General features: G+C 46.3%; 2 pseudogenes; one reads left to right on the top strand and one right to left on the bottom strand.

The window, feature by feature from the left end:
* Positions 1-15,028: 15,028 nt before the first annotated feature.
* On the bottom strand, positions 15,029-25,350 carry LOC129034519 (S-phase kinase-associated protein 1-like; annotated as a pseudogene).
* Positions 25,351-40,175: 14,825 nt separating this feature from the next.
* LOC129035950 (U7 small nuclear RNA) lies at positions 40,176-40,241 on the top strand (annotated as a pseudogene).
* The last annotated feature ends 12,710 nt before the right edge of the window (positions 40,242-52,951 follow it).

Here is a 52,951-nt window from a genome sequence, read left to right as displayed (position 1 = left end):
TCTTCTGCAAACTGAATGACTTTCCCCAAAATACTATTTGATGCCTGGACAACATAGCAAGACCCTGGCTCTACTAAAACATTTCTAAAAATTAGCCAGGTGTGGTGGCACACGCCTGTAGTCTCCGCTATTTGGGATGATCACTTGAGCCCAGGAAGTTGAGGCTTCAGTGAGCTATGATTGCAATGGAGTGAGCCTGGGCAAAGGTGTGAAACCTCATCTCTAAAAAAAAAAAAAGATGTGTTGTGGCAAAGCATTGTGTGGCTCCCTGCTCCTTCCATGGCAGATGTCGTCACATTGATGTCTTCATATAGACTCCACAAACCACACCAAGGGGCAGACCTGTGTGCGCATTGCTCATTCCTGCCTTTATCCATTTACATATGGGGAATGCCCTTGAAGTGCCCTTCGCTTTGCCTCTGGAAATCCATCTTCTTTCAGGGACTCACATCCTCCACAAAGATTTAGGGATCTTTTTCTCCTTACAGGCACACACCACCACACCCGGTTAATTTTTGTATTTTTAGTAGAGGCGGGGTTTCGTCATGTTGGCTAGGCTGGTCTCCAACTCCTGATCTCAAGTAATTCACCTGCTTCAGCCTCCCAAAGTGCTGGGATTACAGGCATGAACCACCGTGCCCAGCACAAAGTTGTTTTAGCAGTGACAAATACATCAGGAGATTAAAACAGAGTTATGAGATAAAGAGGCCAATGATCAGAAACTGATCAACTTTAGCCTTCACTAAGTCAGGAAACGGAAGGCTAATTCAGATCTGGGTGGTCCTTTCTGAGATAGTGACCTGTGTGCTGAGACCTGAATGACGAGAAGCAAGCCCCTTCTGGAGACTCAGGGACAGCATGTCAGCGAGGAGGGACAAGGGCAGACATGGAAGAAGGGCCTGGGCACATTGAAGCATGTGGCTCTAGAATGCAAATGAGGAAGCGCTATGGCAGAGAGGCCCAAGCAAAGCCAGAACTGATCGTACAGGGCTGTAAGGGGGCTCTCATGGGTTCACGTGCATTGAAGGGTCTCAAGCAGACAGAGGAACCCTATCCTCTGATTCATTCAATTACCAGCTGACTCTGCTACTGTGTGGTGAATGTTTGCAGGTCCAGGAGGAAGCAGAGATGCTGGCTAGGAAGGGATAGAATAGTGCCAATTGGACCCACATGACTGTGAAAGATGAGGGTGACCAACGACCCCAGTTTGCTGGGTCTGAGGGGTTTCCTGAGACACAGGAACTTCAGTACTAAAATGAGAAAGTCCTTGGCAAACCTGCATGGGTGGTCATCCTAGGCCACCATGGGTAGAGATCAAGTCCACCTTACTTGCTGATGGATAGAAGGAAGGAAAAGAAAAAGTCGACAGTGACTGATACGAACTTAGCTTGAGCAACTGAGTGGATGGTGCTGCCATTTACTGGGATGCAGAAAATGAGACTGGAATAGATTCGGAGAGAAAATCAAGAGTTCAACTTTCTGAGATACCCAAGGCGAGCTCCATAAATCTCTGCCAAATGGCAGTCACTGTTATAACCCTTGAGAGAGACCTTCTGCTCTCCCAGATCTATGGAGATCCAAAGTGAATACAAAAATAGGCAATCTAATCAACAGCAAAATTGCTCTGGGATCTCATAATTGCTGGCTAACAGTCACAAAGGAGCCATCCTTCCCAGAAAGAGAGGGATGCATCCGTTTCCAACAGATATGATGTTAGCAAAATCCAGAAGCAAGCTGGGGGCCATGTTGACCCTGGCCTCTGCTGTCTCCTTACAGACCCCACCCCCAGCAATTTGTGATGGATGCAAATTTAATTCAAGATGGGGAGGGGAGGGCAGCAGGAGGGGTCACATCAAGTTAATGTAGGAGCATCATTCTCTGTCTCTAGCTCCACCGAGATACTCCACCCCGGGTCCAATTATTTCTCTTTCCTCTGTTGTAGAACACCTTTCTCCTTCCTCTGACCTCAGCTGCCAATGATGCCTTTACAGCAAATGGGCTTCTAGAAGGCTTTCCCAACAGAGTTAATCCTCTGTCCTACTAAAAGGACCACTTTCCTATCCCAAGTGTTGGCCTTTCCCCCATGACCTGCTCTTGGCAGCCATACACTTCCCTTGGAGGGAATACTACCTCTTGCATTTCTTCCCACAAGCTCCTCCTTCTCCATTGCAGCAGCTATTCCTGCTGTCTGCAGAGACCCCTGCCCCCCAGTCTAAAGTGAAGAAAAACCAGTAGGTTCCCTAGGGTGAACTGGGAGGGAAGGGAGGAGAAGCTGGAGCTTCCTGTCTCTGCTAACCTGCCCGAGGCTGTTAGCATTCCTGCTTTTTCTTCCTTATGTCTGGCCCCACATCTCCCACCCAAAAATATGTGTTCTCAGAGCAGGAGGAGGAAAGTAGTGATGCCCTTCGCACCAGTTCTTTATTTATTTAAATTTTATGGCCAGGCGCAGTGGCTCATGCCCATAATCCCAACACTTTGGGAGGCTGAGGCAGATGGATCACTTGAGGTCAGGAGTTTGAGACCAGCCTGGCCAACATGGGGAAAACCCGCCTCTACTAAAAATACAAAAATTAGCCAGGTGTGGTGGTGCACACCTGTAGTCCCAGCTACTTGGGAGGCTGAGGCAGGAGAATCGCTTAAACCTGGGAGGCAGAGGTTGCAGTGAGCTGAGATCACACCACTGCACTCCAGCATGGGCAAAAGAGCAATACTACGTCTTATTGTTATTTTGTTCATTATGAATTGTTTGCATTAACTTAGATTACTTTTTAAATATTGCATTAAGATATTATTTTTCTTGGGTGCTGAGTGTTTTGGTATCCTTTAGATTTTGTGCTCCAGGTGAGTGACTCACTCACTTCACTGTAACCTGAGTCCTTCTGGTTTGCCGGAAGTGACACATGCATAAGGAGACTAAAACCTGCAAGGTGAGACTCTTTTTCGTTTGTTTTGGAGAGACAAGGTTTTGCTGTGTTACCCAGGCTGGTCTCAAACTCCTGGCCTCAAGCCATCCTACCACCTCGACTTCCCAAAGTGCTGAGATTACAGGCATGAGCCACTGTGCCTGGCCTGGACTTCCAGTTTTATTTATTTATTTATTTATTATTTATTTATTTATTTTATTATTATTTTTTTTGAGACGGAGTTTCGCTCTCGTTGCCCAGGCTGGAGTGCAATGGTGTGACCTCAGCTCACTGCAACCTCCGCCTCCCAGGTTCAAGCGATTCTCCTGCCTCAGCCCCCCGAGTAGCTGGGATTACAGGCATGCGCCACCATGCCCAGCTAATTTTGTTTTTGTTTTTGGGTTTTTTTGTTTTTTGTTTTTTTTTTTTTTGAGACAGAGTTTTGCTCTTGTTGCCCAGGCTGGAGTGCAATGGTGCGATATCAGCTCACCGCAACCTCCACCTCCCAGGTTCAAGCGATTCTCCTGCCTCAGCCTTCCGAGTAGCTGGGATTACAGGCGTGCGCTACCATGCAGGGCTACTTTTGTATTTTTAGTAGAGACGGGGTTTCTGCATGTTGGCCAGGCTGGTCTCAAACTCCTGGCTTCATGTGATCCACCCGACTCAGCCTCCCAAAGTGCTGGGATTACAGGCATGAGCCACTGCGCCCGGCCTATTTATTTATTTTTAGACAGAGTCTCGTTCTGTTGCCCAGGCTGGAGTACAGTGGCATGATCTCGACTGGGGTTCATATCCTATGAGAGGTCCCCAACTCTGTCCTGCAAAGTGCTCCCCTCTCTCAATCCACGCTGGTAGAGTGTTCAGCTTATCTCCATCCCCCCGGCCTCAACTGACTGGCCCACAAGTAGACATCTGACCTGAGTGGAACCAGTGGGTTCCTGGCCTCAAACTTTGAAATGATGCTAAGAGATTTCAGTCCCATGGTGACTGGACCAGTCAAGAAATCCTAAGGCCTTGGCCAGGTGCGATGGCTCACGCCTATAATCCCAGGCCTCTGGGAGGCCGAAGTGGGCAGATCATCTGAGGCCAGGAGTTCAAGACCAGCCTGGACAACGTGGTGAAACCCCATCTCTACAAAAATACAAAAATTAGCCAGGCATGGTGGTGGGTGCCTGTAATCCTAGCTACTCAGGAATCTGAGGCAGGAGAATCGTTTGAACCAGTGGGCAGAGGTTGCAGTGAGCCGAGATTGCACCATTGCACTCTATCCTGCATGACAGAGCCAGACTCTATCTCAAAAAAAAAAAAAAAAGAAAAGAAAAGAAAAATAAATTCTAAGGCCTTTTCTACGCTGGGAATGATAATAGGTTGCAGAGACAGTTTTCAGGAAAAGAAAGAGAGAAGAGTGAAGCAGAAATATAATAAGGGCTGAAATGGGATTTGGAGACAGTCCTGTGAGCATTCCTGTCCCTGGCAAGTCCCCAGTCAGGGCCTCATGAGGTGCAGGTTTGTGTGTTTTTGGCTGCCCAGTACCCATTAGCTTCCAAAACAGGCCCCCATTTCCACCGTGAGCACTATGTCTGAATGTTTATGTTTCCCCCAAATTCATATGTTGAAATCCTTTTAAGGTGATATCAGGAGGTGAGGGCTTTGGGATTAGTGGCCTTATAAAAGAGGCTCACAGGAGCTCATTCACCCCTGCCACCATGTGAGGACACAGGGAGAAGGTACTTTCTACAAACCAGGAACTTGGTCCTAACCAGACACCAAACGTGCTGGCCCCTTGATCTTGGACTTCCCAGCCTCCAGAACCGTGAGAAATACATTCTGCTGTTTGTGAGCCACCCAGTCTATGGCATTTTGTAACAGCTGCCCAAATAAACTAAAACAGTGGGTCGCCTTTCGAAGAAGGGTCATACCGGGCCACCTTCACCTTACTGAGGGGAGCCAAATTCTTCTGCCCACAGCCAGGGACTGCCACACACAGGTACGTGTCTTCAGCTGGCCTCTCCCAGGTCACAAATCCCATGCAAGTGACTGCAGTGGTGGCTGCCTGCCCAGGCGATCCTGGTAAGTCTCCTGCCCACCCCTCCAGGCTGCCTTGGCTCTGCCTCAGCTGTCCTCAGCCTTCAGCCTCGTGTGCCCCCTTCTTTCTGTCTTTAAGTTCCCTTTTGTTTTAGCAAAACCAGAGTTGGTTTCTCTGATTTGCCATGAGAGGTACTGACTGATATCAGGTGCCTGAGTTCCATGAGACAGCCCTGTATACATTCCCTGAAGTAAGCTCCAGGTGTATTTCCATCTCTTGAGGTCAAGAGTCCTGCCGGGCGTTATGGCTCATACCTGTAATCCCAGCACTTTGGGAGGCCAAGGTGGGTGGATCATTTGACGTCAGGAATTCAAGACCAGCCTAGCCAACATGGCAAAACCCCGTTTCTACTAAAAATACAAAATTAGCCAGGCAGTAGTGGCGTGTGCCTGTAATCCCAGGTACTCAGGAGGCTGAGGCGGAAGAATCGCTTGAACCCGGAGGCAAGGCCAGGCGCAGTGGCTCACGCCTGTAATCCCAGCACTTTGGGAGGCAGAGGCGGGCAGATCACGAGGTCAGGAGATCGAGACCACGGTGAAACCCCGTCTCTACTAAAAATACAAAAAATTAGCTAGGTGCAGGGGCGGGCGCCTGTAGTCCCAGCTACTCGGGAGGCTGAGGCAGGAGAATGGCATGAACCCGGGAAGCGGAGCTTGCAGTGAGCCGAGATCCCGCCACTGCACTCCAGCCTGGGCGACAGAGCGAGACTCCCTGTCAAAAAAAAAAAAAAGAAAGAAAGAAAGAAAGAAAGAAAGAACCCGGAGGCAGAGGTTGCAGTAAGCCAAGGTCAAGGTCATGCCACCGCACTCCAGTCTGGGCAACAGAGTGAAATCCTGTCTCAAAAAAACAAAAACAACCACCCAAAAAAAAAAAAAAAAAAAGAGAAAACAAAAAAAGACACAAAACTCCTTAGAGGTTAGCGGTGGACTCTGGACAAGTTATTTTACCTCTCTGCGCCTCTCTTTTCTTATCTGGAAAATGATGCTACTAATTCCTGCTGTGCAGAGTAATTGGACAAAACAGCAACAGCAATAATAAAGGTGATCAACAGCAAATGCCAGATTGTGCTTACTATGTTCTAGGAGCTATTCCAGGAGTCTACATCTAGTAAGAAACTCATTCCACCCTCACAACAACAGCCCTTTGAAGTAACTAATTTTTGCCTCATTTTGAAAGTTAGAAAATTAAGGAACAAAGAGGCTAGCTAAGTAATCTCCCCAAAGCCACACAGCTAACACGTGCCAGGGTGTCTCATACATATTTTGTTGTTCAGTAAATGGTGGTTATTGTTTGTGCTCGTCAAAAGATTTGACAAACTCAAAAAGTCAGTTTATGATGTAGGTTGCACCCCTCGTGTAAAGAAAGGGTTGAGCTGGGTGCGGTGACTCACGCCTCTAATCCCAGCCCTTTGGGAGGTCGAGGCTGGTGGATCATTTGAGGTCAGAAGTTTGAGATCAGCCTGGCCAACATGGAGAAACCCCGTCTCTACTAAACATACAAAAATTAGCTGGGTGTGATGGCGGTTGCCTATAGTCCCAGCTACTCGGGAGGCTGAGGCAGGAGGATCCTTTGAGCTCAGGATTTCAAGGCTGCAGTGAGTTATGATCACACCACTGCACTCCAGCCTGGGTGACAGAGCAAGGCCCTGTCTCTAAAATAAAATAAAATAAAAACAACAAAAAGTTAAATAAATAAAAAAATTAAAAAGACAAACAGTGCATGTTTGCCCCACACCTGTCTGGTCTCCAGTGCTTTCTGCCCTAGTGGATGGTGTCACCATTCCCCAAGCTTCCTGAACCAGCTGTCCAAGGGTTGCCTCTGCTTCTTCCCTCACCCCAAATCCGATCAATCAATCAGCAAACCCAGTCTGTTCTACCTGGATAATCCTCATCTCTCTAGTCCCTAGAGCAGGCCACTGTCACCCAACTGCTGATCTCATTTCTCATATCCCCCTCCAATCCAATCCCACATCACAGCCAAAATGACGCTTCTAAAGCACAAATCTGGCCACTCTTCCTAATCTTCAGTGGCTACCGCTTGACTCCAATACAAAGCCAAACTTCTTTTGATGGTTTATGAAACTCCCTGATCTAGCCCCTGCCTACCCCTCCAGCCATCAACCTTGACATTTTCCCTCTGCCATTTAACAAAAATCTGTTGAGCTCCTAACATGAGCCAAGCACTGGAAGAATAAGAAGGCAACATGATTTCTGCTCTTATGAGGGCTACACTGGGCTGGGTGGCTCCTTTTTATCTTCGAGATATCAACTTAAATATCAGTTCCTCAAGGCCATGCTCCTTCTTTCTTTGAGTCCCTTGGTGTGTGTCTCCAGAATGCTTTGCCCTTCTCTACCATAACTTATCCCACACTTGATTGCTGCTCAACCTCTCTCTTTGCTGCCAGAGCCATAGGGATGGGCACTGACTCTCTTGCTCATCTCTGTGTCCCCAGCACCCAGTGTGGTGCATAGTAGACATTCAAAAAGTAGTTGAGGCCAGGTGCAGTGGCTCACGCCTGTAATCTCAGCAATTTGGGAGGCCGAGGCAGGCGGATCACACAAGCTCATGAGTTCGAGACCAGCCTGGGCAACAGGGTGAAACCCCAGCTCTAATATATATAATATATATACGTATATATATATATATATGTATATATATACATATATATATATATATATACATGCATGCTGGGTCTGGTGAGGCATACCTGTAGTCCTAGCTACTCAAGAGGCTAAGGTGGGAGGATGGCTTGAGCCCAGGAAGTGGAGGCTGCAGGGAGCTGAGATTGTGCCACAGTACTCCAGCCTAGAGGATAGAGCCAGATTTTGTCTCAAAAAAAAAAAAAAAAAGTAATTGATGATGCCAGGTGCAGTGGCTCACTCCTGTAATCCCAGCACTTTGGGAGACCAAGGTGAGAGGAACACTTGAGGCCAGGAGTTCAATACCAGCCTTGGCAACATAGCAAGATTCCATCTCTATTAATAAAAAATTTTAAAAATTAACCAGATGTGGTGACATACACCTGTAGTCCCAGCTGCTCAGGAGGCTGGGGTGGGAGGATCACTTGAGCCTGAGGTCAAGGCTGCAATGAGCCCTGATTGCACCACTGCACTCAAGCCTGGGTAAAAGTACAAGACCCTGTCTCTAAAAATGAATAAATAAATATTTTAAAATGCAAACAAAAAGTAGTCAATGAAAGCCAGGCATGGTGGCACATGCCTGTAGTCCAGCTATTCAGGAGGTTGAGGCAGGAGTTCAAATCCTGCCTAGGCAACATAGCAAGACCCCATCTTTAATTTATATGGATATAAATATGTATATATGGCCAGGCACGGTGCCTCACGCCTGTAATCCCAGCACTTTGGGAGGCCGAGGTGGGAGGATCACCTGAGGTTGGGAGCTCAAGACCAGCCTGAGCAACATGAAGAAACCCTGTCTCTACTACAAAGACAAAATTAGCTGGGCATGGTGGTGCATGCCTGCAATCCCAGCTACTCAGGAGACTGAGGCAGGAGAATCTCTTGAACCTGGGAGGCGGAGGTTGCAGTGAGCTGAGATTGTGCCATCGCACTCCAGCCTGGGCAACAAGAGCAAAACTCCATCTCAAAAAAAAAAAAAGTACATATCATATACATAATAAATAAATAATAGTTGATAAATGAATGTATAAATATATGAATGAATAGCACTATACTTATTAAATAATCATACTTCTGGTTTTCCTCCAAGACTGTATGCTTTATTTTTTAAACAGGAAAGGTCATGTCGTATTTATATTTTTCTCCCAGTAGCTGCCACATTGATACTCAATGAGTCTTGGTTGAATGGATGGACAAGTGTGTCCCTGTGCGGAAAAATGAGCGTTAGGAAGGATGGTCAAAGCAGAAAGGCAGTGCCTTTGGAGACCAAGGTAAGTGTGGGCACCCCTGGAACTTACAATCTCATGATCTGCCTATTCTCCAGAGAGGTGTGGAGTTCCTTGGTTCTCAGTATTTGCTGAACATGGAGTCATGTGAGGCAGTTGACAAAATACCAGTTCTAAGGCCTCTCACCCAGAGATTCCAGTTCAATGGGCAATGATGAGAGTTGGACACTGGATTTTTTACTTTTTTAGAGATGGGGTCTTATTCCGTTGCCCAAGCTAGTCTCAAACTCCTGGACTCAAGTGACCATCCCACCTCAGTCTCCAGAGTCACTGAGATTACAGTTACAAGCCACTGCACCTGGCTAGAAAATAGGAGTTTTGTTTTTTTTTTTTTTTTAGACAGGGTCTCACTCTGTTGCCCAGGCTGCAGTATAGTGACACAGCCTCAGCTCACTGCAACCTCAACCCCCTGGGCTCAGGTGATCCTCCCACCTCAGTCTCCTGAATAGCTAGGACTACAGTCGTTCACCACTACGCCTGGCTAATCTTGTATTTTTAGTAGAGACAGCGTTTCGCCATGTTGCCCAAGCTGGTCTTGAACTCCTGGGCTCAAGCAATGCACCCTCGGCCTTCCAAAGTGCTACGATTACAGGCGTGAGCCACCGCACCTGGCCCAAAAATGGAATTAAAAAAAAATGCTTCCTGGTTAGCCTAGTCAACATAACAAGACCCCACCTCTACTAAAAGTTAAAAAAAAAAAATAGCCAGATGTGGTGGTGCAGCCCTGTAGTGCCAGTGACTTGGGACGTGGGAGGATTGCTTGAACCCAGGAATTTGAGGCTGCAGTGAGCTATAATTGTGCCACTGATCTCCAGCCTGGGTGACAGAAGGAGATTCCATCTAAAAAACAAGCAAAAAAAAAAAAAAAAAATCTTCCTAATGATTTTAATGTGCAGCCAGATCTGGGCAGTTTTGGGGCCTCCTGGAATTTATAAGGCTTTGGTCAGATCTAGGTGTGCAGATATGCAGACAATCTGCCAGGAACTGCTGGGTATCTGCTGCGGATTGAGACTATGACATAATCAGAGGTGAAACCAAGGAAACAAACTCAGAGAAAGAAGCCAAGACCAATTCACCATCCCTCCTAGATATACACATATTGAATGAATGAATTAATGCGTAGTCTATAATGGTACTCCAACTTTCTTCTGATTAGAAAAAAAGAGAAAGAAGGCTGAGCGTGGTGGCTCGGGCCTGTAATCCCAGCACTTTGGGAGGCTGAGGTGGGCGGATCACTTAAGGTCAGGAGTTTGAGGTCAGCCTGGCCAACATGATGAAACCCCGTCTCTACTAAAAATATAAAAATTAGCCAGGTGGGGTGGCAGGCGCCTGTAATCCCAGCTACTTGGGAAGCTGAGGCAAGAGAATCGCTTGAACCCGGGAGCACAGAGTTTGCAGTGAGCCGAGATCACGTCACTGCACTCCAACCTGGGTGACAGAGTGAGACTCAATCTCAAATAAATAAATAAATGAAAATTAGCTGGGTATAGTGGCACACAGTTGTAATCTCAGCTACTCAGGATGCTGAGGCAGGAGAATCACTTGAACCCAGGAGGCAGAGGTTGCAGTGAGCCGAGATCGCACCATTATACTCCAGCCTGGGTGACAGAGTGAGATTCTGTCTCAAAAAGTAGAAATTTGGACACAAACACAGAGAACCCTGTGAAGTCAGAGGGAGAAGATAGCCACTTGGAAGCCAAGGAGAAAGGCTTCAGAAGAAACCATCCCTGCCAACACCTTGATTTCAGACTTCTAGCCTAGAACTGAAAGAAAATACATTTCTGTGATTTAAGCCACATAGTATGTGGTACTATGTTTCGCAGCCCTAGCAAACTAATACACAGCTATAAATAAGACCAAGTTCCTGTCCTCCAACACCTCTGTTCATCAAGCATTCATTTTGTGAGGGTGAGTGAATAATTTTTACATATCTATTGCTTCTTTCAAAGCTGTGTAATCACTGTGAATTTCATTCAAAAAGCCTTCATCGAAGGAGTCTCTTGGAGGAGGTCGAGGGAGGGAGAGCATCAGGATAAAAAGCTAATGTGTGTGGGGTTTAATACCTAGGTGAGGGGTTGATAGGTGCAGCAAACCATCTTGGTACACATTCACCAATGTAACAAACCTGTACATCCTGAACATGTATATGTATCCTGGAACTTCAAATAAAATAAAATAAAATAAGAAAGAGTCTCTTAATTCTTTTTTGTTTTGTTTTGTTTTTGAGACAGGGTCTCACTCTGTCACCCAGGCTGGAGTGCAGTGGCATGATCACAGTTCACTGCAGCCTCAACCTCCTGGGCTCAAGCGATCCTCCTGCCTTAGCCTCCCTAATAGCTGGGACTACAGGCTCACACATTATGCCAGTCTAATTTTTTTTTAATTATTTCTTTCCTTTTTTTTTTTTTGAACAGTCTCACTCTGTCACCCAGGCTGGAGTGCAGTGGCGCAGTCTCGGCTCACTGCAACCTCTGCCTCCCAGGTTCAAGTGATTTCCCTGCCTCAGCCTCTTGAGTAACTGGGACTACAGGCGCGTGCTTGGCTAATTTTGTATTTTTTTAGTAGAGATGGGGTTTCACCATGTTGGTCAGGCTGGTCTTGAACTCCTGACCTCAAGTGATCCACCCGCCTCAGCCTCCCAAAGCACGGGCATTGCAGGCGTGAGACACCGTGCCCGGACTGAAATATTTCTTGTAGAGATGGGGGTCTCCAGCTGGATGCAGTGGCGGACGCCTGTAATCCCAGCTACTTGAGAGGCTGAGGCAGGACAATCGCTTGAATCCGGGAGGCGGAGGTAGCAGTGAGTCGAGGTCGCACCGTTGCACTCTGCTTGGGCAACAAGGGCGAAACTCTGTCTCAAAAACAAAAACACAAAAAAAAGAGAGATGGGAGTCTCACTATGTTACCCAGGCTGGTCTTGAACTCCTGGACTCAAGCAATCCTTCCCGCTTGGTGACCCAAAATGCTGGGATTATAGGCATGAGCCGCCACACCCAGCCAAGTCTCTTAATTGTAAGTGGCATTTTATCATTGTGTATATTTGTACTAAACAAAGTATCAGTTGGATACTAGCTTGCCTTTAACACTTTTCTGATACTTGCTAAGTTCCCTTTTTAAGCAGTAGAAAGGAAGCCATAGGCTCAGAACCTTCCTTAAGAAGCAATACCTGCATAGAATTGAATAACATTGCTGTTTCATTTTTTCCATTATATGCACTTTCAGGGTTACTTCTATCTAAATACAAAGTGATAATAATATTCCATTTGTCACAGTAATAGCATGTTTTCATTTCAAATAATTTTTTAGGCAAAAAGCAAGTGATTAGGCTTTAAGAATGAATATTCAATAAATAATAGTAATGTGATTTGTGTATACGGCAAAATCATGATGATGGTATGAAAATGACAGAAAATTGGAAAATACTGAATGAGGTGATTTCTGTGCTCTCCTACTAAACAATCAGAGAAATTGCTAGCTTTATCATTTTTATTCATGTATTCACTTATTCATTCCACTGACACTGATTAAGCCCACCCTAGCTTCCAGACATTACATTAAGCATTTTCCCACAAAATATCTATTTCAGTGCAAAAATAGATGAGAAATATACACAGAACCACCTTTGTCTTATCCATTGCTGTATCGCCAGCACCTAGCACACTGTGAAGGCACTCAAAACTTTGCCTTTGCATTATAGGGGCATTTTTGAGTCAAGATTCAATCTTTTTTTTTTTTTTTTTGAGATAGGGTCTTGCTTTGTTGCCTTGGCTGGAGTGCAGTGGCACAATCATAGCTCACCGCAGCCTCCACCTCCTGGCCTCATGAAATTCTCCCTCCTTAGCTCCCCCCACCAACCCCCACCCTCCACCAAATAGATGGGATTACAGGGGCATACAACCATGCCTGGCTAATTTTCTTTTTCTTTTCTTTTCTTTTTTTTTTTTTTTGAGACAGGGTCTCACTCTGTCATCCAGCCTGGATTGCAGTTGCGTGATCACTGCTCACTGCAGCAGCCTTGAACTCCTGACCTCAAGCAATCTTCCCACCTTGGCCTCCTAAAGTGTTGGGATTACAGACGTGAGACACCACACCCTGGCCAGGCCAGGGGTTTTACCATGTCGGCCAGGCTGGTCTCAAACTCCTGACCTCAAGTGATCCTCCGCTTTGGCCTCCCAAAGTGCTGGTATTACAGGCATGAGACACTGTGCTTGGCCCACTTAAGCAAATTATAAACCCCCTTAGGCTCCCAATCCCATCTCGCCTCTACTTTAAAGTCTAATGTGACCTACTCAGTGGAGAGAGACCCATTCTTCCTCAGAACTCCTGCTCATTTAGAGTTTGTATACATAACATAGAGACTCAACAGAAAGAATGATACAATTGCCTCTTCTGTTATTGCCTCCAAATGGTTTTAGCTAATTTCCTTGTGTAAACTATGAGCTCCTTGGTAACATAGAATCGCTTCCATTTTATGCGCTCTTTCACAGGGCTCCAAAAAAGTCCCCCCTTTTCTGGAGATAACCAAAATCAGTTTCTGTTGCTTGCAACCAAACTACTCCCCGACTTATCCAGCATGAACAATGGGTGGGAAAAAAAATTTTGAATTAAGTTAAATAAATGCTACTAAGGACAATTTAACAGTCACATAGGTTGCTTAAGAGATTCCCTTACATCTCAGGCAGGGCCTATTTACTTATATTTTAAATTCATTCCTCACAAGCTCAATTATGCAGTTTTTATCAAAGTTAAAAATGAATATTAGGAAAACAGCTGTGGCAGGTGCTTCTATGAGAGAAAGAGCTGATAGCCCAGCCAAAATGAAGAGAGAAAAGCCACACATGGCAGAGACAGCCAAAAATTCAACAATCACAGTGATTTGGGTAGAGGTTAAAAAAAAAATTCATGAGCTCAATAGAACTGGATGATAGCCCAGTATAATAGGCAGTGTTCATGATGGTGCCCTGAGTCATTTGGAGTAGGTTTAATTTTCTGGTATCTTCTATCTGCAGATAGCATGGAACTGAATAATTCATTTTAGAAAATTTCTAACCCAAATGTCTACTTAAGAAAAAAAAGTGTGGGGCTCTGTAGAAGGTTCACACTTGAAGAAATTCATACAATCACGAATTTCTTCATTCAACAAATATTTACTGAGCACCTACCCTGGACCAGGCACTGTCCTAGGTCAAGGATAGATGGATGATCAAGACAGATGAAGTAGATGCAGTGAGACACACCTATAGTCCCAGCTACTTGGGAGACTGAGGCAGGAGGATTGTTTGAGCTTGAGAGTTTGAGACTAGCCTGGGCAATGTAGTAAGACCCTGTCTCTAAAAAAAAGACAAATGAGATTCCTGGAGTTTATTTTATTTTATTATTTATTTATTTATTTGAGACAGAGTCTTGCTCTATCACCCAGGCTGGAGTATAATGGCGCGATCTCAGCTCACTGCAACCTCCGCCTCCTGGGTTCAAGCAATTCTCCTGCCTCAGCCTCCTGAGTAGCTGGGATTACAGGCATCCGCCATCATGCTCAGCTGATTTTTGTATTTTTGTAGAGACAGGGTTTCACCATGTTAGCCAGGCTGGTCTTGAACTCCTGACCTCAGGTGATCCACTCGCCTCAGTCCCAAAGTGCTGGGATTACAGGTGTGAGCCACCTTGCCCGACCTGGAGTTTATTTTACATGGGGAAAAGACCATAATCAAAGAAACACTTAAATAAACAGGATTATTTAATTTATTTTTTGAAAGTTGTTTTATTTACAATACCACCTTTTAAAAGGTCACTAAAGTTAACTGGACAATAAACTAGGCAGACATTGCTTTACAAAAAAAAAGAAGGAAAGCTCAAAATGTCACTTATAGAGAACCCACAGTTCAGTTTTATTCACAGCAAAGAGAAAAGAAACTTTCGATCATACTAGAGGAAACTCAGCCACAGCTTTGGAATCTGTACTCAAACTGCACATGCGGTGAGGACGATATTCTGCTAATACAATTGATACGCTGCTGCGCTTGTCTACTGTTTGTCTGATATTGACAATTATAAACAGGGCAGTGCAACCAGTATTTGAAACAATCCTTACAGTGTGACAGTGTCAGGCACAATATTTCACGTCTTTTCACACCACTGGTTCTCTTTGGGTATCTTGGCTTCCTCCTGTTCAGTAAAGTCAGTTTTGGTATCGACGGAAGACTGTGCGAATCTCCTCAGGAGCTTTCCCCTTGACCAAATAGGCAATAGTCTTGCATGGAACATCAAGCAAACCTTTGATGCCTAAGTAGTTTGCAGCCAAAATGACTTCAAAAAGTGTTCCTGGGTCAACTTTCAGGAATTCTTGGTCCCAAGCAGGGATAGTATCTGTTCACTTTTCTTCGTTCTCATCAGCTGCTGGAGGAGGAGGAGGGTTATCCTTTTGGTTGGTGCACCACTGAATTATCTTTTTTAAAAAAAAAATTATTATTATTATTTATTTATTTTTGAGATAGAGTCCTGCTCTGTGGCCCAGGCTGGAATGCAGTGGCGCAATCTCAGCTCACTGCAACCTCCGGCTCCTGGGTTCAAGCGATCCTCCTGCCTCAGCCTCCCGAGTAGCTGGAACTACAGGCATGCTGCCACCATGCCTGGCTAATTTTTGTATTTTTAGTAGAGACGGGGTTTCACCATCTTGGCCACACTGGTCTCGAACTCCTGATCTCAAGTGATCCATCGGCCTCAGCCTCCCAAAGTGCTGGGATTACAGGCACGAGCCACCGTGCCTAGACTGAATGACCTTTTTAATATTGCTGCATTAACATTTGGCAGAGGAACTGGGTCATTATCTCCTTCATCATCCATTCCCAAATCTTCCAACATGATTTTGAGAGTCACAGATTGTTTGGCAATTTCCACATCAACTTCAAATAGCTCTCCATCAGAACTCAGCAACTTAATTGAAGGTATTATGGGTGTTGGGTCTTAAGGAGACAGCCAGCCAGAGGCTAAGGAGAGCTTGACGGCCCCAGTGGAGAAAGAGGAAAGGCAGAGGATGGGGCCTCTGTGGCGACGCAGCATCTGCTCAAATAGGATCATTTAAAATAGCAATGTGTTACACTATATATGGAAATATATCAGAGTGATATAGTAGACAGTGCCTAGGTGGGGGGTAGATAAATTATATTGGGTGATCTGAGGAAGAACATTTAAAGTCATTCCTTTCTCCATTTTTTTCTTTTTTGAAAAAAATTTTAGGACTGGGCGCTGTGGGAGGATGACCTGGAAGGAATGACCTTCCCAGCACTTTGGAATGCCTTCCAGCACTTTGGGAGGCCAAGATGGGCAGATTGCTTGAGCTCAGGCGTTTGAGACCAGGCTGGGCAAAATAGTGAGACACCATCTCTACAAAAATACAAGAAATTAGCCGGGCGTGGTGGCGCATGCCTGTAATTCCAGCTACTCGGGAGGTTGAGGTGGGAGAATCAATAGAACCAGGGAGGCAGAGGTTGCAGTGAGCCGAGACTGTGCCATTGCACTCCAGCCTGGGTGACACAGCAAGACTCTGTCTCAAAAAACAAACAAACAAACAAAAAACCTATTTTTAATTATTATGCATACATTAAGTTGTACATAGTTATGGGAACTTCCTGCATTTTTAACTTCCTGAATCCCAGAGGTACCTGTTTTCAGCTGGAAGACTCTGCCTCAGAGAGCTATTGACAGCTTCCCTGAGCTGGAGAGAAGGAAACAAAATAACCACATCCTTTGGTCAAAGAGATATTTGAGTAAAGTTAAGAGTCCTGGCTTCTAGAAGGAAGTTTTTTTGCAGTACTAGATCAACACATCCTGTAGCCCATCTGAAAGGCTGTCCAAGCAGGACCCAGAACTTAAGTCAGCAATGGGTTAAGGGCTCTCAGCGGAGAAGGCGGTTTTATTCCCCTGGTTTAGCGATCAGGGGCTTGGCCCCCACACGCAAGAGTTAATAACCAAACAATGACTGTCACTAATTCACGGGAGGTTTGAAGCTGTTTTAGCCCCAATGTGCTCTGTGCTCAGTCATCCAGAAGTTACCTAGGGTGGAGGCATTTCATGGTCTGACACTTTGACACAAAGCCATGTGACAAGCAATCTCTCAATGATTCCTCCAAGGCCAGCAACTGTCCCACCCTGGCTGCCAAGTACAATCTATGACCCCCATGCATGCCCTCCAGCTGCCGACTCTCTCAACAAAGTTACTTCTTTGTCCATCAGAATATCTGGCATTTTCCCCTAAAGGCTGGTTATAAAACTTCCACCTGCTTCCAGCAAAAATACTCAAGCAGATTCCAATTTTGCTTCACATGCCGCAGGAATGTGAATAATCCCATTTAGGAAGATGCTTGATTAAGTTTTGAGAACCCGAATCCACTTGGTCATTCTTCAACCCCTAGAGCAGGGCTGTCAAGAGAAGAAACACTTCTACATCAACTATTGCCCAGAGAGGAGTCTTGTTAGGCTGGTTCCAAACAAAAGGAGTTCCTGTAAGAGACAGTAATGCGATTTCCACATATGAAGTCCCTTAGACCAGTGCAGACTCTTTGGCCCCAGTGAACGTGTGCTCCAGGAGACAGCTGGCCTCTGACAAAAACCAATGTCCCCAACGCAGAGAGAAGAGAGAGCCTGTATCATCAGGACTATTATGTCATTCATCCTCCCAGCTACCCAGCCTTATAGGTGGAAAGACTCAAAAACCAAATTTACTGAGCCATTACCTATATGAAAAGTGTGTTATTGGCTGAGTGCAGTAGCTCACGCCTGTAATCCCAACACTTTGGGAGGCCGAGGCAGGAGGATCATTTGAGGCCAGGACTTCAAGACCAGTCTGGGCAACATAAGGAGGCCCTGTTTCCGTTTTTTAAAATTCTAAAGAAAAAGAAAAATATGTGATCACATCATTTGACAGGTTGGTAGCAAAGTCTCTCTGTCATCTCCCCCTATGCCAACTGCTGTGGTAGCTCCCTCCTGCAGGAAGCTATGAAAGAAGAAGGCTGGGCCAGACACGGTGGCTCAAGCCTGTAATCCCAGCACTTTGAGAGGCCGAGGTGGGTGGATTGCCTGAGGTCAGGAGTTTGAGACCAGTCTGGCCAACATGGTGAAACCTTGTCTCTACTAAAAATACAAAAATTAACCACGAGTGGTGATGCACACCTAGAATCCCAGCTACTCGGGAGGTTGAGGCAGGAGAATCGCCTGAACCTGGGAGGCAGAGGTTGCGGTGAGCTGATATCGCGCCATTGCACTACAGCCTGGGAGACAGAGAGACTCCATCTCAAAAAAAAAAAAAAAAAAAAAAGAAAGAAAGAAAGGAGAAGCCTGGCAGCTCTGAGAACAGGTACCTCAGTCCTTGTAGTTCCCCGTGCCTGTCTCCCAAACCTGAGCTAAGACAAGCACATGGCTTCAAGGTGGCAGAGTCCTCATCACAGCCAGGAAGAGAAGAAAAGCCCTTGCTTTAAGACCTGTGCTGGGTACCTTGAAAACTGGTATGTTTCAACAGACAAGAATTCCCTTGCTAAATTCTCTTTTGTTGTTGTTTTTGAGACAGAGTCCCGCTCTGTCGCCCAGGCTGGTGTGCAGTGGCGCAATCTCAGCTCACTGCAACCTCCGCCTCCCGGGTTCCAGTGATTCTCCTGCCTCAGCCTCCTGAGTAGCTGGGATTGCAGGCGTGAGCCACTGCACTCGCCCCTCCACCCCCTCCAGCCCCGGCTTGCTAAATTCTATCAAAGGAATATTTCCCCCACAAGGGTACCTGGTATGATCTCGCATATATGAATACCTAAATAGTTTCCCTCCATTACTGCAGAGGTGGAACTAAGGGGCCTGTAAAGTGTGAAATGAGAAATGGTTGCTGTGTCGTTTAATGCTAATTAGCACTCAGGTGATGTGGCTAAGGCTTCCACATTCTTACAGCTCCTGAAATCAGAATCTGGTTAGCGGCTATTTTAAGACTGCGTTATAAAACCTGCCCCCAAATGCTTTCTAAATAAGGAGACTGTTACGGGCTGCCACCCATCTTTCCCTTCTGTTAATCATTTCAAGGATTTATGTTGTATACACAGGGTGACTACTAACCAATTAAATCATTAAGGACATTTTTTAATTTGAATGATTTAGTTGAACTTTAGAAGAATCCTCCTTCCCTACCATCCCCCTACATCTTTTAATTTAAGTAACTGAATTCTATCACAATCTATTAAAGGTATAAATAAATAAGTTACGAGTCTACTGATAAAAGCTAGGGAAATTGTTTTATTTTTAAATAACATATTTGTGTTAGAATGATTGGCTTAATTACAGAACTAAAAACAATTATGAACCCTAAATTTTCTCTTCCCGAGTTGTGCTGTTTTGATTGCTTCAGCGGTAGGATAACCAATCCATTCATTTTGTTCTATTTTCCAGGTTTCCAACTCTGCCATATTTACACTAAAAATCATTGGTGATTCTGCAAGACAAAAAAAAATTTAGTGACATGTAGTTCTCCCAATACCTTTATTGAGTTACAAAATTACTAATAACATTCATAGTCTTTCCCTCCAAGCTACCTTTCTTCTTGTGTCCATATATCTGCCCAAAGTCAGAAGCCAATTATTCTTCTTAGAATATTGTTTCGACTTTGCAAAAACAAAAATTATTGTTTCAACTCTAATACCCACTCAACCTCCACCCAATCCAATCAATCAACAGCCCAAGTTGATCCCATCTGTGAATTAACTCCTTTTTTGTTTGTTTGTTTGTTTAATGGAGATGAGGTCTCACTATGTTGCCCAGGCTGTTCACAAACTCCTAAGCCCAAGCAATCCTCCTGCCTCAGCCTCCCTAAGTGCTGGGATTATAGCACTTAGTGAGCCACTGTACCCAACCTGAATTAACTCTTTAACTCTTTTTTTTTTTTTTTTTTTGAGACGGAGTCTCACTCTGTTGCCCAAGCTGAAGTGCAGTGGCATATTCTCCACTCACTGCAACCTCAGCCTCCAGGGTTCAAGCGATTCTCCTTCCTCAGCCTCCTGAGTAGTTGGGACCACAGGCCCGTGCCACCAACACCTGGCTATTTTTTGTATCTTTAATAGAGATAGGGTTTCATCGTGTTGGCCAGGCTGGTCTCGAACTCCTGACCTCAAGTGATCTGCCCTCCTTGGCCTCCCAACGTGCCGCTGGGACTACAGGCGTGAGCCACCGCACCCAGTCCTGAATTAACTATTGAATCCACTCCCCTCCCCAGGCCTGGTACCACTGTTGTAGCTCAGGACCTGGCTGTGTCTCACTGGAATAGTGAGTGTAATAGTCCAGTGGATTCACCTTGACAACTGCTTAGACAGAGCCAATTTATCAAGACAGGAAGAATTGCAATAGAGAAAACAGTAAAGAGTAATACACGCAGAGTTAGTTGTGCAGGAGACTGGAGTCTTGTTACTCAAATCAGTCTCCCTGAGCATACGGCAATCAGAGTTGTTTTTTTTTTTTTTTTTTTTTTTGAGATGGAGTCTGGCTCTGTCATCCAGGCTGGAGTGCAGTGGCACGATCTCAGCTCACTGTAAGCTCCACCTCCCGGGTTCACGCCATTCTGCCTCAGCCTCCCGAGTAGCTGGGACTACAGGCGCCTGCCACCGCACCCGGCTAATTTTTTGTATTTTTAGTAGAGATGGGGTTTCACCATGGTCTCGATCTCCTGACCTCGTGATCCGCCTGCCTTGGGAATCAGAGTTTTTAAGGATAATTTGGTGAGTGGAGGGACAGCCAGTGAGTCAGGAGTATTGATTGGTTGGATCAGACATGAACTCACCTGGGTGAGTTCCACAAGAACACAGATGGATCAGGGCCACAAGATTAGATGAGCCAATTTATGATCTGGGTGGTACTAGCTGATCCATCAAGTCCAGGGTCTGCAAAATATCTCAAGCACTGACCTCAGGCTTTACAAAGTGATGCTCTCTCCAGGAGCAATTTGGGGAGGGTCAGAATCTTGTAGCCTCCAGCTGCATGACTCCTAAACCATAATTTCTAATCTTTTGACTAATTCGTTAGTCTACAAAGACACTCTAGTCCCCAGGCAAGAAAGGGGTTTGTTTTGGGAAAGGACTGTTACCATCTTTGTTCTAAACTATAAACTGTAAGCTAAGGGCCTCCCAAAATTATACCTAGGAATGAAGAAGGACAGCTTGGAGGTTTAGAAGCAAGATGGAAATGGTTAGGTCAGATCTCTTTCACTATCCCAGTCATAATTTTGCAATGGCGGTTTCATGAGCAGTCCCATAATTGCACTCCCTAGTACCAGCCCGGCTGCCTCCACCCTGCTAGTGTGATGTTCTGGTCTTTTTTTTTTTTTTTTCTGTTTTGAGACAGGTTCTCGCTCTGTTGCCCAGGCTGGAGTGCAGTGGCTCAATCTCAGCTCACTGCAACCTCCGCCTCCCAGGTTCAAGTGATTCTCCTCAGCCTCCCAAGTAGCTGGGATTACAGGCACGCACCACCACGCCCAGCTAATTTTTGTATTTTTAGTAGAGATGGGGTTTCACCATGTTGGTCAGGCTGGCCTTGAACTCCTGATCTCAGGTGATCCGCCTGCCTCGGCCTCCCAAAGTACTGACATTACAGGCATAAGCCACCGTCCCCGGCCTGTTTTTTTGGGCTTTGAGACAGGGTCTCACTCTGTCGCTTAGGCTGGAGTACAGTTGCACGATCACAGCTCACTGCAGCCTCGACCCCTTGGGCTCAAGCAATCATCCCACCCCTCAGCATCCTAAGTAGCTGAGCCTTCAGGCTCACACAACCACACCCATCTAATTTTTGTATATTTTGTAGAGGCAGGGTTTCCCCATGTTGCCCAGGCTGGTCTTGAGCTCCTGGCTCAAGTGGTCCACCCACCCTGGCCTCTCAAAATTCTAGGATTACAGGCATGAGCCACCACCACACCCAGCCACGTGATGTTCTGAACACAAATCAGAACCCTGGCTCCGCATCCACCATATACGAAGTCCATGATCTTTAGAATGGCCCATCGAGGCCATTTCTTGCCTCCCCCAGGCCAACTTGGGGCCCCTCTCTCAGACCTTCACATATGTCCCGTGCACTGGGGATTGCACAGCATTTTAATTCTTTGCTTGCAAAATTATCTCCCTCAAGGCCGGGCGCAGTGGCTCACAGCTGTAATCCCAGCATTTTGGGAGGCTGAGGCAGGCAGATCACTTGAGGCCAGGAGTTCAAGACAAGCCTGGGCAACATGGTGAAACCCTGTGTCTACTAAAAAAAGTACAAAAATTAGCTGGGCCCGGTGGCACATGTTCGTAATGCCAGCTACTTGGGAGGTTGAGGTGGGAGGATCACTTGAACCCAGGAGTTTGCAGTGAGCTGAGATCACACCACTGCACTCCAGCCTGGGTGACAGAGGTAGACCTCATCTCAAAAAACAAACAAAAAAACAATCTGCCTCACTAGACTATGAGCATCCTAAAGGGGGGAACTATGTTTTTCCCAGCGCCCCACACTGAGAAAATGATTTAAAAACAAACAAACAAACAAACAAAAAATTGCTTGTAGATAAAAAGAAAAGGCCAGGCTTGGTGGCTCACTCCTGTAATCCCAGCACTTTAGGAGGCTGAGGCAGGCGGATCACCTGAGGTCAGGAGTTCGTGACCAGCCTGGCCAACATAAGGAGGCCCTGTCTCTAAAAAAGAAAGAAAGAAAGAATAGAAGATGGGCAATAGAAAGCCCACTGAGCTTCACATACTGTGATAGTCCACAAAAATGACTTGTCAGCCTGCTCACCTAACTTCTCGGCATGAAAAAGGGGATTCCAGTAGAGTGGCCATTGCTGCATCCAATCTATTTGGGGACAGTCCCCTAGCAGCAGGCCAGCTTCGAGTATGTGTGACCTGTACCATCACACAGCATCCCACACTTAAAAAGCCCTTACATTTAATTTAACCCTCTTCTGTTACCATCTTAAACTTTTTTTTTTTTTTTTGAGATGGAGTCTCACTCTGTCGCCCAGGCTGGAGTGTGGTGTGATCTCGGCTCACTGCAACCTCCGCCTCCTGGGTTCAAGTGATTCTTCTGCCTCAGCCTCCTGAGTAGCTGGGACTACAGGTGCGTGCCCCCACACCTGGCTAATTTTTTATTTTTAGTAGAGACGGTTTCACCATGTTGTCTAGGCTGGTCTCAAACTCCTGACCTGGGGTGATCTGCCTGCCTCGGCGTCCCAAAGTGCTGGGATTACAGGCGTGAGCCACCGCGCCCGGCCTGAGCCACTATGCCCAGCTGAAATTCTTTGTTTTTGGTTTTTTTTTTTTTTTTTTGAGATGGAGTTTTGCTCTTGTTGCCCAGGCTGGAATGTAATGGTGCGATCTTGGCTCACCACAACCTCCGCCTCCCGGGTTCAAGCGATTCTCCTGCCTCAGCCTCCCAAGTAGCTGGGATTACAGGCATGCACCACCACGCCCCGTTAATTTTTTTTTTTTTTTTTTTTTCAGTAGAGACGGGGTTTCTTCATGTTGGTCAGGCTGGTCTCAAACTCCTGACCTCAGGTGATCCACCCGCCTTGGCCTCCCAAAGTGCTGGGATTACAGGCGTGAGCCATTGTGCCTGGCCCAAAATTCTTAATAAGTTATCAACAATGAGCTCACATTTTCTATCAGCACTGAGCTCTGCAAACTCTATAACCGGTCTTGCTTAGTGGATATGGAAATCATAAGCGCTGGAGGCTCAGATCCTCCTGCTTCCTACTCCCCCTCTCAACCTCTCATGCATATATTCACCAAGCAGTCATTCTCTGCAGGCTGAGTGAATACTTCTAGTGTTTCTATCTACTGCTAGTTTTCAGGGTTTATGTCATCACCTTTTTTTTTTTTTTTTGGAGACAGAGTCTTGCTCTGTCGCCCAGGCTGGAGTGCAGTGGTGTGATCTCGGCTCACTGCAGCCTCCACCTCCTGAGTTCAAGCAATTCTCCTGCCTCAGCCTCTGGAGTAGCTGGGACTACAGACGCATGCCACCACGCCCAGGTAATGTTTGTATTTTTAGTAGAAACGGGGTTTCACCATGTTGGCCAGAATGGTCTCGATCTCTTGACCTTGTAATCTGCCCACTTCAGCCTCCCAAAGTGCTGGGATTACAGGCGTGAGCCATGGCGCCCAGCCCTATGTTATCACTATTGGATTTAATAAAATACACATTTGTTTGAAAGAGTTTCTTAATTTTATGTGACATTTTATTGCTGAGTATATTTTCTACCCAAGAAAGTCCTGGTTAGGTACCAGCCTGTCTCTAACACTTTTCTAACACTTGCTAAGTTCCCTTTGTAACTTAGAGCAGGCTACAGGCTGAGAACCTCCCCCAAGCAGAAATATCTGATTAGAATTGAACAGCTCCTGGTGGTACTTTTCACCTCCTGGGAGCCAGGAGCCCAGGCACACCTAAGCACAGTCACTTAGATGCTACTACCCAGGAGATGAAGAGGTGATGAGAAGCTCTCCCGGGGAGATCATGGTCTCCGTATCCCTGCTGGCCGTCACCTGCAGGACTCCTCTCCAAGGCTTCTTCTCAGCTCCTACCCATCTTCCCAACCTGCACCTTTGGGCACCCACTGATTGCCAGAGCCCCCATAGACTTCCAATAGATTCCGTTTCCATTTGAGGAAGCATGAGTGGGTTGTTGCTGCTTGTCACATGGGTAAGCTTTCTAAAAAGTGAAAAAAATCAAAACTGCTTTTGCTGCAGGTTCTTCTTCCTTTCACTTGTCGCCACTTGTCTAGTGAGAGGTGAAGCCAGCTGGGCTTCTGGGTTGGGTGGGGACTTGGAGAACTTTTGTGTCTAGCTAAAGGATTGTAAATGCACCAATCAGCACTCTGTAAAATCGCACCAATCAGCACTGTGTGTCTAACTAAAGGATTGTAAACGCACCAATCAGCGCTCTGTAAAATGGACCAATCAGCAGGATGTGGGCAGGGCCAAATAAGGGAATAAAAGCTGGCCACCCGAGCCAGCAGTGGCAACCCACTCGGGTCACTTCCACACTGTGGAAGCTTTGTTCTTTTGCTCTTCACAATAAATCTTGCTGCTGCTCAGTCTTTGGGTCTACACTACCTTTATGAGCTGTAACACTCACTGCGAGGGTCTGCAGCTTCATTCCTGAAGTCAGCGAGACCACGAACCCACTAGGAGGAGCAAACAATTCTGGACACACCACCTTTAAGAGCTGTAACACTCACTGCGAAGGTCTGCGGCTTCACTCCTGAAGTCAGCGAGACCACGAACCCACCGGAAGGAAGAAACTCCGGACACATCTGAACATCTGAAGGAACAAACTCCGGACACACCATCTTTAGGAGCTGTAACACTCACCGTGAAGGTCCGCTGCTTCATTCTTGAAGTCATCAAGACCAAGAACTCACCGGAAGGAATAAATTCCGGACACAGTAGGTAGGAGTGCATGGTGCTAGATAATACAGCTGCCTGCCTCCAGAGGGCTCAGCCAAGCTCTGCCCTAGCCCCTGGCCACATGGAGCACATGTTTGGCATTTGACTCAACAGGTAGTTGTTGTTAGTTCCCCACCCTCTCTCTCTACCTGATCCACCTGGGAGTAACACCTAAAGGTTACTTTGGCCTCACCAGGTGCAGAGTCTGTCCCGAACGCTTTGTGTGTGTGTGTGTGTGTATTTTTTTTTTTTTTTTTTTTTGAGACAGAGTCTAGCTCTGTTGCCCAGGCTGGAGTGCAGTGGCGCTATCTTGGCTCACTACAACCTCCACCTCCCGGGTTCAAGCAATTCTCCTGCCTAAGCCTCCCAAGTAGCTGGGATTACAGGCACCCGCCACCATGCCCGCCTAATTTTTTGTGTTTTTAGAAGAGACAGGGTTTCACCATGCTGCCCAGGCTGGTCTCGAACTCCTGACCTTGTGATCCACCCACCTCAGCCTCCTAAAGTGCTGGGATTACAGGCGTGAGCCACTGTGCCTGGCTCAGAGCCAAGCTTTTTTACCACTAAACACTACTGCCTTCCCCTGGACCATCTAAGCTAGCTGTGGTCCACTGTGACCTCAGATATCTTTCTAGATCTAATGCATTCATATCAATTCTGTGCCTGCATCCTACAATCATAAACATGCCATCTTATAATAGTGCCTACTGAATGGCATTGTTTTTCACTAAGAGTCGCTCCAACTGCCCACCCCTATCTATTACGAAGGCTGGTGGTAACAGTTCAGAGTGGGGGCAAAGGTGGAAGTTCAGGGCTGGAAGACTGGGTGCATAGAAGCTAAAAGAGATGAACAATATGGCTGCCGTGAGAAGTACATACAGTGGATGGATCAACATATCCTGCCTTCTCCTAGGGTGGGTCTTCCTCCACAGCAGAGGCTGGAAAGTTAAGAACCACAATTCCCAGGCTCCAGGATTCCACATGCTGATGAGATTCCATCAACCAGCAGGAAGCAACGAGGATAAGACCACCCTTCTGTTGCTTCCACTGTTTCTGGTGGCAAGGGCCATTCCTGTGGAGTCTGGCTTTCCCACGGTGGCCTCCCAAGCCAGCCAGTAACATAAGAGTCAGTAATTTCCTTGCTGCCCGACCTCCCACTTTTTTTTTTTCTTTCTTCTTTTCTTTCTTTTTTTTTTTTTTTTTTTGTGGTGGGGGCGGGATGGAGTCTCGCTCAGCCACCCAGGTTGGAGTGCAGTGGCGCAATCTCGGCTCACTGCAACCTCTGCTTTCCCTCCCGCCTCAACCCTAGTTTAAGTGATTCTCCTGCCTCAGCCTCCCGAGTAGCTGGGATTACAGGCTCACACTACCACACCCAGATAATTTTTGTATTTTTAGTAGAGACAGGATTTCACCATGTTGGCCTGGATGGTCTCCATCTCTTGACCTCGTGATCCACCCACCTCAGCTTGGGTGGGATTACAGGCGTGAGCCACTGTGCCTGGTCTTCTTTTTTTTCTTTTCTTTTTTTTTTTTTTTTTTTTTTTGAGACGGAGTCTCGCTCTGTCCCCCAGGCTGGAGTGCAGTGGCACGATCTTGGCTCACTGCAACCTCCACTGCCCGGGTTCAAGCAATTCTCGTGCCCCAGCCTCCCAAGTACCTGGGACTATAGGTGTGTGCCACCATGCCCGGCTAAGTTTTTTGTATTTTTAGTAAAGACAGGGTTTCGCCATGTTGGCCAGGCTGGTCTCGAATGCCTGACCTCAGGTGATCTGCCCGCCTCTGCCTCCCAAAGTGATGGAATTACAGCCGTGAGCCACCGTGTCCGACATATCCTCCCCCTTCCAAACCTCAGAGTGGTACTTTCAGCTTCCTGATCGATTCTGTAATCAATATTAATTCTCCTTCAGCCTAAACTAGCTAGCCAGCCAGAGTCGATTATGTCTGTCATTGACTCCTGACCAGTACAGCACTGAGATGAAAACTTGACCATGACTGGGGCGGGGAAGGAGATTTCATTGCCAAATACTTTATTTAAACAAAAAGCATAGAGAATAGCATGACAAACATCTTTGTATCCACCACCAAGTTTCAAAAATAAAATTGAGGCTGGGCGAGGTGGCTCCCAGCAATTTGGGAGGCCAAAGTGGACGGATCACTTGAGGTCAGGAGTTCGAGACAGCCTGGCCAACATGGCAAAGCCCCCAACTCTACTAAAAATACAAAAATTAGTCTGGCTTGGTGGCACTGCCTGTAATCCCAGCTACTTGAAAGGCTGAGGCACGAGACTTATTTGAACCTGGGAGGCGGAGCTTGCAGTGAGCCGAGACTGGGCCACTGCACTCCAGCCTGCACTACAGAGTGAGACTCTGTCTCAAAAATAAATAAATAAATAAATAAATAAATAAATAACAAAAAATGACCAGGCACAATGGCTCATGCCTGTAACCCCAGCACTTTGGGAGGCCAAGGTGGGCGAATCACCTAAAGTCAGGAGTTCAAGACCATCCTGGCCAACGTGGTGAAATACTGTCTGTACTAAAAATACAAAAATTAGTCGGACATGGTGGTGGGTGCCTGTAATCCCAGCTACTGGGTAGGCTGAGGCAGGAGAATCACTTGCACCCGGGAGGTAGAGGTTGCAGTGAGCCGAGATCTCACCACTGCACTCCAGTCTGGGTGACAGAGCCAGACTCCATCTCAAAAAAAAAAGGAAATAAAATCGATGGCTCTGTTTCCTCTTTACCACTTAAAACCCCTACCTCTTATTTCAAAGACCTATCATCTTGAAGTGCCTGTGTATGTGTTTACATTTTTACCTCTTATGTAGCCCATATATCCTTGACTTTGTGTGCCTCCTTCTACAACTTGCTTTTTTTCCTCAACATTATGTTTTAGAGATTTACCAATACTGATATACGGTCATCCCAGTTTATTCTTTTTTTTTTTTTTTTTTTTTAAGAGACAGAATCTTGCTCTGTCACACAGCTGGCATGCAGTGCAGTGGTATGATCATAGCTCACTGCAGCCTCAACCTCCTTGGGCTCAAGCGATTCTCCTGCATCAGTCTCCTGAGTAGCTGGGAGCACAGGCATGTAACACCATGCCTGGCTTATTTTCTTATTTATTATAAAACCAGGGTCCTAGCCAGGCACAGTGGCTCACGCCTATAATCCCAGCACTTTGGGAGGCTGAGGCAAGGGGATCGCCTGAGGTCAGGAGTTCGAGACCAGCCTGGCCAACATAGTGAAACCCTGTATCTACTAAAAATACAAAAAATTAGCTAGGCGTGGTGGTGAGCACCTGTAATCCCAGCTACTAGGGAGGCTGAAGCAGGAGAATCACTTGAACCCGGGAGGCGGAGGTTGCAGTGAGCCAAGATCACACCGTTGCACTCCAGCCTGGGCAACAAGAGTGAAACTCTGTATCAAAAAAAAAAAAAACCCAAAAAACAGGGTCTCACTATGATGCCCAGGCTGGTCTTGAACTCCTAGGGTCAAGAGAAGCCTCAGCTTCCCAGAGTGCTAGGATTATAAGCGTGAGCTACCAAACCCAGCCCTCAGTTTATCACCCAGGCTGGAAAGCAGTGACTCAATTACAACTGAATTGCAGTACCTTCCTGGGCTCAAGCCCACCTCCCGAATAGCTGGAACTACAGCCATGGCTGGCTAATTTTTTTTTTTTTGTAGAGGTGGAGTTCTGCCATTTTGCCCAGGTTAGTCTCAAACTACTGGGCTCAAAGGATCTTCCTGCCTTGTCCTCCCAAAGTGCTGAGATTATAGGTGTGAGCCACCGTGCTCAGCCTGTTTATTATTTTAATCAGTTGGATGGTATTCCATGCATGAACATATTATCTGCATGGTTATATCACAGTTTATTTTGCTATTGATGAAGGACGTAGTTTAACTTTCTGAACTCTAACTGGGGATGGCATTTCAAGTGTCTTCAGGACAGACAGATAAGAGAAATACATGAAATGCTTTGCAGAGTAGCAATAATGACCGGTGCCCATGGTGACCGAGGCATTCACATTTCCGTCTTAAAACTGCACTGGCTGGGCACGCCTCATCCCTGGAGCATCAGTGTCCACTGTGGTGTCCCCAGTCTCTACGCTTACGGTCGAGGCTTCTTAAGACAAAGACCCACGACAAACGGTACCAGATCACTCTCAGGAAATGAAAATAAAGTGGGTGACTGGCTTCCCATCCCAACAGCTTGTGCCTGAGTTCTGGGAAGATGGTGATGATCTCACTGACCAATCATGGAGCTGTTCTAACACCTTTGCCAGGAATTCTGGATGAAACCACAGCTCAGTGCAAACAATTCAGGAGTTTCTCAATAACCAGGGCTGGAGATTAGTTACTTTGTCATTCAAAGCTACTGAATCATGAAAAGTGGAGATGCATTTGCTATGGTTCAGTTCCAGTCGGCAGAACTTCCCTGGACACTGTGGGAAGAAGGATAAAAGAATGGCTTTGCAGACACACATGCATAAATCCCAGTTCTGCCTCTTTCTTTGTTTTGTTTTTTGGATTTTTTTGTTTTGAGACGGAGTGTCATTGTGTTGCCCGCGCTGGAGTGCAGTGGTGCGATCTCAGCTCACTGCAACCTCTACCTCCTGGGTTCAAGCAATTCTCCTGCCTCACCTTCCCAAACAGCTGGGATTACAGGCATGCACCACCACAGCCGGCTAATTTTTGTATTTTTAGGACAGACGGGGTTTTGCAGTGTTGGCCAAGCTGGTCTGGAACTCCTGAACTCAGGTGATCCACCCACCTCGGCCTCCCAGTGTGTTGGGATTACAGGCGTGAGCCACCGCACCCGGCCCAGTTCTGCCTCTTTCTAAGTGAATGACCTTGGACAAACAGTTTCTTCTTTCTGAGCTTTGGTTCCCTTATGTCTAAATGGGAAATTAAAATAATAACTGGGCCGGGTACGCTGGCTCATGCCTGTAATTTCTGCACTTTGGGAGGCCAAGGTGGGTGGATCACCTGAGTTCAGGAGTTCCAGACCAGCCTGGCCAACATGGTAAAACTCTGTCTCTACTAAAAATAAAAATTTAAAAAAATTAGCCAGGCGTGGTGGTGGGCGTTTATAATCACAGTTACTTGGGAGGCTGAGGCAGGAGAATCACTTGAACCTGGGAGACAGAGGTTGCAGTGAACCGAGATCATGCCATTGCACTCCATCCTGGGCAACAAGAACAAAACTCCATCTCAAAAAATAAATAAATAAAATAATAAAATAAAATAATAACTGGACATAGCTGGTTTGGTTTCCTTTTCTTTGGGTAACAGCACCCGGATTTGCTTTTGGGTAAACACCCCTCTGCCACTCATAGTCCATACATTTTGGATGGTGGCACCACTGCCCTTAACTTCAGAGGTGATAAAGGACGCTGACCGCCAGCAAGACTTACCACGTCCCTGGCCAAATCACTGGTTCACAGGCAGGCATTTCATGCAGTTAGAGCCAGTGCAATACAATGAAACTTATTGGAATATCAAGTGCTTTTCCTTGATGTACTTGAACTTGGGGAGGATGTGAGCCTGCAGTTGCAGGAGTCACTAAAAGTGATTTTCTTTTTGTTGCTTTCTTGGAAACAGGGTCTGGCTCTGTCACCCAGGCTGGAGTGTGGTGCTGTGGTGTGTTCACAGCTCACCACAGGCTCCACTGCTCAACCTCCCTGGCTCAAGTCATCCTCCCACCTCCGCCTCCCAAGTAGCTGGGCAACAGGCAAGCCACCATGCCCAGCTTTTTTTTTTTTTTTTTTTTTTTTGAGACAGTCTCACTCTGTCACCCAGGCTGGAGAGCAGCGGCACAATCTCTCTGCTCACTGCAATCTCCGCCTCCCGGGTTCAAGCGATCCTCCCACCTCAGTCTCCCAAGTAGCTGGGATTACAGGCATGCACCACCATGCCCAGATAATTCTTTGTATTTTTAGTAGAGATGGGGTTTCACCATATTGGCCTGGCTGGCCTCAAACTCCTCACCTCAAGTGATCCTCCAGCCTTGGCCTCCCAAAGTGCTGGGATTATAGGCATGAGCCGCTACCCCAGGCCGTGGAGCCACCACAGTTTTGACCAAGAAGGAAGGCAATACGGAAGATAACATTGCTGAGAGCTGTACAGAAACCAGGACCTAGTGTCATCATTTGAGTTTGCTGGAGCACAGAAACCAATATATGGCACTTTGGCATGCTAAACTGAAGAAGCCTCAAGGCCTCTCTGACCTTCCCCCTCCCCAGCCATCCCTCCCAAAGCACAGGATAACATTGAAGTTCCTTTATCTGACTGAAATCTAGACCTGCCAAAAAAACTACTGTGTTTTCTTTCCCCTCCCTGTTAGATCAAGAATGTAACCACACCTGAACAGACCTTTTCCCAAGATAATCTCCAAGTTTTTTTTCTTTTTCTTTTTTTTTTTTCTGAGATGCAGTCTCACTCTGACCCCCAGGCTGGAGTGCAATGGTGCAATCTCAGCTCACTGCAACCTCCGCCTTCCGGGTTCAAGCAATTCTTGCTGCCTCAGCTTCCCCAGTAGCTGGGATTACAGGTTTGTGCCACCACGTCTGGCTAATTTTTGTATTTTTAGTAGAGACAGGGTTTTGCCGTGTTGGCCAGGCTAGTCTCATACTCCTGACCTCAAGTGATCCACCCGCCTCAGCCTCCTAAAGTGCTGGGATTACAGGCGTGAGCCACTGTGCCTGGCTTGTCCAAGTTCTCTGTTCCCTGATCCATTCGTTCTTCCCAGTAATCCCCTCAATAGATTTCCTCTTTTCCCATCCTCCCATAAGCTATTTTACCAGGATGGTATATAAACTTCTGAACCTCTGTGCGGTTGGGTAACCACTCTGTGGTTCTCCCCGAATACATATTAAGATTTGTGGCCAGGAGCCGTGGCTCACGCCTGTAATCCCAACACTTTGGGAGGCCGAGGCGGGCAGATCACTTGAGGCTAGGAGCTCGAGCCCAGCCTTGCCAACATGGTGAAACCTCATCTCTACTAAAAATACAAAAATTAGCCGGGTGTGGTGGCATGTGCCTATAATCTCAGCTACTTGGGGGCTAAGGCAGAAGAATCACTTGAACCCAGGAGGCAGAAGTTGCAGTGAGCCAAGATCACACCACTGCACTCCAGCCTAGGTGAGAGAGTGGAAACTCTGGCTCAAAAAAAAATTAATTAATTGAAAAAAAAAAGATTTGTATCCCTTTTCTCCAATTAATCTGTCTTTTGTGAGTTCATTTTTCTTTTTCTGCAAATCTTCAAAGGGTGAAGAGGAGATTTCCTTTGGTCCCTACAAGTTCCTGCCCAAGTTGTTTTTTTTTTTTTTTTAGATGGAGTCTCGCTCTGTCACCCAGGCTGGAGTGCAGTGGTGCGATCTCGGCTCACTGCAAGCTCCACCTCACAGGTTCACGCCATTCTCCTGCCTCAGCCTCCCGAGTAGCTGGGACCACAGGCGCCCGCCACCACGCCCGGCTAATTTTCTGTATTTTTAGTAGAGACGGGGTTTCACCGTGTTAGCCAGGATTGTCTCGATCTCCTGACCTCGTGATCCGCCTACCTCGGCCTCCGAAAGTGCTGGGATTACAGGCGTGAGCCACCGCGCCCAGCCCTGTGCTCAAGTTATACTGAAGGCTGAGATCAACTGTGGGACTTTTTAGCTCCTCATTAGTGCATTTATTTGTTTTGCTTAAGCCAGGTTGAGTTAGGTTGTCTGTCACTTGCAGGACAGTAAGTCTTTTTTTTTTTTTTTTTTTTTTTTTGAGACAGAGTTTCACTCTTGTTGCCCGGGCTGGAGTGCAATGGTACGATCTCGGCTCACTGCAACCTCCGCCTCCCGGGTTCAAGCGATTCTCCTGCCTCAGCCTCCTGAGTAGCTGGGATTACAGGCGTGTGCCATCACGCCCGGCTAATTTCATATTTTTTAGTAGAGACGGGGTTCTCCATGTTGGTCAGGCTGGTCTTGAACTCCTGACCTCAGGCGATCCGCCCACCTCGGCCTCCCAAAGTGCTGGGATTACAGGCGTGAGCCACTGCGCCCGGCCAGGACAGTAAGTCTTGACCAACAGTCGGCCTTAGTGTGCAGCTGTGAGGATTAATTGAGATGACATGAATTATTCCTACTATGAGCAAGATTCCTTTCCTTTCCTTGTTCAGATCCAGAGCTATTTTCATCTAACTCCTTTTTAATTTCATGTAATCCTAAAATCATTCTGAAATTCTAAAAACATCTGGAAACGATGACATATCAGAAACATGAAAAAATTAGAGATGCTTAGCTTAAAAAAGATTGCTTGGCAATGTCATCACTTTCTTGAAATAGTGAAGAGCCTGTCATATGGACAAGAATCAGAGTTGGAGAGCAGAATTGGGCAGCCAAGTGGAAGTCAGCAGAAGACGCTTTGCTTCAACGTGAGGAAGAACTTTTTTTTTGAGATGGAGTCTCACTGTTGTCGCCCAGGCAGGAGTGCAATGGTGTGATCTTGGCTCACTGCAACCTCTGCCTCCTGGGTTCAAGTGATTCTCCTGCCTCAGCCTCCCAAGTAGCTGGGATTACAGGCTTGTGCCACCACGCCTGGCTAATTTTTGTATTTTTAGTAGAGAGAAGGTTTCACCATGTTGTCCAGGCTGGTCTCAAACTCCCGACCTCAGGTGATCCACCCGCCTCAGCCTCCCAAAGTGTTGGGATTACGGGTGTGAGCCACCACACCCGGCCAGGAAGAAATTTTTGGTCAGGAAGCTCTGGACTGCTCCTTTGGGAGTGGGGCAGTGGATTTCCCATCGCAGAAGACCTTCAGGTGGATAATGGACAATCACTTACTGTGATTTGTAGAGGGGATTTCAATTTCAAGGAGAGAGTTACAGGGATGGCATCCAAAGCCCTCTCACTTTTAGAATGCTATGATTCGAAATAAAGTGCCAAATATGAGGCCAGGCATGGGGGCTTACATCCATAATCCCAGCACTTTGGGAGGCTGAGGCGGGTGGACTGCTTGAGGCCAGGAGTTGGAGACCAGTCTGGGCAACATGGTGAAACCCCATCTCTACTAAAAATACGAAAATTAGCCAGGCATTGAGGTGCTCACCTGTAATCTCAGCTACCTGGGAGGCTGAGGCATGAGAATCACTTGAACCCAGGAGGCAGACGCTGCAGTGAGCCGAGATCACACCACTGAACTCCAGCGTGGGTGACAGAGTGAGACTCTGTCAAAAAAAAAAACAAAAAAAACTAAATACAATGACTACTTATGTTCCTAATACCTCCAATGTTTTTCTTCATGAAAAAGGTTTTGAGCCAGGTGTGGTGGCTCACACCTCCAACTTTTGGGAGGCTGAGGTGGAGGGATCACCTGAGCCTGGGAGTTCTGAGCCTGGGAGTTCAAGACCAGCCTGGGCAACATAGTGAGATCCCTGTCTCTAGAAAAAAAATGAAAAATTACCTGTGCATGGTGGCATGTGTTTGGAGTCCCAGCTACACAGGAGGCTGAGGCAGGAAGATAGTTGAACCCAGGTGGTTGAGGTTGCAATGAGCTGTGATTTTGTACCACTGCACACCAGCCTGAGGGACAGAGCTAGATCCTGTCTGAAAAGTAAAATTTAATTTAATTTACAAAAAAATTAAACTGTAATTCCAGCACTTTGGGAGGCCAAGGCAGGAGGCTCCCTTGAGGCCAGGAGATTGAGACCAGCCTGGGCAACATACCAAGATCCCATCTCTACAAATAAAAAATAAAAATCAGTAGTGGTGGCCTGCACCTATAGTCACAGCCATGAGGGAGGCTGAGGTGGGAGGATCAGTTGAGCCCAGGAGTTCAAGGCTGCAGTGAGCTATGAGGAAAGCACTGCACTCCACCCTGGACAACAGAGTAAGACTCCATAATAATAATAAATAAGGCTGGGAGTGGTGGCTCATGCCTGTAATCCCGGCACTTTGGGAGGCCAAGGTGGGTGGATCATGAGGTCAGAGTTCAAGAACAGCCTGGCCAAGATGGTGAAACCCTGTCTCCACTAAAAATACAAAAATTAGCCGGGCGTGGTGGCGGGCACCTGTAATCCCAGCTACTCGGGAGGCTGAGGCAGAGAATTGCTTGAACCCGGGAGGTGGAGGTTGCAGTGAGCCTAGATCACGCCACTGCCCTCCAGCCTTCGTGACAGAGTGAAACTCCATCTCAAATATAAATAAACTAATTAATTAATTGATTAAAATAAATGAACTTTTAGGCATATAGATGAAATAGTCAAATGTCTATTCGTACTTTTCTTTCTTTTTTTTGAGACGGAGTCTCACTCTATTGCCCAGGCTGGAGGGCAGTGGCGCAATTTCGGCTCACAACAACCTCCACCTCCACCTTCAAGTGATTCCCCTGCCTCAGCCTCCTGAGTAGCTGGAATTACAGGTGCCCACCACCACGCCTGGCTAATTTTTGTATTTTTGGTAAAGACAGGGTTTCACCATGTTGGCCAGGCTGGTCTCGAACTCCTGACCTCAAATGATCCGCCTTCCTCAGCCTCCCAAAGTGCTGGAATTATAGGCGTGAGCCACCACGCCTGGCCCATACTTTTATTATATCAGTTAGTTACACAAATCTTTACATTTACTTATTACATAAAATTACGAATAGGAATTTACAATTCTAAATTCTAAATAGGAATTTAGAAAATTTGCTTTTTCCAATTCTCTTTTTTTTGGAGTTAGGATTTCACTCCGGTTGCCCCGGCAGGAGTGCAGTGGCATGATCTCGGCTCCTGGGCACAAGCAACCTCTGTCTCCCGGGCACAAGCAATTCTCTTGCCTCAGCCTCCCAAGTAGCTGGGACTACAGGTGCGTGCCACTGCATATGGCTAAATTTGTATTTTTTGTAGAGACAGGGTTTCGTCGTCTTCCCCAGGCTGATCTCAAACTCCGGAGCTCAGGTGATTTGCCCATCTTCGTCTCCCAAAGTGCTGGGATTACAGACATGAGCCACCAAGCCTGACCCTCAATTCTCTCATTTAATGAAATAACATTATTCAAGCCTTTCACGTGCACTTAGACATTATTATTTTTTATTTGAGTGACTTTCGAACCATATGATGTTAAAATTCTCCAATTATGTTTAACTTTTAGAGCTGTGCCCTTATAACTATTTTAAAAAGTACTCTCGGATAGACATTCTAGCATAAAAAGAATACCCTTTTTGAGGGAGTCTAAAACTTTCTAGCCTGTAACCTCTCTAGTTGCATTGTAAGTGATTTTTGATCAAATGAGTTTTCTTGAAAACTGAACTACTGCAATATGGCAGAACAAGCCATACTTAGTAGCTGGTAGAATGTCTTCTAAATAAGGCAAAATATCAAACTGCAAATATAGTCTGATCCAAAATATGATGAAAATTTAGATAACTAGATGCAAAAAAAGATGAAAAAAATAACAGAAGTTAAACAGTCATCACTAAATTGCGGTTACTATGCATGTCACTGTTTTATTTTTCATACTTTTTTGTATTTCCAAGTTTTCTAGAATCAGCATGAGTAACTTTTATAATCAGAAAAAAAGAAACAAGTTACAAAAATAAATGCCTGAGTGGTAGTTATAGAATCTAGACCACTATTCCAGCTTCTGAGAAGTTTACAATTTGCAGTTAGACCAAGGGTCACAAACTCAACCACTTCCATGTAACGTAAGTGATAGAAGTGGGCCAACTATAATATAATATAATATAATATAATATAATATAATATAATATAATGTAATATAATATAATAAAAGTACAATGGGTACTGTGGCAAATTGAGGAAATTTGTCTAAACAGGGCAGCCAATTATTGCCATGTGAAAATGTGAGGCCAGTGTTATCAAATACTCTGATATTGGACATTTAGGTAAAATTCACTCTCCTTTTTTTTTTTTTTTTTTTTTTGAGATGGAGTCTCGCTCTGTCACCCAGGCTGGAGTGCAATGGTGAGATCTCAGCACACTGCAACCTCCACCTTCAAGGTTGAAGCGATTCTTCTGCCTCAGCCTCCCGAGTAGCTGGGACTACAGGCCCTCACCATCACACCCGGCTACCTTCTGTATTTTTTAGTAGAGACGGCGTTTCACCATATTGGTCATGCTGGTCTCAAACTCCTGACCTCAGGTGATCTACCCGCCTCAACCTCTCAAAGTGCTGGGATTACAGGCATGAGCCACCACACCTGGACGAGAATCTGCACTTCTAAGGAGTTTTTAGGTGATGCCAGCACCGTGGGCCATGGGTCACACCTTGAATCACCAGGGTTTAGAACAGCGATTCATAGCTCCAGCTGTCCCCTAAGGTCACATAAGAAGCCACATCTAACCCTACTCCAGGTTGATTGAATCAGAGTCTGAGGTGTTCCTGGGCACAAGCATTTCTACATATCTCCCTGTGGCCTCACCCCCTGCCCGACACCTTTTTTTTTTTTTAACAGTGAGGTCAAACAGAATCTATGTTCCAGTTTGCCATTGTCAGTGACCTTTATGTTAGATAAAGTTTCTGGTCGCTCTGACTTGATACTCAAACTTCTGGCTTTTACTCCCAGACTATAGATTTTAATTGCCCTGCCCAGCCAGGCATGGTGGCTCATGCCTGTAATCCCAGCATTTTGGAAGGCTGAGGCCAGAAGATCACTTGAGGCCAGGAGTTCCAGACCAGCTTGGGCCACATCGTGAGACCCCACTTCTACAAAAAACTTAAGAATATATTATAATTGCCCTGTTCCTCTTCTTCTCCAGTCTCTTTATTAGCTTGTTTCAACATTAGCACCTAGGTCAGTATTTCCCAAAGTATATTCCAGAGAACACAAGTCCCATGAGATGCTCTGTTGAAAACAAAGGTAGGCAGGGGGTTCCATGGTTCAATGTGTTTGAGAAACACTGCTTTTTATATTTCCCATCCAGAGACTCCCAGTGTCCACTGGTGCTTTAAAATGTCTGAGAAGTCCTGCAGTTTACTAAGCAAGTAAACTTTGCATAGTCTACTATTTTTTTTTTATTATACTTTAAGTTTTAGGGTACATGTACGTAACGTGCAGGTTTGTTGCATATGTATACATGTGCCATGTTGGTGTGCTGCACCCATTAACTACTCGTCATTTACATTAGGTATATCTCCTAATGCCATGCCTCCCCCCTCCCCCCACCCCACAACAGGCCCCAGGGTGTGATGTTCCCCTTTATTTTCTAAGCTCACATGGCCACAGAACCCTTTGAGGGCATAACTTCTCATATTTTTTTTTTTTTTTTTGAGATGGAGTCTGGCTCTGTCACCCAGGCTGGAGTGCAGTGGTGCAATCTCAGCTTGCTGCAACCTCTGTCTCCCGAGTTCTCCTGGGAGGCGATTCTCCTGCCTCAGCCTCCCAAGTAGCTGGGCTTATAGGCGTGCACCACCATGCCCTGCTAATTTTTGTATTTTTAGTAGAAACAGGGTTTCTCCATTTTGGCCAGGCTGGTCTCAAACTCCTAACCTCAAGTGATCCACCTGCCTTGGCCTCCCAAAGTGCTGGGATTGCAGGTATGAGCCACCACGCCTGGCACATTTTTTTTTTTTAAGATAGGGTCTTGCTCTGTTGCCCAGGCTAGAGTGCAGTGGTGTGATGACAGCTCACTGTAGCCTCAAACTCTTAGGCTCAAGTGATCCTCCCACTTCAGATTCCTGAATAGCTAGGACTACAAATGCAGATCACCATGCCCAGATAATTTTTTTATTTTTAATTATTTTTTGTAGAGACAGAGTCTTGCTCTGATGCCCAGGCTGGGTCTCAAACTCCTGGCCTCAAGTGATCCTCCCAACTCGGCCTTCCAAGGCATTGGTATTCTAGGCATGAGCCACCACTCCTGGCCAGCATAGCTTCTATTAACATGTTACTGCTGGCGGGGCACAGTGGCTCAGGCCTGTAATCCTGAGCACTTTGGGAGGCTGAGGCAGACGGATCGCTTGAGCTGAGGAGTTTAAGATCAGCCTGGGCAACATGGTGAAACCCCATCTCTACAAAAAAATACAAAAAATTAGCCAGGTGTGGTGGCACGTGCTTGTAGTTTCAGCTACTTGAGGGTCTGAAGTGGGAGGACTGCTTGAGCCCAGGAGGTTGAGTCTGCAGTGAGCTGAGATTGTGCCACTGCATTCCAGCTTCAGTGACAAAGAGACCCTGTCTCAAAAAAACAAAAAAGGATGGGCATGGTGGCTCACATCTGTAATCCTAGCACTTTGGGAGGCTGAAGTGGGTAGATTACATGAGGTCAGGAGTTTGAAACCAGCCTGGCCAATGTGGTGAAACCCTGTCTCTACTAAAAATACAAAAATTAGCCGGATGTGGTGGCACACACCTGTAGTAGTCCCATCTACTTAGGAGGCTGAGGCAGGAGAATCACTTCAACCTGGATGGTGGAGGTTGCAGTAAGCCGAGATTGCACCACTGCACTCCAGCCTGGGCAACAGAGTGAGACTCCGTCTCAAAACAACCACCACCACCACCACCAAAAAAAAAAAAAAAAAAAAAACAGGCTGACAGGCTGGGTATGGTGGCTCACGCCTGTAATCCCAGCACTTTGGGAGGATGAGGCAGGCGGATCACCTGAGGTCAGGAGTTGGAGACCAGCCTGGCCAAATGGTGAAACCCTGTCTTTACTAAAAATACAAAAATTAGCTAGGTGTGGTGGCGCTAGCCTGTAGTCCCAGCTACTCAGGAGGCCAGGAGGCTGAGGCAGGAGATTTGCTTGAACACGGAAGGCGGAGGTTACAGTGAGCCGAGATCACACCGTTGCACTCCAGCCTGGGCGACAGAGACAGACTCCATCTCAAAAAAAAAAAAAAAAAGAAAAGAAACAAACAAACAAACAAACAGTGTTATAGCTAGCTCTTTTGGAATTTATCCAGCCGGCTTTCTGGCAAATGCCAGAAAGTCATTTCTGCCCCCCAAAAAGTCAATAAAAAACCAAAAACATGTTACTGCTATGGAAGTGATAGACCATGGAACACAATTTGAGTAGCACAGATTTAGGTTACTTAAAGTTTTTTGTTTGTTTGTTTGTTTTTGAGACAGGGTCTTCCTCTGTTACCCAGCCTCACTACACCCTTGACCTCCTGGGCTCCAGAAATCCTCCCACCTCAGCCTCCGAAGAAGCTGGGATTATAGACATGCACCACAATGCCAAGTTAATTTTTAAATCTTTTGTAGAGACAGAGTCTCATATGTTGCCCAGATTGGTGTTGAACTCTGGGTTCAAGCAATCCTCCTGCCTCAGCCTCCCAAAGTGTTGGGATTACAGCTGTGAGCCACTGCACCTGGCCCATTTAGAGTTCTTGGTAGAAAAAATAATCTAAGCTACATGGATGTTAAGTCTATTTTCCTGAATGAGGAGATTCATGGGATGTTGCAAAGGAATGAACAGAGATTGAGAATAAAATGCTGAAAATGTGTGTGTGTGTGTGTGTGTGTGTGTGTGTGTGTTTGAGATGGAGCCTCACTCAGTCACCCAGGCTCAATTGAGTGCAGTGAATGAGCCCAATTTCGGCTCACTGCAACCTCTGCCTCCTGGGTTCAACCAATTCTCCTTCCTCAGCCTCCCTAGTAGCTGGGATTACAGGCGCCCACCACCACGCCCAGGTAATTTTTGTATTTTTGTAGAAACAGGATTTCACCATTGTTGCAAGAAGTCAGGGACCCTGAATGGAGGCACCGGCTAGAGCTGTGGCAGAGGAAACATAAATTGTGAAGATTTCATGGACACTTATCACTTCCCTAATAATACTCTTGTAATTTCTTACTCTTGTCTTACTTTAATCTCTTAATCCTGTTATCTTCATAAACTGAGGATGTACATCACCTCAGGACCCTGTGATGATTGCGTTAACTGAACAAATTGATTGTAAAACATGTATGTTTGAACAACATGAAATCAGTGCACCTTGAAAATGAACAGAAAAACAGCGATTTTAGGGAATAAGAGAAGACAGCCATAAGGTCTGACTGCCTGTGGGGTCGGGCAAAAAGAGCCATATTTTCCTTCTTGCAGAGAGCCTATAAATGGATGTGCAAGTAGGAGAGATATCGCTAAATTCTTTTCCTAGCAAGGAATATAATATTAAGACCCTAGGAAAAGAATTGCATTCCTTGGGGGAGGTCTATAAAAGGCCGCTCTGAAAGTGTCTGTCCTATGCAGTTGAGATAAGGACTGAGATACACCCTGGTCTCCTGCAGTACCCTCAGGCTTACTAGGATTGGGATACCCCAGCCCTGGTAAATTTGAGGTCAGACTGGTTCTCTGCTCTCGAACCCTATTTATCAAGACAATATGTGTACAGCTGAACGTAGACCCTTATCAGGAGTTTTTGATTTCGCCCTTTGCCTTGTGATCTTTGCTTTGCCCTTTGCTTTGTGATCTTTATTGACCTCAGAAGCATGTGATCTTTGTGACCTACTCCCTGTTCGTACACCCCCTCCCTTTTGGAAGTCCTTAATAAAAACCTGCTGGTTTTGCAGTTCAGGTGGGCATCATGAACCTACTGATGTGTGATGTCACCCGTGGAGGCCCAGCTGTAAAATTCGTCTCTTTGTACTCTTTCTCTTTATTTCTCAGCCAGCCGACACTTAGGGAAAATAGAAAGAACCTACATTGAAATATTGGGGGTGGGTTCCCCCAATACACCATGTTGGCCAGGCTGATCTCAAACTCCTGACCTCAAGCAATCCACCTGCCTCAGCCTCCCAAAGCGCTGGGATTACAGGCGTGAGCCACCATGGCAGGCCCTAATTTTTGTATTTTTAGTAGAGAGAGGGTTTCACCATGTTAGCCAGGCTTATCTCAAACTCCTGACCTCAGGTGATTGGCCTGCCTCTGCCTCCCAAAGTGCTGAGATTACAGGCATGAGCCACTGTGCCCAGCCTGAAAATGTGTATTCTGATAGGTTCATGTGACACATAGTAACCACAGGTATGGTCCTCAAAGCCAGACTTCCTGAGTTCCAAGGCCTGGCTCTGCCATTTCTTAGTTATATCACCTTGGGCGAGTCACTTTACTGTGCTCAGGTTTCTTGATATATTAAATGGAGCTAATTATAGGCCCTCCTCAAGAAGTTGTGCAAATAATAAATGAACTATGTAAAATGCAGAAAAAATCCTGGCATATTGCAGGGGCTCAGTAAGTGTTAGCTATTATTATGTTCATTTATCTGCTCACCACATTTGCTAGTGCATGAATAACAATAATGGCTATAGTGATATCATTACCTATATTATATTTTCTTTTTTCTTTTTCTTTTCTTTTCTTTTTTTTTTTTTTTTTTTGAGACACAGTCTTGCTCTGTCACCAGGCTGGAGTGCAGAGGCATGATCTCAGCTCACTGCAACCTCTGCCTCCCAGGTTCCAGCGATTCTTCTGCCTCAGCCTCCTGAGTAGCTAGGACTACAGGTGCACACCATCATGCCCAGCTAATTTTTTGTATTTTAGTAGAGATGGGGTTTCATCATGTTGGCCAGGATGGTCTTGATCTCCTTACCTCGTGATCTACCCACCTCAGCCTCCCAAAGTGCCGGGACTACAGGCGTGAGCCACCATGCCCAGCCTACCTATATTATATTTTAATAGCTAACATATATTGGGAGTTTACTCTGTGTCAGGCACTATACCAAATAAATTATCTCCCCACAATAACTGTATTTGGTAAGTATTATGATTGTTCCTAACTTATATTGGGAACTGAAACTTTGGAGAGTTGATGTGATTTGCTTTAGATTAAAGGCTCAGCATCAGTAGAGCTGGGATAAAATCCTGGTGGTTGGATTTGAAAGTCTCCCTTCATAACCATTACATTCTGCTTGTTTAAACGCCCAAGTCTTGAAACTTTAAAACAGGAAGATTCCTTGAAGATGAGCTACAGGAATTCACTGGTGCATTTCACTGATGCATTTCACTGATGCAGAAAGGCCCAGGGGTTTGAATGACCCACCTGAGGTCAAATAGATGGGAGCAGAACTGGAATCAAAGGAAAGAGGGACAGAAGAGAGGGATCCAGAAGGGAGAAAGAAGGATGAGACCAAGACTTCCATATTGGCCATAAAGAGGATCAGAATATGCTTCTCCAAAATATGCCACCCCAAAATATACCTCTCCAAAATATGCCACCCCAAAATATGCCTCTTTGGCATGAAGATTATTTTGAGATGATGGCAGATGAGAAATAGCAGACACAGGAAAAGCTCTCTACCACCCTCCTTTCTGTCTAAAAACAAGGCATACATTTCCTATTGTGAAGGTTTCCCCCTCCCCTCTCCAATCCAGGAAGAGAAAACAACTTTTTTTTTTTTTCTTGAGACAGAGTCTCACTCTGTCACCCAGGCTGGAGTGCAGTGGCAGGATTTTGGCCCGCTGCAACCTCCGCCCTCCAGGTTCAAGCAATTCTCCTGCCTCAGCCTCCTGAGTAGCTGGGATTATAGGCACGTACCACCATGCCCAGCTAATTTTTGTATTTTCAGTTGAGACAGGGTTTTATCATGTTGGCCAGGCTGGTCTCAAACTCCTGACCTCAAGTGATCTGCCCACCTTGGCCTCCCAAAGAGCTGGGACTACAGGCGTGAGCCACCTCACCTGGCCTTCTTTCCCCCATATATTTACCTTCCCAGAATTACCTTCTCTAGAAGGCCACACCCTTTTCCTTTGTCTTTTCACTTCTCTATAAATGTAACGCTCTTTGTTACTATATAAGCTCTCAGACCTAACTGCTTCTTTAGAGTCTTACTTCTTTTTCTATGAGATCCCCATGTACATGTAAAAATTAAAATATTAACATCAAATAAAAGGTACATGCCTTTTTTTCTGTTAATCTGTCATTTGTTTAATTTGCAGAGCCCTTGTCACTGACCTGACGGTAAAATAAAATTTTTTTAAATTTCTTTTTTATATAAAAAAAAAAGTAGAGATGAAGTTTCACTATGTTGCCCAGGCTAGTCTCAAATTCCTGAGCTCAGACAATCTGCCTGCCTCAGCCTCCCACAGTACTGGGATTATAGGCATGAGCCACCGTGCCCAGCTGAGAGTAGAAGAAAAAGTTTTTTCCTCACCTGTAGCCACATCCAAATTGGAAAAGCCTATTAGCTGTCCGTGAGGATGGAGAAGAGGTAAATTGGGTCTTCAAGCCTGGAGCTCAGGTGCCAGCTTGGGTCACATCTCCTAACTAATCGTCTACACTGCCAAATCCGTCTCCTACCCTGGGAGCCATCTAGACACTAACCTTCCCTCGCTCTTCACATCCTATGAATGCTCCAAGTACTGCAGACCCCACCTCCACAATGCCTCTTCAGCGTATGCACTTCTGTCCACCCCTTTGTCACTATCTAGGCAGGTCTATCATCACCTCTTCCACAGATGCCTAGACCAGCCTTCAACTTGTCTTTCTGACTTTAGGCTTGCCCCTTGCAATTCATCCTCCATACTCTAGCCAGGACAAATCTGATTCATACTCTTCTGCTTAAACACCTTCCATGAGACTTTCCTTTGCTTCAAACTGCAGGCTCACCAATGTCCTCATTGGTCCCTGCTCAGCTCCCCAATCACTTACCCTCCAGCCACACCCCACAACTTGCAGCATCCTGAGGGTGTCATGTTCTTTCTCTTCCCTCTGCTTTGCCATGTGCTATTTCCTCTGCCTGGAGTTCTCTCCGTTCCTTCCACTCGCTTCACTGCACTAGTTCGCACTCATGCTTCAGGTCTTCCTCCAGAGACACCTTCCTGACCTTCACTCCTAGGTAAATACCTTCCAAGGGTCCCCATTGCACCTTGTAGTTACCCTCATCAAAGCACTCATTATGTTGCATTATAATTGCCTTCACTCATTGGTCTCTCCTAAAGAGATTGAATGGAACAATTTGAGTGCAGGGGTGCATCTTTTTTGCCCAATGCCTGTCATATAATAGGTGGACAAGAAATCACTCATTTATTTATTTATTTATTTATTTATTTTGAGATGGAGTCTCACTCTGTCACCCAGGCTGGAGTGCAGTGGCTCAGTTTCAGCTCACTGCAACCTCCACCTCCTGGGTTCAAGTGATTCTCCCACCTCAGCCTCCCAAGTAGCTGGGATTACAGATATGCGCCACCACGCCAGGCTAATTTTTGTATTTTTCATAGAGACGGGGTTTCACCACTTTGGCCAGGTTGGTCTCGAACTCTTGACCTCAAGTGATCTGCCCGCTTCGGCCTCCCAAAGTGCTGGGATTACAGGCGTGAGCCACTGCACCTGGCCAGAAATCACTTTTGAATGACTAGTGAGTGAACAGCAACTTACACTAATTTATGGCCCTGCATTTTAGATTGCCATTGTGCTGACCTCACTCAGCAGCTACTATTTTTATTATCAATAGATCACATTTGTTGCGTGCGTTCAGTGTGAACACCAGCTGCGTATCTAAGTCAAAATCACCTACCACCAACCTTTTCAGAATGTGCTAGCAGTAACATTTCTACCAAATGTTATGTATAGCTTTTTGGCTCATGTTATGTGGCTCCAGGAAAAAAAATCTTTCCATGTTCAAACTCCAGGCTCCCAGATTCTAGCTGGGCTACGTTATTGGTGTACACTGTCTGGTGCCAGGAAGAGGAGAAACCGGTTTGCTCATTCCCATGAGAGGTATTCATGGAAAATCGACTCTGTAGCCAAGGAGACAAGGAGGGTGTTGTGTCTGTCTATCTGGGGGAGTTTTAACAAAGGAACCTGAAAACCAATTCCTCTTGGCAGATGCACCTAATGAAGCTGGGTGACCTACACTACGTCCAGATACCCTCGCGCCAGATACCATGGTCGCTCGCTGGGAATGAGAATTTGGGTTACTGGATAAAAATATAGCACAACCAGTTAAATTTGAATTTCAGATAAACAACAGATTTTAAGTATGAAAATGTGACATGTATTGCAATGGAGCATACTTATACCAAAATAATTACTTGTCATTGTTCATCTGCAATTCAAATTTAAATTGGATGTCCTTTTCTTCTTCTTCTTCTTTTATTTTTTTGGCTGTATGTGGCAACCCTAAATGAAGTTGAAGATTGGGATCCCAGCAGGCATTCCCAGTGCAAGCCTACCCAGGGATTATAGGCCAACCCCAGGGAATTGCAGCGCTTGGGAGGATGGATTTTAGCAGCCAGAAGGCTGTCTTCTGGCCAGACGAGATGGCTCACGCCTGTAATTCCAGCACTTTGGGAGGCCAAGGCGGGCAGATCACTTGAGGTCAGGAGTTCAAGACCAGAATGGCCAACATGGCAAAACCCCATCTCTACCTGGGATTACAGGTGCGTGGTGGCACACACTTGTAATACCAGCTACTTGGGAGACTGAAGCAGAAGAATCACTTGAAGCTGGGAGGTGGAGGTTGCAGTGAGTCAAGATGGCACCACTGCACTCCAGCCTGGGTGATAGAACAAGATTCTGTCTCAAAAAAAAAAAAAATGGCCAGGTGCAGTGGCTCACACCTGTAATCCTAGTACTTTGGGAGGGCCTAGGTGGACAGATTGCCTGAGTTCAGGAGTTTGAGACCAGCCTGGGCAACATGATAAAACCCCATCTCTACTAAAATACAAAAAATTAGCTGGGCATGGTGGTGCGTGCCTATAGTCCCAGCTACTTGGGAGGCTGAGGCGGGAGAATTGCTTGAATCCTGGAGACAGAGGTTGCAGTGAGCCGAGATCACGCCATTGCATTCCAGGCTGGGTGGGTGACAGAGCGAGACTCTGTCTCAAAAAAAAAAAGAAAAAGAAAAAAAGAAAAAAAAAGAGAGGGCTGTCTCCACTCAGAGGACAAGACTGTGTCATTTGGGGCAGGAGAAAGGAAGAGGTTGCTGGCCTCCGCTGCACATTAGAATCACCTGCATGACTTTTAAAAAGTCTCAAAGTGGTCGGGCACGGTGGCTCATACCTGTAATCCCAGCATTTTGGGAGGCCAAGGTGGGTGGATCACCTGAGGTCAGGAGTTTGAGACCAGCCTGACCAACAAGGTGAGACCCAGTCTCTACTAAAAATACAAAAATTAGCCAGGCGTGGAGGCAGGCGCCTGTAGTCCCAGCTACTTGGGAGGCTGAGGCAGGAGAATTGCTTGAACCCGGGGGGTGGAGGTTACAGTGAGCCAAGATCGTGCCACTGCACTCCAGCCTAAGCTACAGAGCAAGACTCTGTCTCAAAAAAAAAAAAGTCTCAAAGCACAGACCACATCTATTTCAGTTAAAACCGAATCCTTAGGGCTGGAACACAGCCTTCAGTACTTTTTTAAAGATCCCTAGAAGATTCCATTGTGTAGCCAAGGTTGAGATTTACTGATCCAGGACCACTTTCCTCCCCTCCCACAAGTCACATGCTAATCATCTTTCCCCTTCACAGAGTGTGGTAAGCTGTCATTCAACTAGCAAATACTTATGGGAGGCTGGTGACCTTGATTAGTGTGGTCTGGTATCTGGTGCCAGAGAGTTGGAGTTGCAAGGCCTGAGTGGACCCATACTGTTACTACTAGAAGGTGTCCAGGTTCTCCGAATCTCGAACAAAGAATTGGGCAACGGCCGGGTGTGGTGGCTCACGCCTGTAATCCTAGCACTCTGGGAGTCCGAGATGAGTGGATCACCTGAGTCAGGAGTTTGAGACTAGCCTGGCCAACATGGTGAAACCCTGTCTCTACCAAAAATACAAAAATTAGCTGGGCGTGGTGGTGTGCGCCTGTAATCCCAGCTACTTGGGAGGCTGAGGCAGGAGAATTACTTGAACCCGGGAGGTGGGGGTTGCAGTGAGCCAAGATTGCGCCACTGTACTTCAGCCTGGGCGACAGAGCAAGACTCCACCATCTCAAAAAAAAAAAAAAAAAAAGGACAAAATGCACAAACAAAGCAAGAAGCGAGGAAACCAAAAGCAGGGATTCATTGAGAATGAAAGTACCCGCCACACTGTGGGAGCAGGCCTAAGCATAGGGGCTCAAGAGCCCCGTTTACAGAATTTTCTGGGGTTTCAATACTCTAGAGGTTTCCCATTCGTTACTTGGTGTATGCTCTACGTAAATGAAGAGAATGAAGTGAAGTTATGGAGTCATTTGCTAGGAATGCACCCTGTGGAAATGGAGAGGATGTTACCTGTGTGTGATCTATGTAACAGAGAGGATGAATGTGAAGTTACAAAGTAAAAACGGTGTAAATGGAGAGGATGAAGAGAGGTTACAAAGCCGTTTGCATTCCTATCATTGCTGAAGTGCTTTCATTTGATTAAGCCAGAGTGTATCAGCCTTATGTTCCCTGCCTGCAGGCCCTATTCTCCTGCCACAATACTAGATATGGGTCTTCAGAAAAGAGGCCGCTTTGAGAGCCTCGGTCTCCAGTTTGTCAAATAAAACCATGAACGTGGTGCTATGATGCCTGGCCAGCCTGCTTTGCAGAGCGGGATGAGGTTGAGGGTTAGGGAAAATGCCATTAGGTCACTTCAAATGTCTAGCAAGCTCTGAATCACTGTAGAAATATCCATTATTAGCATGCAGAGCTTCTAATGGGCCCACGGACAGATCTCAGACTTAGGGTTTAAGAGGAGCTAAATCTAAATCTGAATCCGTATGTTAACATGATTCCAGGTAAGATGCAGGCACATTGTTTGAGAAGTTAGGATGCAAATTTGGACTCAGTGGGTCTTGAGTGGGGCTGATAATCTGCACTTCTAAAGAGTTTTTAGGTGACACCAACAGGCTTTAGAACGGCGATTCTCAGCTCCAGCTGTCCCCTAGGGTCACATAAGAGGCCACATCTAACCCCACTCCAGGTCGACTGAATCAGAATCTGAGGTGTTCCTGAGCACAGGCATTTGTACAAATCTCCCTGTGCCAGGCGTGGTGGCTCATGCCTGTAACTCCAGCACTTTGGGATCCTGAGGCATGAGGGTTGCTAGAGCCCAGGAAGTCAAGACTGCAGTCAGCTGTGATCACCACTGAACTCCAGAGCCTGGGTGACAGAATCAGACCTTGTCTCAAAAAAATAAAAAATAAAACCAAAAATCTTCCCAAGTTCAGCTACAACATGGATAATGGAGGAACGCCCTCTTCCAGATTCCTGGAAAACTGGGCTCAAAACCTTGAAGGCAAATTCAGCTCCTCTCTTGTGCACGCTCCCTGAGTCTAACTGCTGTGGGGTCCCATCGATTGTCACACCACCATCTTCTTTCCATGGATGGTGTACCATGGATACACCATCGTCCTTCCATGGCTGCTGCCCAGTCCTAAAATCGATCCCATCTGGGTGGCGTCAGGCCTATAGCAGGATTTGGACAATGGCCCTGGCCTCCTGTGCTGGGAAGTGCTCCACGGTTGCCCCCCACCCCTGTCATTAGCCAGGAACTGTGCAAATCTTGCAGGCAGCATCCACTCACAGCAGCTCTTGCTATTATTACTATTACAAGGAATAGTTGGCCAGGTGTGGTGGCTCACGCCTGTAATCCCAGCACTTTGGGAGGCCGAGGCAGGTGGATCACGAGGTCAGGAGTTCAAGACCAGCCTGACCAACATGGTGAAACTCCGTCTCTACTAAAAATAAAAAAATTAGCTGGGCGTGGTGGCATGTGCCTGCAATCCCAGCTACTCAGGAGGCTGAGGCAGGAGAATCACTTGAACCCGGGAGGTGGAGGTTGGGGTGAGCCAAGATCGCGCTATTGCACTCCAGCCTGGGCAAGAAGAGCAAAACTCTGTCAAAACAAGCAAACAAACAAAACTACAAAGAATAGTCTACAGGCTGCTTCTCCCTTCCTAAGGCCCTTCCCAGCTGCCTAACCGTCCAGTTGCAATGCACACACTCGGCCCCCGAGCTAGCCAGGCTGAGGAATGGGCTATGTCTGCATTTCTAATGTCCTGATCCTGAGCCTCCTTCCTGTGCCTCCTCCTTCCAGAACTGCAACAAGGCAAAAACAGCGGGAGTCCTGCTCTGTGATTTCTAATTAGTGTGTGGAAAGAGTCCTTTGTGATCCACAGATGAAAGGCCACTCTCACCATCATTACCGTGATGCGTTTCCCCATCTGTGAAATGGACTTTAATGAGGCTGCTTGTTTACGGAGCTCCTGAGATGAAAAGGGTGTGATGGGCAAGATGCTGGTGAGTCTTGGCTTGGGGGTCAGCCTGAGGTTCCATGAGGGGAAGCCTCCTTCCTTCGCTCACTCTGGCCCCAACGGGCCGGAAAGGAGCATTGGCCAGCTCTATGGGGACAGAGCGAGGGTGAGAATGGACAGAAGGGAGGGGGTATGGATAAGAAAAGGAGGTGATTGGTGGCCCACAAAGCTACATCTGAAAGGGAGGGAAGCCCAAGGGGGAAAGCAGAGGATTAGGCCGGTGTGTGTGTGTGTGTGTTTCTGTGTGTGTGTGTCTCCTTGTGTGTCTCTGTGTGTGTCTGTGTGTGTATCTGTGTGTGTGTCTCTGTGTGTTTCTGCATGTGTGTCTCTGTGTGTGTCTGTGTCTCTGTGTGTGTTTCTGTGTGTATGTCTCTGTGTGTGTCTGTGTGTGTATGTCTGTGTGTTTGTGTGTGTTTCTGTGTGTGTGTCTCTGTGTTTCTGCATGTGTGTCTGTGTGTGTGTCTGTGTCTCTGTGTGTGTTTCTGTGTGTATGTCTCTGTGTGTGTCTGTGTGTGTATGTCTGTGTGTTTGTGTGTGTGTTTCTGTGTGTGTGTCTCTGTGCTTGTCTGTGTATGTGTCTCTGTGTGTGTGCCTGTGTGTGTGTGTGTCCATATGTGTGTGTCTGTATGTATGTGTCTGTGTGTGTGTGTGTTTGTGTGTGTGTGTGTGTGTGCGTGTGTGTGCCTGTGTGCATTCATCACCAAGGTGGACAGATAAGGTCCCAGCCTTGAGGTCAGGAAGAAACCATGTGTTTCTACCCCAAATTCCAAGAATTCATTAAGCCGAAGCTGAAATTAGTTATGGCTCAAATGATGTGACTGTTCCACTTTTCAGCCAGTGCCCTGTGGAGCCCCTCCAGGTTTCAGATGCTGGACTAGGGAAGAGGAGTGGGAGGGACCAGGCTGAGGCACACAGCACCCCTCCCCCTTCAACCTAAACCCCGCCTGTGGACCTGTTTTCACCTTAGACTTCCTTACAAGATTTCATTGGAAGAGAAGATTTCAGTGGCTTACAAATGCTTGCAAAACACAGTCTGGGGGCAGGAAAAAAATAAAGGAAATGAAAAGGGCTCTCCCCAGTGTCAGAATAGCATACTGGTAAGGAACACAAACCTTAGGGACAGATGGCCTGGCTCTTAGCTTTGTGATCTTGGGCAAGCTGCCTCACATCTCTGTGCTGGTTCCTGAACAGTAAAGTGTGGACAAAAATAGTAGCTGCTGGCCAGGCGCGGTGGCTCAGGCCTGTAATCCCAGCACTTTGGGAGGCCAAGGTGGGCGGATCACGAGGTCAGGAGTTCAAGACCAGCCTGGCCAATATGGTGAAACCCCGTCTCTACTAAAAATACAAAAAATCAACTAGGCATGGTGGCAGGCATCTGTAATCCCAGTTACTCAGGAGGCTGAGGCAGGAGACTCGCTTGAACCCGGGAGGCAGAGATTGCAGTGAACTGGGATCGCGCTGCTGCACTCCCAGGCCACAGTGCAAGACTCCACCTCAAAAAAAAAAAAAGCTCGAATTTACCACAGCTTTTTTAAACTAGAAACTGCAACGGCCCTCCGTATCTGTAGGTTCATCCTCAGATTCAACCAACAACGTCTGGAAAATATTTGGAAGAAAAAATATATAACAATTTAAAATAATACAAACTAAGTATGCAGTATAACAACTATTTACGTTAGGCCTGGTGCGGTGGCTCACGCCTGTAATCCCAGCACTTTGGGAGGCCGAGGCAGGCGATTGCTTGAGGTCAGGAGTTGGAGATCAGCCTGGGTAACAGGACGAAACCCCGTCTCTACTTAAATTACAAAAAATTAGCCAGGCGTGGTGGCGCGTGCCTATAGTCCAGCTACTCAGGAGGCTGAGGGCTGAGGCATGAGAATTGCTTGAACCCTAGGGGGTGGAGGTTGCAGTGCCATTGCACTCCAGCCTGGGTGATAGAACGATACTGGGTCTCAAAAAAACAAAAAAACAAAAAACTATTTACATTGTATGAGGTATTATAGGTAATCTAGTGATGATTTAAAGTATATCAGAGTAGCTGGGCATGGTAGCTCATGCCTGTAACCCCAGCATCTCAGGAAGCAGGAGGATGTCTTGGACCTAGGAGTTCAAAGCTGCGGTGAGCTGTAATCGTGCCACTGCACTCACTCAGCCGGGGCGACAGAACAGACCCTATCTCTAAAAGAAAGAAAGTATACAGGAGAAAGTGCATGGGTTATATGCAAATACTATGCCATTTTAACCGAGAACCGAGCAGGCTTGTGGTATCTTCAGGGGGTCCTGGAACCAATTCTGCTCCATTTAAGCATTTGTTTGGAGATCCTTAGCTACACTGCAGCAGTGCAAATGGGCACAGAAACTTAAAATTCAAGGCATTTGGTCATCCACAAAAGACTGCTGAATTCCCAGACCAGCATAACAATAGTGTAGACCACTGGGGAGGGGAAACAGTTCATGATTATGTAAATCAATGGAAATTTTGTTTCAGGAAAAGTCAAAGAGAGTTCT

Source organism: Pongo pygmaeus, chromosome 3 (assembly GCF_028885625.2).
Source record: "Pongo pygmaeus isolate AG05252 chromosome 3, NHGRI_mPonPyg2-v2.0_pri, whole genome shotgun sequence".
Taxonomy (NCBI): Eukaryota; Metazoa; Chordata; class Mammalia; order Primates; family Hominidae; genus Pongo; species Pongo pygmaeus.
The sequence above is the reverse complement of the archived record's forward strand: the minus strand, read 5'-3'. Positions and strand labels throughout refer to the sequence as shown.